The sequence below is a fragment of the Humulus lupulus genome, chromosome 8, assembly GCF_963169125.1.
Source record: "Humulus lupulus chromosome 8, drHumLupu1.1, whole genome shotgun sequence".
Lineage (NCBI taxonomy): Eukaryota > Viridiplantae > Streptophyta > Magnoliopsida > Rosales > Cannabaceae > Humulus > Humulus lupulus.
This window is the reverse complement of record NC_084800.1, coordinates 168,581,868-168,653,956: the sequence shown is the minus strand read 5'-3', so window position 1 is coordinate 168,653,956 and position 72,089 is coordinate 168,581,868. Positions and strand designations below refer to the sequence as shown.

The window sequence follows — 72,089 nt, the reverse complement described above, 5'->3', positions numbered from 1 at the left end:
CTAAATTTCTCATAAAATAATACTCTCATTATTATTTTAAAATTACTTAGAAAAATAACAAAACTTGTAGTCATTTAGAAACACTTATAAAATTTCATATTTCTTTTAGAAAATAACATTTTCCAAATTAATAAATATTACAAGATTAAGTGAGAATTTATAATTTAAAGTGTGGGAAAAATTAATAATATTTATTAATTTATAAGTGTGAAACCCATTACTTGTAGTGTCTAGTAGTAGCTTATAGTGTTTTAGTTTTTGTGGATATTGGTTCAAGCTGGAATTTAGTTGGAAACTCATAGAAACAGTTATAGAGTTTATAAGTTTAACCTATACTTTAGAAATATTAATTATAACATAAGGTTTGATTAATATAACTGGTCCTAGTAATAATATTTATTATAACCTAAGGTTTATATAGAATTATTAAGAGTGTGACACTTGTCACATGCTTATTTATTTAAGGATTTTAGATGAATAAATTAATAATGGATGAATCTAGAAGCTCTAGAACGTTCCAGCAGTTGTTAGGATCACATTTTACTCAGTCAAAGTTGTTTAAACAAATTCAAATTCAAAATGCATCTATAGGGGCCGATATGTCGCCTACGGGAGATACGGAAAACACGTCGACTTTGCACGAACGAAACCACGAAGGCTCGGGGCATAGGCTTAGGCGATATATCGCCTAGGGTAGGGCGATATATCGGTCCTTGGGTCAGTTTTTACAACTTTGTGGAATTCAAGCTAGAAACAGCCCTCAACCACTTGGACTTGCTCTTGAACGTTTTTGACCGAGTTCTGGGCATCTGTTGAAATGAAAATTCAAATCTTTTCAATGTATATTCATTTATTTATTCATTTCAAAAGGGGTTAGTTTATGTAATGCCCCAAAATTCCTAATAAGGTTTAATGGTTAGATTAGAAGGCCTGGAGGGTCATAATTGATTTATTATGCCATTAAATGATTATATGCATGATTATTTGAGTTATATTATTATATGATGATAAATGCACGCATGTGAGTCCACTTTTCATTATAAGGGCATTTTGGTAATTTGGCCCGTTTAGGACATATTTGTATATTTTCATGCATGTTGGTGAATTATGGATGAGGCCACATTATATTGTGGATTTGTTTGAGCTATTTGACAAGAGACGATCTTTGAATACAAGTTAGTGATTCGGTCATGACGGGGTTATTTTCTGGGCTCGGAGTGAGTCTCGGGGTAATTTGATGATTAGTACATTGCCGGGAATTATATGGTAATGGGATATGATTTATTACTATTTGAGAATATTGGCAATAACGGGAATTGGAGGACGTTAATTATAATTAACGAGATAGACTTGAAAGGACGATTTTTCCCTTACTAGCCTTGAAAGGAAATTATTTAACCTAGGGGCATTTTGGTCATTTGACCAAGGGATATATTTAACTAAGGAAGGCTGTAGAAAAATTAAGCAAAACAAAGCCTCTTCTCCTTCTTCCTCCCGATCATTTTTTCTTCTTCTTTTTCCTTTGAAATTTTGAAGCTCCAATTGAAGATTCAAACTAGGGAATCAAGGCATGAGGGTTTAGGATTATGTTCAGCCATTGAAGAGGGTTCCATCTTGAGTTTGAGATAAGATTTTAGCCATGAAATCTCTGGTTTATGCCCAGTTTTTCAATTAGTTTTCAGTTAAGATTTTGGATATTCTAGTTGGGAACTCAATGAAGTTTTTGGGAAAGTTTGATTGGGTTTTTATGCCTAAGACTTGTAGAATTGGTTTTTGGGTTCATTTGTGGTTTGGTTGAGGTTTGGAATCAGCTTTTTAGGTTTGGAATTTGGAGAACTCGAAGGAGGAAAAACCAGAGCTAGAACACCCTGGTTCTGGTGCTACAATGTTGGTCAGGGCTTGGTTGGTTGTCTGTAGCGCCATAGCGCCTGGGGGCAGCGCTATGCGCTACCCTATTTTCCCAGGGCTTTCTTTTGGGAGCTTTTTAGGGTTTTTGGCTCAGGGTTTCAATTCTTAAGGCACGGTATCGAAATTATTAACGGTGTTTGTAGGATTCGAGGTACCGGGAGCGAGGCTTAGATCATGAACCTTTTATTATTGATTTTATTGATGGAATTCCATATTTGGTTATGACTAGGTGACCGCTAAAGGATCAAAGGATTGATCATTCTCAAGGGTCATTTTTAACTTATTCTCGCCCGAACTAGAGGTAAAAAAACTACACCCAGTATGTGACATGCATGGTTATTGATGAGGCATATTGAGTGCTCTATATGTGGACATTGATTGCATTGTAAATGCTTATCAATCTTGCTTATATGTGAATGGTACTGACTTATTAGTTAGAAACAACAATGGTGTCAATATTGATCGTGAAGCTATGACTGATTAGTCAAGTTCGGCAGTAGTACTGAGCATTGGTCGTATGGTATTGGCTTATGAGTCAAGAACGGTACTAGCGTGTTTAACGCAAGCCAAAAATATTAGATCTAATCGACATAAGCATTATCATCATAAGCATGAAATGCTTGACCGGCCTTAAGTTCGATGAAAACAAAAGCACTTGTCTAGTCTAAAGGCTAGTTACTTAGAGTCAGGGCCAAAAGGCTCAGGTGACTGCATCGTCACATGGCTAAGGGTGCGGAGCCCAAGTTCGTGACTTACTCATTAGTCACCTATACAGAGTGTGACTCATTAGTCACCTATACAGAGTGTGACTCATTACTCACCTATACAGAGTGTGACTCATTACTTACCTATCCAGAGAATGACTCATTAGTCACCTACCCAGGGAGTGACTCATTAGTATATTATCTTATTAGGGCTACAAGCCCAAATATGATTATCGTAATCATCAATTGATATTGTGTACATGCAGTAATAAGTTTTCTTGCTTAGCCTTGGCTCATAGGTGCTATGTGGTGTTGGTAAAGGGAAAGAAAAGCTCACCCAGCCTTGAGTGGAGAGCTTAGGTAGTGATGTGTACATATGCGGCCGCTTGACCGCACGACCAAGGTGTTTCTTAGAGGAACTAGGGGTTAACCCTATTTTTGCCGCTTAGGTCGGCGGGTTGTAACTTTTACACTATAATGATCATTTTGGATTGTAAATAACTTTTTAAATGCTTGTATGGGCCCATATACAGTTTTATGTTTTAAATATAATATATCCATTCCTTTTGATTGAGATTTTTCACCTTAGCCTATTAATGATACCTAGATGCACGTTTATAACCAAATGACTCGTTTAGTGAGTTAAGCACTAATTAAAGTCCACAGTAACGGTCTTGGAGTAACCAGGGCATTACAACTTGGTATGAGAGCGTACCAAGGTTTAGGGCTCCTATAGACTGGCTGGGCATGTACACTCACCACTGAAGACAAGCTCGACTGTAACACCCTAAACTCTAGGGACCGTTACAGTGTGCCTTATAAACAGTGCTAAATCCGCTAATCGAGTCATTTGGCCAAAATCGTGTTACTAAGTATGATTAGCGGTTTAGGGATTTAAAATTTCGGTTAAGATATAACGTTTCATTAGAACGTTTACTGTATACATTGGGATCCCAAAAATATAATCTAAAGACCTATTACAAGAAAATATTTACAACCAGCCAATCTAAGTGGCAAAACAGGGTTTAACCCTAGTTCCTCTTTCAACCCTCGGCCGTGGCGGTCGAGCAGCTGCATATGTACACATCGTCACCTAAGCTCTCCAACTCAAGGATGGTCTAGCTTTCTTTTGCCTTTACCTTCACCACATAGCACCTGTGAGCCGAAGCCCAGCAAGAAAACTCAATATGCTCATGAACAGTAATAACATGTCATTAAATCATAAGGTGCATGCCTAGCAAATATAGCTCTATTCAAGCTGGCAAATGAGTTCACGTAATGATGAATATACAACATCAACCGATGATCATAATAATCACCCAGGGCTTTAGCCCCAAATAGAAGAGTGACAGTTGTAATCGTCACTAAGGTGGGTTCCGTTCCCATTAACCATGTGACGATAGGGTCACCGGGGCTTTGTAGATAAGTGATCATTTCACTAGCTTAAACAAGGTAGGTGTTTGATGAACTAGTCACCAAGATAACCTACCGCATGACCATAGAGTCACAACCATGGGATTCCGCTCCCTAGCCATGTGACAAACAGTCACCTAGGCCTTTGGCCCTGGCTCTAAATAACTAGTCCTAGACTAGTCAAGCGCTTATAATTATCATCGACCTTCAAGTCGGTCCAGCATTAATGCTCCTAGAGTCAGTCAACGATGATATCGACTAGATCTAATCTTTTATTGGCCCTGCGTTCATGACGCTTATGCCATCTTTGGCTCTTAGGTCAGTGATACGTGACCAGTGCCAACCCTGACTAGTCAATGCCATACACAAGTAAGCAATGCTACCAAACATATATCATATGTCAAATATCCAAATATAAGGCATTCAGCATGCTTACTTAACAATTGCTAGCATAATTAGGATCATGCATAAACACAGAGACTCAAGCTCTGAACAATCTCATATTCAATATTCATGGCATGCCCTATTCACATGTTTCTCGTGCATCACATTTAAATAATCAACATGCATCAAGAATAACCATGCATGTCATATATACACAGGGTGCAGTTTTCTTACCTCAGGTTTGAGCAAGAAATAATAAAAGAACAACCCTTGAGAACGATCAACCTTTTAGTTCCTTAGTGGTCACCTAGTCATAACCAATTGGAATCCATTAATAAAGTAAATCAATAAGAGGTTCACAATCTAAAACCACGCTTTTGGGATCAATCTCGCACTCTCAGGAATCTCAATCTACCCAAACGGGGTAAAGGAACCCATCCCCGAGCCTTAAAAGTCATTCCGAGCCCTAAAATAGGCTTGCTGGAAAATGGACCAGCACTGCAGCCCTATTAAATGGCATTGAGGTGTTATTTCAAGTGAGAGAGGCCCAGCTCTCTGCCCTGCCTAGCGCTGCTGCACCAATCACAGACCAGAATCTTTCTGGTTTCCTTCCTTGCGACTTCTCTTAAAAAACAACCCTTCAAACCAGCCCCAAACATCACCCAAGCATGCCACTCAACCCCTAAACTTCATACATATCACAACATCATCAAAACCCAATCAATCTTACTCAAAAACTTTCATTAATTCTCACAACTTAACACCTCAAAATCCTCAACTGAAAAACCATAAGGAAAAATAGAGTATATCTTATATTCATGGATAAAATCTTACCTCAAGTGGGATTTAGATCCTCTTTAATGGCAGAATCAAAGTTCTAAGCCTTAAACCTTGATTTCCTAACTTGTTTATTCAAATTGGCTCTCAAAAATTGAAAGGAAGAAGAAGAGAAGTATAGGTACGGGAGAGAGAGATGAGGATGATGATGATGCTCTATTTTTACAATTCCACAGCCTTCTAGTGTGATATAATCCCTTGGTCAAATGACCATAATACCCCTAGGTCAATTAAATCCCTCTAAAGACTTCCGAGGGTAAGACCGTCATTTCCTGCCTATTTCGTTAATTATAATTAACAACCTCCAATTCCCGCTATTCTCAATACTCTCAAAAACCAATAATTCATATCTTGTTACCCTATAATTACCGGCAACATTCTAATCACCAAATTACCCCGAGACTCACCCCGAGCCCCGAAACTAGCCCCGTTATGACTAGACCAATATCTTGCATTCCATGATCGTCTCATGCCGAATGGCTCGAACCAATCCACATATAATTCACCCACATGCATGAAAATACACAATCACGCCCTCAACGGGCCAAATTACCAAAATGCCCTTATAATAAAATGTGAACCCATATGCATGCATTTATCATCATATAATAATATAATTCACATAAACATGCATATAATCATTTAATAACATAATAAATCAATTATGGCCCTCCCGACCTCCTAATCATGGTCCTAAACCTTAGTAGGAAATTTGAGGCATTACATTGACTCATGGTTTGGTAACTATTTATGTGGTTATGTGTTTAACTGCTTAAATAAAGTATAAATGCTTTACCTGTCTACACGAAATACATTAATAAGGTTGGGCCTTGACTACTGCATCATAAGCAAGAACGTGCTTATTAGCACTGATATTGCTAGATTGTGAATTATTAACTGATGCGTGTTAAATGCTAAATGATATGATCATGTATCCATTTGTATATCTATATAATATGGAATATGGGTGAATATTTGTTGATCTTGGATCGTGGGGCGGCAAGAGGTTTAGTTATCACTGCCTAACTAGCTTTATTGATTGTTTTAGCACAGTATAAGTTGATAGTATGATTCCAAGATAGACAGATTCACCAGCTGGCCAGGAAGATCAGGGCCAGAATGGTCAAGAGAATGACCAAAATCAGATTCCACAGTCAGAACCTGATAACTGGTAGTAGTTGTTTAATTACTTACAGACCAGAGTATTGAGGTAGGAAGAAGAAATTTGCCTCCTGATACAACAACAAGTTCCTGCCGGGAACATTTTACCAGAGGCACCACCAGTAGCGGTGCCAACAGTTGAGCGGCTGCCAGAGGTTGGAAGCAAATGGGAACCTCTTTATGAAAGGTTCAAGAAATAGCAACCTCCAGTTTTTGAAGGTAGTGCAGATCCAGCTAAGCCAGAGCAATGGATGAGTTTGATTACCACAATCCTTTCATGAGGGTGTCTGGTAATGAGAGGTTGGCCTATGCCACATATATGTTTTGGGAGGATGCTTGAATTTGGCGGGAAGTTATATCCTAGATCAGAAATGTCAATGCCCTAAGTTGGGAAGAGTTTCAAACTCTGTTCAATGAAAAGTATTACAATGATGCCATCAGAGCTGTTAAAGCTGAAGAGTTTATCAGATTGCTTCAGGGGAGTTTATCAGTGACTGAATATGCTATGAAGTTTGATAGATTGGCAAAGTTTGCCATGGAGCTGGTGCCCACTGATGGGACCAAAAAGGAGAGGTTTCTCCAGGGGCTACAGCCTGGATTAGCCCGAGATGTTCGTATCACCACTATGGCTGGAGTTACTACTTATGCACAGGTGGTGGAGAAGGCGCTCACAGTTGAGAGCGCAAAGAACAAGATCTGGCAGGAAAATGCAGCCAGAAGAGAGTTGCAGAGGACAGGTCCTCCATTTATGGGTTCAGGTAGGGGTGGAGGCCCCAGTGATCAGAAGAGGAAGGTTCCTGATACATTCACAGCTCTAGGTCCTGATAGGCGACCACGGGGTATTACAATGGGCTGTCAGGGTGGCAGTGAGGCCTGGAAGACTTATCTAGAATGCCCTACGTGCAAGAGGCGCCATTTGGGAGAGTGTAGGGCAAAGGATTGATTCTTATGTGGGGCAGTGGGACATTTCAAGAAAGATTGCCCTAAAGCAAGAAAGGAAGAACCCAGAAAGGCAGACAGCTTGGCCCTAGCTCGAGTGTTCGCATTGACTCAAGCAGAAGCTGAGGCTTCACCCTCAGTAGTTACAGGTCAACTTTTTAGTGCTGGAACCCTTTATATTGTTTTGATTGATTCTGGTGCTACACATTCTTTTGTTGCTAGTAGAATTATTTATAGACTGTGAGACCATGTGATTATTATGATGTGGGTTTCGGGACCATATTACCCACTGGGGAGTTAGTGGTATCCAGGAGATGGGTCAAATCTTTGCCAGTGACAGTAGAGGGCAGAGAATTGTCAGTGGATTTGATAGAGTTAGTTATGACTGACTTTGACATGATTCTGGGTATGGACTGGTTAGTGAAGTATAGGGCAACCATAGATTGTAGAAGGAAGATGGTCACCTTTGAGCCTGAAGGTGAGGATCCTTTTGTATTTGTTGGCACTGTGCATGGACCCCGTATAACTATGATATCTATTTTGAGGGCTAGAGATCTATTGCAAGGAGGTTGCATAGGATTCTTAGCCAGTGTGGTTGACACTACTCAGGCCATGCTAGTGAGACTAGAAGAGACCAGACTAGTCTGTGAGTTTCTGGATGTGTTTCCAGAAGATTTACCAGGGTTGCCACCACACAGAGAGATTGAGTTTGTGATAGAATTGGCACCAGGGATGAAGCTAGTGTCTAAAGCACCTTACAGAATGGCCCCAGCTGAGTTAAAAGAACTAAAAGTACAGCTACAAGAGCTGTTAGATTTGGGTTTTATCAGACCTAGTTTCTCACCATGGGGTGCACCAGTTCTGTTTGTGAAGAAGAAAGATGGTTCTCTGAGGATGTGTATTGATTACAGAGAACAGAATAAGTTAACAATCAAGAACAAGTATTCTCTGCCAAGGATAGATGATATGTTTGATCAGTTGCAAGGTAAAAGGGTATTCTCAAAGATAGACCTTCGATCTGGTTATAATCAGCAGAGGGTCAAGGAGGGAGATATACCAAAGACTGCTTTTTGCACTAGATATGGGCACTATGAGTTCTTAGTTATGTCTTTTGGATTGACTAATGCCCCAACTGTTTTTATGGATTTAATGAACAGAGTGTTCAAGGATTATTTGGACCAGTTTTTTATTGTCTTCATTGATGATATTCTGGTTTATTCTCAGTCAGAGCATGAACAACATCTGAGGTTGGTTCTATAGAGACTGAGGGAACACAAATTGTTTGCAAAATTTAAGAAATGTGAGTTCTGGTTATCTCAGGTAACTTCCCTGGGGCACATTGTCAGTAAGAAGGGGATTAAGGTGGATCCAGCTAAGATGTAGGCGGTCAGAGATTGGCCAAGGCCAAAGATTGCTTCAGAAGTTAGAAGTTTCCTTAGATTGGCAGGTTATTACAGTCGTTTCGTGGAAGGGTTCTTAAAGATTGCTATTTCATTGACTGAGCTGACAAGCAAGAATCAGAATTTTGTGTGGTCAGACATGTGTGAGAACAGCTTCCAGGAACTGTAGCAGAGGTTGATTACAGCTCCTGTCCTGAGTCTTCCTACAAATCAGGAGAAGTTTATGATTTACTGTGATGCCTCACATCAGGGTTTGGATTGTGTTTTGATGCAGTCAGGGAAGGTGATTGCTTATGCCTCATGTCAGCTGAAAAAGTTGTTTGGAATTGTGCCCTGAAAGCATATGTAGTAGGCATTATTTTAAGAAATAAATAAATAAATTGAATTTGTTATGCATATATTTTATGGACTATATTATTCTATGATAATATTAAGTAAATGTCAGAAAAAATCCTAAGTTCATATATGTGATATCAACCATGTATTAGTACGGAAGGATAGTGTTTGAGATAAATGAACTTGAATAGTTCGCAGTAAAATAAAGTTATGGAATCTTTAGATTCATTACTGCAAGTACGGTCCACTAGTATTATGAATACATGTGATCTAGATCCGGATTACTTGTGTAGTAAGACACTTTAGTGGAAGTACTTTATATATTAGAGAATATATAGAACTGGACCAGATATGTTTATTAATACTTAGTTAAATATCGTTTCGAAGTATTAATTAAATATATCAACTAATGATCATATACAAATAGATTTTAATCCTGAAGTTCCTATGAACTCCTGTTTATATTATATGAGTTCTTTGATTCACTCGTTAGGGTCTGTCATAATGATCATGCTAGAAACTTTTGTTTTGGGAACTCATTAATGTAAATGGCTGAGAACATAGTATACAGATATGAAATCTATACCTTCTCATAAGAGATTGAATAGTGGTTCTCTTAAGGGTTGACTTTTGGGACTGAAAAGGTTATTGAGCTCAAATTCATAATTTAGTTATGAATTAACCTTCACTAGTAAAGTTAATGGTACTTAAGGAACAACATATAATTAAAAGGGTAAAACGATAATTTTATTCCCGGTTAATTATGACCCATTATTAGAGGGTTAACTTGTATGTAATGATTATATCAATGGACGCTTTATTATTATAAAGTACTCACTAAATGAAACGTCTATAATTAAAAGAGTGCATTATCATATTTATAGTGGAGTAATCATGAGATTAATAAATTAAGATTATTTAATTAAAGAGTTTAATTAATAATCTCAAATTTATTGGAGCTTGGAATTATAGGTCCATAGGTCCCCACAGCAGCTCTATCAACACTATTCAAGGCAAGAGTTGATATAAAGAGTAAAATGGTGAAAAGACATATTTAAGAAGAAAATTGTTCTTCCGGCCAAATATGCAATTATGTAATAATAGTGATTAATTAATTAATTACAAATTAGTTGTAATTAATAATTTTCGAAATTATATTAAATAATTAATTAATTATAATTTTCGAAATTATAATAAAATTAATATTTAATTTTCGAAATTAGTTTTAATTAATTAGTAGAATTAATTAAATATCTTTATTTGAATGGAAGATAATAATTTGATAAGTTCAAATTAGATTTGAATTTAAAAGATTGATATTTATTCAAATAATTAATTATATTTGATAATTAGTTAAAAAGATAATAAATTCAAATTTGAATTAATTATCAAGTTGTTGGATTTTATCTGATAAGGTAGTTTGAATAAATAACTAAATAATTGTGGAAAAATCAAATATCCTTAATTTATAGGGTGCTACCCTGGACTGTGTGTGGCATGAGCAGTGTAAAAAATCAAATATTGATTTTTCACTTTTATTTAATTAATTAATGGAAAATTCAAAAGTTAATTTTTGATATTTTCATTAATTAGATAATTAATTAATTAAAAGATAAATTATAAATTGGTTACATATTTATTTTTTAAATTTGAATATTTCTATTTAAGTTGGACTTATCAGAAAATAAAAATATATTGAAGAAGACAGAATTTATTCGCTCTAAGAAAAGAACGATACTTTTCTATCTCTCCGTGAAAAAGATACATAACCAATCTCAATCCTATTCTCTTGATCTCATGTGTTGAGTACATCAAGTTGAATAAGAAATATACCATCCTTTATTTTCTAAGTGACCACACACTTCTTGAGGTGTAGAGAACGTTGTGGAAGATCTTGGTGTGAGTACGTGGGAGCAGCGTGGATAGGAAGATCGTTTATTTTACGAAAAGATAGCAAGGACACTTGATAGGCATCAAGAGGTATGTTATTTATTCTTGCTTGTATATTAATGGATCTGCATATTTAAAAGTAGTTTAAATATGGTACAAAATTTTTGTTGTACACTGGGTCAACCCACCACCATTATGCTGCGTATTAGGAAACTTGTTCCTAATAGGAGTATGAACAGAGATATCTCACTCATCACTTAGGGTTGGAAGCAGTGGTCATTGCATTAAAAGTATGGAGACATTACCTTTATGGGGAGAAGTGTGAGATTTATACTGACCACAAGAGCCTAAAGTACTTATGCATACAAAAAGATCTAAATATGAGATAAAGGCGTTGACTAGAGTTAGTAAAAGATTATGATTGTGAGATTCTGTATCATCCATGAAAGGCCAACATGGTAGAGGATATGACCAGAGAAATAGCAGAGGCTGATATCTAGAGAATTAGCAAAGGATATGACCAGAGCTGGCATAGAGTTATTGATGGGTCAGTTGGCCAATATTACGCTACAGTCTACGATGTTGGAGAGAATCAAGGAAGGTCAGTTGAGTGATCCACAGCTAACCAAGATCAGAGAGGATGTTTTGGCTAGAGTATACAGGGATTATTCAATGTCAGACATCAATTTTTTTAGATACAAAGGTCGGATATGCGTTCCGTTAGACACTGCTTTGAGGCGAGAGATTCTGGATGAATCTCATACTACTCCTTACTCTTTGCATCCAGGCACCACGAAGATGTATCAGGATGTGAGATCACTGTATTGGTGGCCTGAGATGAAGAGGAATGTAGTAGAGTATATGGCTAAGTGCTTGACATGTCAACAAATCAAGGATGTGCATTAGAGGCCAGCAGGGCTATTATAGCCTCTAGACATCCCAAAGTGGAAATGGGAGGACATCACAATGGATTTCATGGTGGGATTACCCAGAACTATTGGTCAACATGATTCAGTATGGGTTATTGTGGATCAATATACCAAATCAGCTCACTTTCTACCAGTGATGACTACTTTTACAGTTGACCAGTATGTAGATCTTTATGTGAGAGAGATCGTGTGCCTCCATGGAGCACCGAGGTCGATCGTGTCAGATAGGGACCCCACATTCACCTCCAAGTTCTAGGGAAGTTTATAGAAGGCCATGGGAACACAGTTGAAGTTTAGTACTGCTTATCATCCTCAGACAGATGGACAATCTGAGAGGACGATTAAGATATTAGAAGACATGTTGCGAGCATGTGTACTAGACTTTGGTGGATCCTGGAGTAAGTATCTACCTTTGATAGAGTTTTCCTACAACAATGGCTATCAGTCGACCATTCGGGTGACACCTTATGAGATGTTGTATGGTAGGAAATGCAGATCTCCCATTCATTGGGATGAGACAAGAGAAAGGAGATACTTGGGTCTTGAGGCAGTTAAGAGGACCAGTGAGGCTATTGAGAAGATTAGAGCTCGGATGCTTGCTTCTCAAAGTTGACAGAAAAGTTATGCAGATCCCAAATGCAGGAACGTGGAATTCCAGGTGGGAGACTATGTTTTCCTTAGAATCTCGCTATGGAAATGGGTGAGAAGATTTGGGAAGAAGGGCAAGTTGAGCCCTAGATTTGTATGTCCATTTGAGATCCTGGGGAGGATTGGTCAGGTGGCCTACAGGTTGGCCTTACCACTGGCATTATCAGTCGTGCATAACGCATTTCATGTTTCAGCTCTTCGGAGGTATGTATCAGATGTGACTCATGTTTTGAGTTACGAAGATCTGGAGCTTGAGGCAGATCTCTCCTACGAGGAACAGCCAGTCTAGATACTAGACAGAAAGGACAAGGTCCTGAAGAATAAAACTATACAATTGGTTAAAGTATTATGGAGGAACATCAAGGTCGAGGAAGCAACCTGGGAGCTAGAGTCAAATATGCAGAGTCAGTGTCCCGAGCTGTTCAGGTAAATTTCGAGGATGAAATTTCTGTAAGGAGGGGATAGTTGTAATGTCCCAAATTCCCTAATGTGGTTTAATGCCTGGATTAGGGGGTCATGAGAGCCATAATTGATTTATTATGCAACTATGTGATTAAATGCAGGATTATGGGAATTATATGATGATATGATGATGATTACATACATGCAGTAATAAGTTTTCTTGCTGAGCCTTGGCTCACAGGTGCTATGTAGTGCAGGTAAAGGGAAAGAAAAGCTCACCCAGCCTTGAGTGGAGAGCATAGGTGGCGATGTGTACATATGCAGCCGCTTGACCACCACAGCCAATGTGTTTCTTAGAGGAACTAGGGGTTAACCCTATTTTTGCCGCTTAGGTCGGCGGGTTGTAATTTTTACACTGTAGTGACCATTTTGGATTGTAATTAACTTTGTAAACACTTTTATGGGCCCATGTACAGTTTTATGTTTTAAATAAAATATATCCATTTCTTTTGATCAAGATTTTTTTCACCTTAGCCTATTAATAACACCTAGATGCACGTTTATAACCTAATGACTCATTTAGCAAGTTAAGCACTATTTAAAGTCCAAAGTAACGGTCTTGGAGTAACCAGGGCATTACAATTACCTTATATTACCATCTTTTCACGAGATCTCTATGATTTCTCCTTCCATTGAAACAAATAAGGGTTTTAAGCTTTTGATTGTTAGAGATATTTGTATTGTCTCAATGGAAAATAAGAAATACTATTACAACTCTATGCAAAATAATACAAAGACACAATGATTGATTAAATAAGATTACAACTCAATACTCAAAATACAAATAGATATAGAAAATAAATAGATGAAGAGAATGATAAGGACTACAACTCTAAAACAAAAGATACAAATAAATATGTAAAGATAAAATAGAAGAATAGAAGATAAAAGCAATCGTAGAAGAAATAACAAGAACAAAAAAGTAAGACACTTCACTCACACAATCAAAGTGAAGAGCATTGTGGATCACCAACTTGAACAAGGTTTACAACCTTTGCCCAAAAGCTTATTTCCCCCTATCTCAAGCACTAAGGGATTCTCTCAATGTTGGAAATAGCTCTCTGGAATAATCAAGCATTTTGGTGTTTTTCTAGCCAAGTGCTCTAGTGGATAGAAATAGAGTTGTCTTATAAGAGAGCATTAGGCTTCTATTTATAGAGATTTGAGACACCCTTTGAATTTCAAATTCCACCAACCTCCATGGCTGTAACCAATGATTAATTGGATGTTTACGGAATTAAAAAGGAGTTTGGGGAGTTACTTGGGGTGTTAGAACCGTTTAAAGTGGAAAAAATGGTGGAAAACTGGCTGAACAAATCTCTGGTCGCGGCCACTAGCATGCTTGATCAAACTAGTGGTAGTTCATAAGTCAAAAGAGAAAAAGGCGTTTTTATGGTTTCACTTATGAAATTGAGATTTGCCTCAAAATTAATTTAGAATTAGTCTGACCTACCCCAAGGCTGGTCCATTAATTTTTCAAGTTAATTTATCATGGATTAGTATATAATTTTTATGTGTTTTTATAGGTTGCATTCATGTATCATGTTTACTTTTCCAAATAATATCAAGTATTTATTATATGTTTTAATACATTATGTTTTATTTATTTATTTCTAGCAACAATGGTTAATTCTCTTAATCCTGATCAAGTACTTGAAAACTTGGGAATTAACACACACCTCATTGATAGAATCTTGGAAATGATTCCATTTAGTCTTAACCGCATAAGAAGATGGTATGAAGGAATTCAAATTGTCCTTGGAACACAGAACTTGTATGGAGCGATCTATGATCCACCTCCAAAGGTTCCAAGCTTTTCATCCAACTTTGATGAACATGAAAAATATGGTGAATGGATGAGATTGAATCACCTAGCATGTCAATGCATGTTATCGTCCATGCATGGCGACATTCAAGAAAGATATATGGTTATTGAAATTGCATACGAGATGTGGGCCTTAATAGAGAGCGATGCTCTGGCATATGCTCAATTTTTAAAATACGGGATAAATATGATTTACTTAAAAAATCTTCTTTAATATTTTGAATGGTTGATTCAAAGTTATGCCACTAATATTATTTTTCATTTGTTCTTGTCTTCAGGGATGCAGAAATCTTTTGAGAAAAAGAGTAATTGCATTGAAACCAAAGCGAATAAGAAATGATGAAGATGGTTGAATAAAGAAAAGATTAGTTTAGAAATTTACTTGTTTATTTTAAAACAATTTAAATTTATTAGTCATTTTGAAATAGTTGATTTTCATTATTAAAGAAACTAATAAGTTCTTTCTTTAAATTAGTTCTAGAATTCTTTCTAGAAACTATATTTTAGATTCCTTTATTTGATGAGTGAAGTCCTAGCGAAGCCAATATATGGTGAAGTACTATTCATCTATTTGGCAATCACTAAGCATGCAATCAACACTGCTTTGGTAAAAGAAGAGAACAAGGTTCAACACCCTACATACTATATCAGTAAAAGGCTAATAGGGGCGGAGTTGAGGTATCCCCCTCTTGAAAAGCTAGCCTACTTTTTAGTAATCACCTCTCGAAAGCTGTGTCCATATCTCCAAGCTCACTCGATCCAAGTCCTGACTGATCAACCGCTGAGACAAGTTCTTCAGAAACCAGAGGCCTCAGGATGATTACTCAAATGGGCAATGGAACTAGGACAGTTTGATATCACTTATCATTCGAGGATGGCGATAAAAGGACAAGCATTGACAGACTTCATAGTTGAAGGCACCAACCTTGAAGACCCTTCCTACCAATCGGAGAATGAAGATATCGAGATGGAAGGAGATATTCCTGTATGGAAGCTATATGCTGATGGAGCATCCAATGAACACAACTCAGGTGCAGGAATCATACTGATCACTCTGGAGAATCATTGAATTCATTGTGCTCTCAGATTTGGATTCAACACTTCAAAAAACGAGGCTAAGTACAAGGCATTATTAGCAGGATTACGCTTGTCTCAGGATGTGCATGCACAATCTCTGGAGATATTCAGCGATTCCCAACTAGTAGTGTACCAAGTACTGAGGGAGTATCAAGTTAAGGAACTTAGGATGGTGAAGGACTTGTTGGCGCAGTTCAAGAAATACTAAATTAGACAAGTCCCGAGGGAGAAAAATGTCAATGCTGATGCCTTAGCCAAGCTTGCTAGTGCCAAAGATGCGGACACCCTGAATGTTGTTCCTGTCACATACTTGGCAGAAAGAAGCATAACCGAGCAGGAGGCACTACCTGTTGAGATTGGAGATACATGGATGACCCCTATTATTAACTATCTCAACCAAGGAGTAGTACCCAGTGATCGAAATAAAGCAAGGAAGTTGGTGAGACAAGCTGCATGATATATGATAGTCAAAGGGGTCCTGTACCGACGAGGAAATTCCCTACCACTGCTAAGGTATGTTACACCCGACCAGTCAAAGTTGTTAATGATCGAGGTACATGAATGGTTTTATGGAGATCACGCTGGGGGGTAGAGCCTATCAAAGAAAATCCTAAGACAAGGATACTTTTGGCCGACGATGAATGAAGACTCGATGGAGTATGTCAGAAGATGCCACAAGTGTCAGATGTCTCCAAGATACCCCGAGCAGCACCTAACGAATTAACACAAATGCAAAGCCCTTGGCCCTTCGCTGTATGGGGGATCGACCTGATTGGAAAGCTACCTATGGGAAGGGGAGGATTCCAATTTGTTGTTGTAGCCGTGGACTACTTCATCAAATGGACTGCAGAACCGCTCGCCACCATAACCTCAAAGAAAGTCTTAGAATTTGTGGTGAAGAATGTCATATGTCGATTTGGTCTACCAAAGAAGACAGTCTCGGACAATGGGACTCAATTCGACAGTGATATGTTCACCAACTTTTGTACGAGGCATGGAATCACAAAGAGCTTTTCCTCGGTAGCACACCCCAAGTTAATGGTCAAGTCGAAGCAGTGAACAAGACTATCGAAGACACTCTGAATAAACGCCTTGAACAAGCCAGAGGAGCCTGCCCAGAATTACTTCCGAAGGTCCTGTGGTCACATTGAACGACGATAGGCCATACCCCGTTCTCTTTGGCGTTTGGTCATTAAGCCATGTTGACAGTTGAACTCACTCCCCCATCACATAGACAAGAGACATACAATAAAGGGAGGAACCATCAACTAATAGAATAGTCGCTCAATTTAATCGAAGAAAAATAAGAAAAGGAAAGTCTCAGAGTAGCAGCACATCGACAAAAAGTGGCCAGATACTTCAACTCCAGAGTGAAAGATCAAAAATTCCAAGTTGGAGACTTAGTACTCAGGAGGGTGTTCCTAAACACTAAGGACACTGTAGCAGGGGTAGTAGGACCTAATTGGGAAGGGCCATACCTTGTGGAGGAGGTGATCCCACCAGGGACATACAAGATAGATTGACTGAATGGAGCTAATAAAAAACTACTGGAATGGCAAACACCTCTGCTGATACTATCAATGAAGTTGTTAAGCAGCAACACAAATTTTAATTTGCAAATGTATTATTTTCGAATTATCTATGTAACAGCCATTGTGCTTCAATGAATGAATGAATTTAATTTCTTAAGTTTCACTTAATTCTTTAAATTTATTTCAACGAGGGACTAGTCACTTTAGACCTGTCAACCCCATTGGATCATGTTCAATTCTGGTCCTTGAGGGACCTATCGACCTATACGATCCAAAAGAGAGACAGTTCCTAGGACCTTGTCGTCAAATTATTGGATCATATTCGATCTTGGTTCTTGAGGAGCCTATCGACCCATACGATCCAAAAGAAAGACAGGTCCTAGGACATTGTCGCCAAAATTATGGATCATGTTCAATTATGGTCCTTGAGGGACCTATCGACCCATACAATCTAAAAAAGAGACTAGTCCTAGGATTTTGTTGCCAAATTATTTGATCATGTTTGATCTTGGTTCTTGAGGAACCTATCGACCCCCACGATCAATAAGAGAGATAGGTCCTAGGACCTTGTCATCAATTATGGATCATGTTTGATCTTGGTTCTTGAGGAGCCTATCGGCCCACACGATCCAAACAAGAGACTGGTCCGAGGACCTTGTCACCAATTTATTTGATTATGTTCGATCTTGGTGCTTGAGGAACCTATCGACCTATATAATCAACAAAAGAGACTGGTCTGAGGACCAGTCGCCATTATTTGATCACGTTCGATCCTGGTTCTTGAGGAACCTATCCACCCACACGATAAAAAAAGAGAATGGTCCAAAGACCAGTCACCATCATCGGATCATAATCGAATCTGGTCCTTGAGGGACCGATCGATAATATGATCTAAGACTCGTTACAGGCTCGATTAGCCCATCTAAACTCGGTTGGTCCAACTTAGACACTTCTGTCTACAATCATTATAACGAGTACATGAGAGATTACGTAGATCGTGATAGACACTTGCTACACAATCCGCATCTGTGTATATGTATCATTACTACTGAGTATGAAACTATCACCCGACTACCAATGAGGGACAAGCATTTGCTGCATGCATCATTGGGTGAAAAGGATAATACTATGTGTCTAAACGCTCGAAGCAAGGCATGGTCAAGTAGCAAGTGACCAAGGCTTTTAAACCTATGATCACTTGGGGGGCATATAGTAAATACCAATCGGGGTATACACAAGCAATGAGGACATGACCTTAAGTACTAAGCAAGCTCAAGTTTTTCTAGGACATTTGTTCAACATATGTTCCGAAAATGCAAAAAACAAAAAAGGCATTGGTGAGGAGACTCCTAGCCATGTCCCTTATAGGGTGGTCGGCCAATCCATTAACCTATAGGGTGATCGGCCTGTCACCCATGGGGTGGTCGACCTGACCTATTTTGTTCATGGTACTTGGTGAAGTATCATACTACTCACATTACTATGATTGTTAGCATGAAAAACATAAAAGAGTAAAGTTAGTATGGCATGTGAAATACATGTGTTCAGAGTATACTGATACTTGAACCAATGAGGGTTGTGAGTTGATATACTTAGTAAGCGTTGGAAATAAAAATTTTCAATCAATACACTGAGTACTCATAACCAAAAATCATAAAGGCATAAAATGTCACATGTAAAAACTGTTAAGTACAAGGTGCCCCACCAATGGCATGAAAGGAAAGACAGAATAAAAGACCAAGAGAAGACTAACTAGGGTGAGGACACCCTAAGCCTCGGCAGCCTCACGAGCCAGACACTTCCTAAGCTCCTTCGCTCACGTCTTCTCGGGAAGGAAATCCAAGTTCAGATCTTTGTTGGACTTCCATATCAAGTAGAAGCAAGAGAAAGCTATCTATGAATACTCATCTCGAGCCTTGTCCTAGGCAGCCTTGATCTCTTGCTCCTTGACAAGAGCATCCTTCCGCAATTGGTCCATGTCAACAATTAGCTTCTCTTTCTCAACTTCAGACTGTTGGAGCTGATCGACAAGTTTCCCCTCCATCTAGGTTATCCTGAGAGTCAACTCGGTCACTTCCTGTTGTTTAAGCTCCACAGAACTGCAGAGGGTTTTGAGCTCTCCATCCTTCGAAGCAATGTCTGCATCCCTAAAGCCAAGAACACACCGAAGGTCCAGCACTTCCTGACGGACAACTTCAAGCTTAGAACGAAGGTTGGAGAGTGTATAGGTATACTCTACAAACCTATCACGGACATGAGAAACCAACATCAGTGCCTGCAAAAAACATACAAGTGTTAGATTTATGTTAGCACACAAGCTAACGAGACAAGAGGAGAACTGTAAAGAACTCACACTCTGAATGTCAAGGTGTGACTTCGTTAGGATGGTGCTCAATTCCTCATTCTTAATCCCATTAAAAGTCGTTGTCGTCTGCTCCAGATGAGACACTCGGTCCATGATGGCACCTAGGTTCCATATAGTAGACTGGTGTGGCTCAGATAAGGGAGCGGGTGTAGAACAGGAGGCACCCGCATCAGTGAAGATGGGAGGAACCGGTGTAGACAAATATGGCTCTACCTCTGTGACAGGACTAGACGCCAAAGGAGTCGGAGGAGGCACCTCGGGAGGAACCTCCATTATCGACTCAGCCTCAACCCTGGCTCTTTTAGCCACTTGGATAGTAGGATTGGCCTTGGTGGGAGTCGACCTCTGCTGGGTATGAACAAAACTGAACATGTCTGAACCTGCAAAAGAAGATTAAATGTTAGAAGGATATTAAGCACAGATGAATCATAAAATAAAGGTGATAAAGTGTCGAACCTTCTGAATGAGATTCAGGCTTGAACGTAGTTTCATCAAAGTCATCTGAAGCAAGCGATGAGTACGCGACAAATGCACCCACCTCATCATCCTCCTGTCCAGCTAGCACATGCAAAGAGGGTACCTACTCGACATGAATAGGTCCCGGGGAGTCTATGGTGTTCACGGGCTTCGGACTATCGTCATCCAGAACATCGGCTATAGTAGGAGGAAACAACCCGACCTTCCTAAGGTTCTTTGAAGTAACGAGGGTCTTGACATTCTTCACCTCAAGGGTCATGGTAATCAATGCCTTGACCCTAACTGTCATAGCTTGGGTCGGGAGCGGTCTATAAAAAGGCCCAACATGCTTAAACTTGGAGTAGTTGGCCTCTGCGTCCTTAGTGAATAAATAGTTGTCGGCATATCTAAACGCCTTGTTATTTCCAAATATCTCTTCCAAGAAGGTGTTGGTACCCTTGCTCATATAATGGTGGAAATGGAAATACCCTGAGTTGCGCTGAGAAGGGTTCATCTTCAGGTCAAATTAGGGGTGAACATTTGACCCGAAAAACCTGCAAACCCACCCGACCTACAACCCGAAAACCCGTTTTTTGGGAAAACCCGTCGGATTCGGGTTAAATCCGACCCGAACCCGAAAAAATTTGAGTCGGGTTCAGGTTTGAAGTTTGTTAAAACTCGGGTTCGGGTTCAAACCCGAAATCCAAAAAAATGGTATTTTTGAAAAAAAGTGTAAAAAATGGTATTTTTGCAAAATTCGGCTTTTTGGCCCAAAACCCAATTGGCCCAGTCCAACCCAAAATCCAAAAAAAAATGGTATTCTTGAAGAAAAAAATGGTATTCTTGAAAAAAAAAGTGTAAAAAATGGTATTTTTGCAAAATTTGGCTTTTCAGCCCAAAACACAAATGGCCCAGCCCAATCCGATTCAAACCCAAACCCGAATAAAACCCGAAACCCGAAAAAACCCGAAAATTTCGGATCGGTTTCGGCACCATTTTTCTCAACCCGAAAACCCGACCCGTGTGCACCCCTAGGTCAAATAAGTAGGGGATCTCGTGAGGCACTGAAGCAGCCCATTTTTTGCGGTGATAGATAATGTACAAGGAAGATAACACCAAGATCGCATTGGGAGCTAGTTGAGAAGGACTAATACCAAAATAATTTGCAACGTTGCGATAGTACGAATGAAGAGGAAGTAAGGTGCCAAACTTGATGGCAGAACGTGTCCAAGCGCACATACCCAAAGGGGGGTCCTCAGCTTTGTCATTTGGACTAGGGATAGTAATAGACACGCCAGAGAGGTCAAAGGTCTTCCTTAAGTTCTTTACCTTATCTTCAACCATGTCAGAGGCCGCCCCCTTGAACCACACAACCTCGTAATCAGCAGGGCGAGGCTTCTCAACCGGTTTCCACATGATCTCACTGCCAAGGTGGCCCTAGAATCTAATACATGGAATTCTTTTTGTTGTCTCTTCTTTTGCTGCGCAGCTGGCGAGACTGTCTTGCTCTTAGAAAGAGGGTGAACCACCTTAGGTCGAAATCTGTGAATAAAATGCTCCTGAGGATGATTAGCATGACGATGAGAGCCCTCAGTATGTTCTTGCTGAGAAGAAGAGTGATGGGGAACCCAACTGGTATCCCGGTGCAAAGGGCGTTGCAGTGAGTCTCAATGACCTGACATATCTCGCTGAGAAGAATGACTTCGCTGAGATGTGCCTTGAGAGCTGCGGGGCGTACTGTGCTAAGAAGAGATCTGAGAAGAGCCAGGCGAAGAACCTTGAGTGATGTGCTTGGCAATATGAGGATCATCTTTGGAAGGTTGCCGAGTTGTCTGTTTTACTATCACCATTGGTATACCTTTTTAAGAAGTCTTCCTCACTGAACAAATATAAAGTGGAGCGAGGGAAAATCCTTTTCACCCTTTCCAAGAACTCTTGGGGAGTATGCTCGCTTACTAACTTGTCTGACGAAGAGGAGTTGGACATCTACAACAAAGGAAAAATAACGAGGAAAGTTAGTAAGTGAACATAATAAAGCCAATAGCTGGGGGCATATCCATGAACGAAGGAGCAAAAATGAAGAAATCATGGGAAAAAACCTATTTAGGGGGTTGGCCCAGTGAGACTAATCTCAGACTAACCACCATAGGACTCCCCTAGATTTGGAAAAATTGATCAAAGTCTTAAAGGGGGGGGGGGGGGTCAACCTAGTGGAACTAAGCCTGGGCTGACCACCCTGAGTCCCTAATATTACAAAACATGAAAGTAGGGGCATAGGTGGTCGCCCTACCACCTTAGGCCGACCACCCGAGGGATGCAAACCTCAAAAAAATGCCAGATGACTAAAGTTCAAGTCTCCAATAAATTGTACAGTACAGGGAAGACCCCAAAGAGATCAGTAAAGGAAGATAATTTTTTTTAGGGTCCCAGGTGGTCGGATTATGCTTGGGCCAACCACCTTGGATCCCTGGAAGTCGCCCGAGGGTGTGGTGGTCGGCCCATGAGGTAAAGACTAGGGCGGCCTATGATGGGTATGTAAACCTGAAAATTGCCAAGAGCATAAGGAAACCTTAGGGGTAGTCGGCCTAAACCCTAATCCCTAGGCCTGGAAATTGCATAAGGCAAGGGAAATGCAAAGGAAGCCCTAGAGGTGCTCGGCCATTGATGGAAACCCTAGGGGTGGTCGGTCCATGAGGGAATGAACATCCTTGGAAATCGCATAAGGCAAGGGAAATGCAAGGGAAGCCCTAGAGGTGCTCGGCCCATGATGGAAACCCTAGGGGTGGTCGACCCATGAGGGAATTTACATCCCTGGAAATCGCCTTTGCTAGGGTTTGGAACCCTAGAAATAGCCAAGCTAATGAATCTCAAAGAGGTGGTCGGCCTAGGGTTTCACAAACCTAAAATCACCTATGCTAGGGTTTAGAACCCTGGAAATCGTCCAGGCTAAGGAAATTATAGAGAAATCGTAGACTTGATTCAAACAAGTCAATTATTTTGGATCAACATAAAACAAAACAAGGAGATTCAGATAGATTCCTCAAAGATTCAAAGTATTTCTTCTAAATCTAAGCACAGTTAAATTAAATGATGTAAGGATTAGGAGAAAATACTTACCCAAATAAAGATATGAGTTTGATGAAGAATTTGAGAAATCACACTTGGAGAATCCTATAGTTGAGGCACACAAAGCAAGGAAGTGAGAAGTGAGGCCCTACTTATAGCCTCTCAGGCTAACCATATATTTTTAGGAATTCAAATTTCCTTGAAAAATGTAACGCCCTGGTTACCCCAGAACAGTTATGGTGAACCGGAAATTTGACCCGCTACCCGAGTCCTTTGGTAAAAAACGTGCTCTAAGTGTAATTAACAGGTTAAGGTAGAAAAACTAATAAAAAGGAAATGGATATTTTCATTACAAACTGCTCTGCAGAGCTAATCAAAACATTTACAAGTTGTTCTCAGTACAAAATGGTCGTTACTGTTTCAAATTTACAATCCCGCCGACCTAAGCGGCAAAATAGGGTGAACCTCCTAGTTCCTCTGAGAACGCCTTGGCCGTGGTGGTCAAGCGGCCGCATATGTACATATCACCACCTAAGCTCTCCACTCAAGGTTGGGTGAGCTTTTCTTTCCCTTTACCTGCACCACATAGCACCCATGAGCCAAGGCCCAGCAAGAAAAGCATAATAAAACATGATATAATATCAATAATGATCGTAATAATCATTCAGGACCAACAATCTAAATAAATAGGTGACAGTCGCAAAAGTCACTAATAAGGGGACAACACCCTTTAGCCATGTGACGATAGGATCACCAGGCTTAACTGATAAGGGAACCTTTCATAAGTTTGAATATGATAGGTGTATGGTGAATAGTCACCAACATAACCTTCCTCATGATCATAGAGTCATAACCTTGGAACAACGTTCCCTAGCCATGTGACAAACAGTCACCGGGGCCCTATGCCCTGACTTTGAATAAATGGTCTTAGACCAGACAAGCGCTTATAAGTTCATCGACCTTAGAGTCGGACCAGCATTAATACCCCATATGAGTCATTCAATGCTGATATCAATTAGATCTAATCTTCATTTGGCTCGACGTTCATGACGCTATGCCATTTCTGACCCTTAGGTCAGCGTCCCTGACTAATCAGTACATATACAAATATTCAACATTCGCTAGCATTTAATATGCAATCCATGTCCATATTTACCAATCAACATGCCTCAATAATAGTCACGCATGTCCTATATACACAAGGTGCAGTTTTCTTACCTCCTGCTCGAGCGAGAATTAATAATAAGAACGACCCTTGAGAACGATCAACCTTTTGGTCCTTTAGCGATTACCTGGTCATAACCAATTACGGGATTCCATCAATTAAATGAATAATGAAAGGTTCCCAAACCAAAACCTAGCCTCCGAGACATCAAACACTACTAAACCGGGTAGTAGGATCGACCTCGAGGCCTAGGGCTAGCATCCCCGAGCCAAGAAGCCATTTCTGGCCAAAAAGCCACTAAGGGCCACGACCTTCCTTAGCCATGCCGCGACCCACCCCTCAAACAAAGGTGCCTAATTTCAGCATCCCTCAAGGGCCGCGTCCCTCCCTGGCCATGCCGCGGCCCAACCTCCAGTTCAGCCATAACCCCTGTTTTTCTTCCCTTGCGATTTCTCTTGGAACCAACCTTTCAAACCCAGCTTAAACACCACTCAAACCTCCAATACAACCCCTAAACTTGTCCTATATCACTCCCTCATCAAAACCCAAGTGAAACCCCAACCAAAACTTCCATCAATTCCAACAATCCACCACAAAAACACAAGCTAAAAACTAACACCAAAACAGAGTATACCAGTAAACTAATGGCTGGAAACTTACCTCAAACTCAGGTTGTGATGCTCTTCAATGGTGGAACACTCTCCCAAACTCCCAAGGTCTACTTCCCAAGCTTGAATCCTCAACAAGGTCACCAAAAATCACAAAGAAAATGGAAGAAGGAGAAGGTACGGGAAGCTTAAGAACTTGCTCTGTTTTTCTCATCAACTTACTGCTCAACTCAGTTTATATCTATCCTAGGGGTAAAAAGACCATTATACCCCTAGGTCATTTAAGGGTTTCTAAAGGCTCCCAAGGGCATATTTGTCCTTTCCAACCTATCTCATTAATCATAATTAATGCTCTCCAATTCCCGCTATTCTCAATAACTCCAAACACCAATAATTCACATCCCGTTACCCTTTAATGCCCGGTAACTCTCTAATCATCAAAAACACCCCGAGACTCCTCCCGAGCCTCGAATTTAAACATGTTATGACCAGACCGCTAATTATCATACCATGGTCGTCTCATGCCGAATAGCTCGAACAAACCCACATTATAATGTGGTCTCAACATATATCACCGACATGCATACAAATATACAATTATACCCTCAACGGGCCAAATTACCATCACACCCCTATAATTAAAATGTGGACCCACATGCATGCATTTAACATCACACTATAATATAATTCACATATACATGCATAATATCAATTAATGGCTTAATTAAACAAGTATGGCCCTCCCGGCCTACTAATCCCGCCATTAAACCACATCGGAGAATTCGGGGCATTACAAAAAATATCTCGTATGGTTAAAATTTCAATTTCCTTGAAAAATATCTGGCATTTTTAGGAATTCAAATTCCTTTAAAAATATCTTATATTTTTAGGAATTAAAATTCCTTGAGAAATATTTTGTATTTTTAGGACTTCAAACTCCTTGAAAAATATATTATATTTTTAGGACTTCAAATTTCCTTGAAAAATATACTGGATTTTTAGAAAAATTAATTTTCCTTTAAAAATCTAGTTATTTTTAGGTATTACAAATTATCCTTGAAAAATTAGTGCTGAGCAAATTATCGATAGTTGATAAAAGTGCTATGCAATGTCTTGAGGGACTTTGCTGTTAAAGTACTGCTACGATATGTTTTTTGGGCCAGATCAAGTTTACTGTAATGTTGAACACATTACAATAAACTTGGGAGGCAAATGTTATCCCTAAAAAAATATAGGGATGATGTGGCAAATGAGAAAGAGGCACGTGGCATCACAAATTAGGGAAAAACGACGATGTATTGAAAAAAAGACCGATGAGCAAAAAAGATACGTCCAGGACCTATAGAGAAGTCGACCAGGCCAAAACCCCCTAGGGGTGGTTGGGCTGGCCTTAACCCCTAGGGGTGGTCGGTTTGACCCCAACCCTTAGAGGTGGTCGACCCACCCTATCCTCCATAGGGTGGTCGGCCTACACTCCTGAAAACGGATAAAACTCACACTCGTTCAAAGCATAGCACCCAGAAGATCAACATGCCTACCACCCATAAAATCAACAGGCCTAGCACCCAGAAGATCACAGGCCTAGCACCCAGAGGACCAACGGGCCTAACACCCAAGCTCTAAAGGGTCATCGAGCCTAGCACCTAAGTCTCATAGACCAATCTAGACTTAGCATTTTCCCAGAGATTTAAATTGTACATTGTCTACCACGATCCAGAGAAATAACGAGAAGACCTATGATCTCATAATCATGGGGAGGTGGACACGTATCTCCACTATCTAATAATCGTGTACCAAACCACGATCCCAATATTAATGATCATGTAACAGCCCCTGAGTACTATAAATAAAGGACCCAAGGCTTCATTGAGGGGATCTAACGAATATTTTGAGGGGATACTCTGGGCAAATTAGCAACAAGTGAATACTTCTGTTCATCAGTGTAATTGTCTATCGAGTAATTCAATACTAAAAACTAAGTAGAATAGGTTATTACTGTTCATCGGAACAAGACTGAACCACTATAAATTCTTGTGTGTTTGTTTAAGATATTTGTACTCTGTCGTATTTAATATTCATTCCATTCAAAATGTGTCGTATACTGTACATACGATCGTTGGTCAATTTCACAGGTCAACATACTTGAATGTAATGTAAAAATATCTTAAATAATAAGACATGTAAATTACACAAGTGACTAAATTTTTTTATTAAAAGTTACCGTGTAGTATACTAAATTACTTTTTATTAATAAATTATATGGTAATTTATTATACTATATGACAATTCATTAATTTCTCAAATAAGCTTTAAAATGACCAAAATATATCTTAAATAATAAGATACCATAATAAAACCTAAAAATAATTAATTGATATATTAAGATGTCTACAAATAAATTATAGATGTGACCAAAATATACTCAAATAATATAATCTAAAAATAAAACTTTTAATAAAAAAATTAACTAATTGGTATCTTATCAGTATCTTAAATAACCAAAAAGTAATTTTTACAACTCAGAAAAAAAATTTCGAGAAGCAGGATTTTTTAATTTTTTTCAAAATTTGGTATACTATGCTGACGTGAAACAATTATTTGTGAAAATAATTTATTTGAATGTATTTTTGTAAATATTTTACATTCTTGATATATAAATGTAAAATTCCTATATTATTAACCTAAAATATAATAAATTAATATAGTAATAAAAAATCCTAAAAGTAATTAAAAAAATTAATACTAAATTTTTTTTACTAAGTATATTGGCATATACTAATAAAATTACAAAAATATGAAAAAAAAACATATAAATGTAAACAAATAAAATATGCCAGACAAAAACTTATCAAAAAAGCCATATTTATGAAACTTTTAAAAAAAATTTATAAATTGCAGACCGACTCAGTCTGATTGTTTGATTTTCTTCAATAACATAGCTGAGACTTAAATTCCCGTACCCGGCCCTCTCCTATTCCTCCATTTATCTCTCTCACTCCACTCTCGCATCGTCACCCCCAAAACGATGCCGCTTTTCGTCTCCGACGAGGAGTTCTCTCGTCTACGCCACGACGTCGTTTCGGTGGCGGACAAGGCCGACTCCTTCATCAGAGACCTACGGAAAGAGCTCGACACCCTCAGAGCTCAGGCTGATGCGTCCTCCATTACTGCCGAGCAGACCTGCTCTCTCCTCGAGCAGAAATACCTCTCCCTCTCCTCCGACTTGTCTCAGCTTCAGTCCCACAATAACCAGCTCCAGTCCTCTCTCGACCAGCGCCTCTCTGAACTCGCCCAAGTCCAGGCCCAAAAGCACCAGCTCCATTTGCAAGCTGTAAGTAGATTAGGGTTTTAATTTATTCTTTCCTTATGATATGCATGTTTACTGGACGTAATTTGGTTGGTTTTGGGATGTAGATTGAAAAAGATGGGGAGATTGAGAGGCTAAAGACGGATGTTTCGGAGCTGCATAAGTCGAAGAGGCAGTTACTTGGGTTGGTGGAGCAGAAGGATTTAGAGATTAGTGAGAAGAACGCCAACATCAAGAGCTATCTTGATAAGATTGTAAGTATTTTTGGGTTAGCTTGGAAGTTATTAACATGTTTGGCATTGATTGAATGACGGTTTCTTGTCTTGTTTGATGATCTTGAAGGTTAATTTGACTGACATTGCCTCGGAAAAGGAGGCTCGAGTGAGCGAAAGCGAAGCTGAATTAGCACGATCCCAGGCGGCGTGTACTCGTTTCTCCCAGGTTAAACATTTATAATTTCTGGTTACAAAAGCTCAAATGACTCCGGTGATGTGAACTGCCGCAATGCTCATTTGGTTTTAGCTGTTTTTCATGCATATTTTGAACCATACGAGCCTCATTTAGGTCTTCATTGTAGCTTCCTATGAAGAAATTTTAACTGGTCTACAGTTGGTTTAGTTGTGAATATCTTTAGAGCTAGCCTGAACCCTTCTCAAACTTAAGTAGTAATTGATTTAGCAGTTAATGAGTTTAATTGTTTTTTTAAATTGATTATAATTGGCAATAGACAAGACTATTTGATCATTTTTCGTTGCATTAGTTCTCTATGGGTGTTTAAGATGACACAGTTATCTTCTAACTTTCTGTCTTTGGGTTTATTAAATTTGCACTGGCTAGTGTTACTTCAAATTTAGGTGACACTCTTACATGTTTAACTTGATTTTGGAGTTATATTTAAAACCCTTATAAATTTGGATGTGAGCAGGAGAAAGAGCTTCTTGAAAGGCATAATGCATGGCTTAATGATGAGTTGACATCCAAAGTAGACAATCTTATTGAGTTGCGGAGAAAGCATGCTGATCTTGAGGCAGATCTATCCTCAAAGCTTGCAGATGTAAGTTTTTCTTTTAGATTCTTTTCTAATATTTTGCTTAGTTGGTTAAATATTTGTATATCTGTGCGTGATGGGTAGTGTGTGGGTCCTTACTACCTTTATTCCTTAGAATCCTAACTTCCTTATATTTTCAGGCCGAGAGACAACTTGAAGAATGTTCCACCTCTCTAAACTGGAACAAGGAAAGAGCAAGAGAGCTTGAAACAAAGCTAACATCATTGCAGGAGGTAAAATATTGAGAAACGAAATTCTGCTGCATGTCATTCCTAATTAGCTGGGTAGTTTATATTTTAAAATTCTAATTACGTGTAGGAATTATGCTCAACTAAAGATGCTGCTTCAGCAAATGAGGAGCAACTGTCTGCTGAACTCTCAACAGTGAGTGCTGTTAGAAGTCTTTGTATTGAGATGTCATATAACAACAGCTTTCGTGCTAACAATGCATATATTAGTTTATACATGAGTTGGTATCAACATAAGTTTTTTCTTATTCTTCATCTTTTTCTAATCTATTTTACTACTTTTATGCATTAATTTGGTAAAGAAAAATTAGAGTAAATAACGGCTAAAATACCCAATGTTTTCGCACTTTTATATCCAATCTTTTTTTGGTGGTAAATATACAATATCTTAAAAATGTTTCACTTTTGTACCTAATTTTTTTTTTGGTGGTAAATATAGCTAATGTTTTTAAAATGTTGCACTTTTATATCTATTTTTAAAAATTATTTTGAGAAATAATAAGAAAATTATTTTGAGAAATAATAAGAAAGTGAAGGAAACATATAAAAATTTGAGTTATTTTTAAAATTTTAAATTATTTTCACATTCAAAATAATAAAAAAAAATTAAGATTAGTAAAATTGATCAAAATAATTAAACTTATATTTGAAATTGATGAAATATATGTTTTTAATTATTTTAAATCATTTTTATTAATTTTAATAAAATATTTATTAATATTTAATTTAAAATAGTTATATTGAGAAAGAATAAGAAAGAGAAAATAATTTAAAATTTAAAAAATAATTAAAATTTTAAATTTTTTATCAAAATAATAAAAAATAAGTATAAAAGTGCAATATTTTAAAAACATTGAGAATATTTCCCGCAAAAAAAAAAAGATTGGGTATAGAAGTGTAACATTTTGAAAGTATTAGGTATTTTAACCGCCACTTACTCGAAAAATTATAATATATTTACGTGTGTGTTTGTGTATTTTGACGTTTATTATGTTCTGTGTGAATCATTTACCTTCACGAACTTTTTAGGTGAATAAGCTTGTAGAGCTGTATAAAGAAAGTTCTGAGGAATGGTCTAAAAAGGCTGGAGATCTTGAAGGCGTTATAAAAGCTTTAGAGGTGATTGTTTTATTCACTTGAATATTCATTTTGAGTTTTTTTTTTTCATTCATTCATTATGATATGATCCTTTATTTTGAGCAGACACATCTTGATCAAGTTCAAAATGATTACAAAGAAAGACTAGAAAATGAAGTATCTGCAAGACAACAATTTGAAAAGGTAGCTACACTTGTCCTATTACCCCAAGATCTACTTTCCCAGTTGAGTATCTCCCTGTGAAAGATTTTAGTTGAGATCTTTTGAAGAAAATTCAGTGTAGATGCAAAATTAATTATCCCAGGCTTACGTATTGTGTGTGGCATTATATGTGTACAGGAAGTTACAGATCTGAAATTGAAACTTGAAAAGTGTGAAGCTGAAATTGAAAGAAGTAGGAAAGAAAATGAGCTGAAGCTTCTTCCTCTCAGTAATTTTACTACTGAAGCGTATGTTCAACTTAACTATTTAAGAGCATTTTCTAATTTTGTGTTATTCACTTGTGTGCTGATTTCTGTGATTTTTTTTTGAATGAGTTTTGATGTTATTCAGTGTTTATTTTGATCTTCTGTCAGTGCTTTTTTTTTCTTTCTATAATAGATTCTAGACTATTGTTCATCAATAAAGAAGTATAAAAAAAGTATAAGTATTTTTCTCTAAGAAAAGGATATCATTACAGTTCTATCATTTTAAAAATTGAAGAAAAGGAAAGTTTGAAAATGTGGCCAATGAAGGTGTCAACAATTTCAAAGAATTGCGAGTTTATGACCAGTGCTTTACATAATAACTAAAAGTAGCTACATTTTCTTACTTTCACATAATGTCGACCCTCTTAATTATATCATTTGTAGATTTTTTTGGTCTCTTATTTTTGAAAAAAACACAGCTTCTATCAATGAGAGAATAATACAGGAATAGTGTGAAAAAATACACTAAACAGGGATAGGAAATATTAAAAAAATGCTTTGAATAATTAAACCTCTCACCAGATAACCAAATGGTGGTCAAGTATTCAATTTGTAGATTTCTTATACGAGTTAATTGATTTTCCAGAGCCATTTTTTTTTAAGTTCAATATAAATAATTTAGGTTGCGACTTGCAACTTTGAGAAAGGAGAATGGGAGAGGAAAGACTGAAGTAGAGCTGCGTTGAGTGTTATTGTACTTGAGTAGAAGTACATTGTTTTGAGAATGGGGTTATAATAATTTCAAGTAACTAAATGTTATGTAGAGTAGTAATATGTAAGATCAACAATGATGGAAGTTGAGTGTCTGATCATTGTAACAGAGATAGTACTTTTTGCTTGTATGAAAATTTGTAAGGATCTGTTAGTGGTGTATAATTGAGCTTGTGGAGGTATAGCAAACATAATCTTCTTTTCTTTACTTGTGGGGTTCTGGGGTTTGGTATACTGTATATACTTTGTCAAATAAATCTGAAGTATGGAGGTCAAACAAACAAAACCATTACAGTTAAAATAGTGTCAGCAGAGCATAATTTTTTTTGGGACAGGCTATTAAGATTATATATGGAGTTCAAGATCTTGATTGGGTTTCAAGAGGATTGTTTGGAAATTCTTGAATATTTATTTTTTACTAACTTTTTGAATATTTTTGGACTGGCGGTTTCTTTTGGGAGGATGTGTGGAAGGTGGCTTTTTCTTTTGAATTATCTTTACCTGCATTATTCCATCTTTCTATTGATCATGACCTGCCTAGAATTTTCTCTAGTAGATTCTTCATTTCTACTACAGATGTAGCATGTATATGGTGTAACATGAGCTGATTTAATCTGGCAGATGGATTAATTCGGCTGTAACGAATGACACGGTTGAGAATGACCGTATGCTTGTTCCTAGGATCCCAGCAGGTGTTTCAGGAACTGCATTAGCTGCTTCACTTCTGCGTGATGGTTGGAGTGTAAGCTACTAACGCAGTTATATTGTTCGTTTCATTGGTTTGATCTTGTGATTTACCACTTATTTATTATTGCTATTTCCTTATTTTCTATTTTGGGTACACTAAATAGCTGGCAAAAATGTATTCAAAGTACCAGGAAGCTGTTGATGCTCTTCGACATGAGCAGTTGGGAAGAAAGGAATCTGAGGCAGTACTGCAACGGGTATGGTGCATACTGCTTCTTTGAACAAAGAGGATATTGTTTATTTGTTTCTGTTTCAGTTTATTTTAGTCTTGTGCTATTATATGTATGTAATATTGTACAGATAAGGTAAATTGCACTTTCACCTCTTGAACTATGATACCTTAAATGTGTTACTCCCAATAATTTTTTTTCTTTGGCTTACTGTGCCTTTTGCAATTATTTGCAACGTCCCCTAATCTGTAAGTGTCAACTTCCAGATGAATTTGACAATTTTTATATATTTTTTTGGTATGAAATTCTTTTGTCTTTTCTTATTGACAGAATCAAAGTGGTTTTCACTTGTCAAATTCTGTCTTAAAAGTAAAGAAATATTAAGGTAGTGTTTGGTTGATAGGAATCCATTGGAATGGAATGAAAAGGGAAAGCTTTCCTATGTTTGGTTCACTTTTTCACAATGGAATCACTTTTCCATTGCAATTGCTTTTCACCCATCCATAAGAATTGAGATTCCATTAAAAAATGGATGGAATTGTCATTCAAATGTAAAATGTGTTTTGTCTTTTTTGGTGCATCAATTTTTTTTTTAAATTTTCAATGCATCATGTTTTGTTGTTACTTTGTTTAAAAAAATATTGTTGTTACTTTTTTTTTTGTTTCTTTTTTTTTTAAATGTGCAGTACAAATGATATTTTATTGTACTTTTATTCAAAAAAATATATATCTTAATAAGATTTAAAATAAAATTAGATTTTACAAATTTTTTTAATAAAATAAAAAATTTGATTAAGTACTAATGATATTTTATTGTACTTCGTTTTACAAAATATTTATATTTATGTATAATATATGTTATTTATTTGTTTAATTTATATATAAAAGTAAAAGAAACATTTAAAATGATGATAATTTGATTACAAAAATTATATATAAGAATAGAGTAAAAATATTTTGGTCAAAATAATAAAAATTTCATCTCATTCCATTTCATACTATTTCAAATATAATAATTCTTATTCAGTTACTGATTCAAAAATCTCTACCAAACAAAAGAATTATAATTTCATTCCTATTACCATTCCATAGAACTGGCTGGTCTTGAAATTCTTTTCAAGGCAATATGCCTATAAACAATTGTATGCTTTTAAAGGGGACATGTGAAAAGCACCATATTCAGGTGGGTAAATGAATTTACCTCAAGAATTATTTGTTTTCTGCAATATCATCTGAATTTTAGTTTCATCTCTATTGGTCTCAACTCTCTATGTACCTCTTATTTTTTTGCCTCTGACTACTGGTGGAAGCTATGGAGAACTGTTGTCCTTGATAATTATTTGGTTTGGTGTACTTCTTTCTTGTCTTTTAAAGTTTGTGAAATTTACTTCTTCCTTTTTTTTTTCAGATCCTATATGAACTTGAGGAGAAAGCTGAGCTAATTTTGGATGAAAGGGGTACAAGTTCTTACCTTTTTTTTTTACCCCATGAGAAACGGGATTTCTGTTAGAAACTCAGAAGGATTACAAAAAGATGATGAGGTATCATCAACTACAGAATAGAAGGCGATGAGGGACCATCTTAAATTACTACCAAAGGCTCCAATCTTTAATTAAATTGGAGAAAGAAAACCATTAAAATCTTTATTCTTAAATATCCAAACGGCTACCCAAAATTGAATTTCTCTTTTCAGTAATGATACTGTCTTTTGCTAGTGAACTTTCAAGTGTCAGATAATAGGTCAGGTCACATGCATATACAGTACATTTGTAAAGAATCTAAAGATAAAAGACATAGAAGGCACATTATATATTTGATAAACATAAATAAGAACTAAGATGTTGTGATTGTTCAAATAAGAAAGAAGCAGGAAGGGTCTAAAATATGAAAGTTAACCGGTTACTATTTACTTACTAAAGTGAGTGCATAATTATGCATGTGTTGCATGGATTATTCATACTGTAGTGCTGTTACATAATTTTTCATCTTTGTTTTTCACAATATTAATATTATGCATGTGGCACATATTCATGGAAATGAATTTCCTTGAAATTTAAGCCATTTTAGAATAAGTTACTACTGGAAAAGAAAAATAAAATATGCTAATTGTAGTAGCTCAGATAGTTGGGTCTGGTTAGTATCTAATTGTGTATAAATTTTTCAAAAATTGAAACTTAGTCTGAACAGTTAACTGTAAAATATGATTATAAAATACAAGAAATCATGATAGTCAGTTTTTTACTGATGGCTGGTGAGGATATACGATGGCAATACTGGCCGCAAGAAAAGGCTAAATGATTACGGTCATAACATAAGGAGCAATTAGGACAAGAATAAAAAAAATGGAAAAAGGAGAAATCCTGCAAGTAAAATTCAGGAGATAATGGAAAAGGAAACAAAGGGGATACTTTATCCCCACCGCTCTGTGATTACTGGGATTTAGCACTTGTATCCACTTTAATTTTGAATATAGGCAACATTTGTTTCAATAATTTTATAAGCATCTTTTACATTTATGCAGCTGAACATGAGAGAATGGCTGAGGCATACTCTATGATCAATCATAAACTGCAAATCTCAACTTCTGAACAGGCAAACTTGGAGAAATCGCTCCAGGAGTTAAAGGTTCTAGTCATGTTTATCTATACACAGTTTTATTACTATGTTTGTCATGTCTGATCTCTTACCTTATGCACTTGGTTTTAGGCTGATTTAAGGAGGCATGAACGTGACTATAATCTTGCTCAAAAGGAGATTATTGACCTTCAAAAACAGGTAAAAGAGGAGATATCATGGGTGGTTATTTACATAATGAGTTTAATTTGTTCGTATATAAAAAAAAAGTTTGATTTGTCTTTTATCTTTTTTGTCTGTTGCCACGGTATTCCTCCGCCTTAATCAATTATTTGAGTAGAGGTCAGCCTTTTGACCTTTGTCTCTTTTTCAAAAAATCTTTTTTGTCTGTTTTGTGTAGGGATTGGTAGATGTTTGGTTGGTGGGTAGGGTTTTTGTTTGTTGTGTTTGTTTGTATTCTACAGTTTTCCTCCGCCATAAGTGAGGGCTCTCAATCTATTTGAGAGGAGATCAAAGAACTCATTCTCTTTTTTTTTTTAAAAAAAAAACTAATTTGGGTCACTTTTCTTAGTTCTGCTGGAGAGCGGTTTTTGATTGTTGTTTTAATTAAAAAAATTGTTGTTTTTTATCTATATTCTATGTAATCTCATTATTTTTGAAAAAACATTTGTGTTCATTGATAGTATAATGATGGGGTGTTCATTGTGTTATGCTATATTCCTTCTATATCCAACTATACTCCACTACCAAAGCATGAGAGCATTGTGGAGCCATGCCTGATAATTAACTAATATTTTAAAGTTAAATATTATATTGGGTTTTCTTATTGCCAATGCCATATTTTAGAAGAATTTGAACATCAAACTGATTATAGACATGAAAAATAAGTGTAAGAAGGGAAGAGATGTGTCAAAGAATGGAAAAGAAAAAAAAAGGTGTAGGTAGAAAATGTTGAAATAATAATTTTCTTATAATAAATGATTTAAACTGCACTTGTTATTTTTTGTGGCAAAATTTGTAAATTTTGAACATGCTAAAATTTAGAATTTGATGTCATTGATACCAAATTTGGCACCCAAGATTAGTACGTGCATACAAGAAAAATGATCCATTTTTTTCCCATGCAATATAAGAGTTTACATTAGGTTGTTCTAGATGGACGATTGAGATTGGATTTATGTGTCTTTAGGTGGGATACCAGCATTTTGATAGTTGCTTATTTTTCTGGGTGCGAATGTTATAGGTGACAGTTCTTCTGAAGGAATGTCAGGATATACAGATTCGTTGTGGATCTTCTGGTCAAGATAATGACACTTCTATTGTTCCGTTTGGGATGATTATAGATTCAGATGCTGAAAAAGTCATCTCTGAACGTCTTGTAAGCTTGGTTATCTGATTTTTTTGCATGATGATATGATAGTTAGAGTATTTGTATTCTTTCTATAGCATGGTTCTTTGGAATTCATATTTGTTTTTTTTTTCTTTATATAAATAAGTGATATTAATTAGGATTCACTTTGGATGTTACAATATCAGCTTACCTTCAAGGACATAAATGGACTGGTTGAGCAAAATGTTCAGCTCAGGAGTGTTGTACGCAGTCTTTCTGAACAAATTGAAAATAAGGAGATGGAGTTCAAGGTTGGCCATAACAACTTTACGTTGTTCACAAACAGTTTGTTTGTCTTACGCTTGGATATGCAAACTTCTTCTTAACTTCATACTTTGGAATTTAGGAAAAACTTGAAATGGAACTCAAGAAACATACTGACGAAGCTTCAGCTAGAGTTGTGGCAGTACTACAGAGAGCTGAAGAACAAGGACAGATGATTGAATCACTTCACACATCCGTGAGAATTGTTTTTGACAGATGCTAGCATGTGTTTTTACTTGTTGCTATGACTAGCAACTTTCTTGTCAAGCTGTTATTAAATTTTTTGCTTCCTTAACACAGGTTTCAATGTACAAAAGGTTATATGAAGAGGAACACAAACTCCACTCGGTTCTTCCTCTTCCTGTAGAGGCTGCTCCAGGTCTCTATCCATCTTCTGATCTTACGCACATTGAGATTTCTATTAAGAATTGCTTTATAGAATATAGATGTAACTTAATTTGGAAAAGATTGTTTTCTTCTTTATGGTATTATCTCTTGGTTAGCATTATTATTAGGGAGTTTTTCTGTTTATTTTTTCTGAGATCTGAAGTTTTCTTTGACCACTCCTGAACTATCTTTTTAATTAACCTTTTGCAAAATTGTACTAGTTTTTTTTAATATATAAATATGTGCTATAAAATTTCAAAACACAGGAAGTAAAGAGTCATGTTCTTATTTTTCTTCATAAGATACACTGATTGTTATAAACAAACGATGATTTGTTATCTTCCAAATTACAATCTTGTAAGCTATTCATGATTTTATATAGAAAAGAAAAGCTTAGTATCGAATTACACCCAAGATTACCAATCATTTAGTAGCATAGAAAAAGGAAAAACTTTAAAATTCTTAGTATTGGAAATCCAGTCATCGAATGCTTATTTTCTCCCGAATAGCACCTACATTCTTCTCCATATCTTTGAATATTCTACTATTTCTAGCAAAGTATAGTTTGTAGAACTGTCTTTGTCAACTATATTGTATTTCTTTTCATTTGTGTTGTTGTAAAGCTGTCACCCTGATCATCTTGTGGTTATTGGGGCATATTTCTCTAAATTTGTGAATTGTCATGCTTAATTGACTTTCATTCAAACCACGGTGGTCTCGAATTGCTGCCTTGGATTGGACCAATCCTGTTTATTCATTAATATTTATTTATTTTCTATTTTTTCTATATATATATTTTGCAGAAGACAGAAGAACCAACTTCAAGTTGCTTCTTGAAGGTTCTCAGGTATGAAGGGAATTTCTGCAAGTGCTTGGTGTCTTTAGTCTTTCCTGCTTTGCACTAATAACTTCTCCTGCAAACTATACAATAATATAGGAAACAACAAGAAAGGCCCAAGAACAGGCTGCAGAACGAGGGAAACGTCTTGAAGAGGAGCTGGAAAAATCTAGGTAAGTTTTAATATTAGAATCTAGGTGTTATTATATTGTGTGATTTGCCTTTTCCATTTCTTGATAGTTGTTAAAGAAGTTTTGTTCCCCCTTATATAGTTATCTTTGCCATGTAAGATAAGAAGATGTTAAGGAGAAGGGAGTTAGTCTTGATGAGATTACAGACAAGATTTGTGTGTGATAGTCTGACCCAAATTAGTCGTATAGTTTTCTTCCTGTTCTTTGTTAAGGTTCCAAACGTGCCGTCTAGGTTCTTTAAATTTTTATTTATTTATTTAATTAATAGAACATTGACTTGGATTGAGATTAATTGCTTTATTTATTTTATTTTATATCTTTCGAAGCTTGACCTTAGATGTGCTTGTGTCTGCTGTATGTTTATTCCTTCATTCTCTTATTTGTTTATAAACCTTTTTTTTTTGACTTGAAAGAGGATGATTCCAAGCATGCTTATTCAATTTTTTTTTAACCAAATTCAACTATTTTATATAATCCAGATCCAGTTATTTAGTGTTTTTCACTCATGTTTTAGGCGTGACCGTGAGAAGTTATTCAATATGTGTGTGCCTGTTAGTCCTTAATTTGTTTTGTTTTATCTCTTTATATTTTTTTGGGAACATTGTATGGTACCTGACTTGTACGATTGTAATGCTTTGTTTTTGTTATTGTATAAAGCTCGTGATATTGCTGTTGTTTCTGAGTCATGCGCTCTATTTTGTATGACCAATCACTTACCTCATACCTGTTGGGTAATTTCTGAGATTGATGAAAACTTCATTTGTTTTCATTATTTATGTATACTTGCCTTGATTATTGCATGTTTGCTCTATTCATTCTATTTACTTTTGTATTTTTATATTCTATTAATTCATGATCAAACACCTCTTCTCAATTGTTTATGATTCTGTATTTTTATAATTAATGATTAGGGTTGAGATCACTTCCATACGTTCAGAGCGTGACAAGTTTGCTTTGGAAGCGAATTTTTCTAGAGAGAGACTAGACAGATTCATGAAAGAATTTGAGCATCAGGTGGCTATATAAATAACAATCTCTCTCTCTCTCTCTATATATATATATTTAAACAGCTTTATTTCTCTATCTTGCTGTCACCTGTCTTCATTGTTCAAGGTTTTCTTTATACAGTTTATAGACAGAACATGGCACTTGGCCCTGATATTTGTCTAAACTGATTTTTGTTTTGCAACTTATTGTGTCAGAGAACTGAAAGTAATGGTATTCTAGCAAGGAACGTGGAGTTTTCACAGTTGATAATTGACTATCAACGAAAGTTGCGTGAAAATTCTGAATCTGTGAATGCTGCAGAGGAGCTTTCTAGGAAGTTGAACATGGAGGTAATTGGTTTTCGACTAATGTTTGCAGATTGAGGTCATTTGGTACTCACTTTATATTGTCTTACCAACAGGTGTCTGTTCTAAAGCATGAAAAGGAAATGTTAGTTAATGCAGAGAAGAGGGCTTTAGATGAAGTTCGCAGTTTGTCAGAGAGGGTTCATCGCCTGCAGGTGGTATTTTCCACAAATACTATGTTCGTTTTTTAAATGATGCGTTTGTTCTCAAAATTATTTTTTGCAGACTAGTTTGGATACTATTCAGTGTGCAGAGCAAGTTCGAGAGGTAGTTTACTTAAGTGAAGAATTAATTATTTATTTTTTAAGTGTAGCAGCTAAATTGTTTTTTTTACTATGTGACTTTGCTTTGCTTCTAACTACAGGAGGCAAGAGCTGCAGAGAGGAAAAGACAAGAAGAGTATACCAAACAAATTCAGGTTTATTACTTTTCTTCCGTGATATTTTCTGTTTAATTATTCGTTTAGATGGGTCAAGCTTTTGCGATTTTGTAATATTTTTTAATGTTGTTTCCTTATTGGAATTTGGATAATATAATTAGCTTATTCAATCCATAAAGTATTTATGATGACTATGAGTGTATCTTTACAGAGAGAATGGGCTGAGGCAAGGAAAGAGCTGCAAGAAGAACGGGATAATGTTCGAGCTTTAACACAAGAACGTGAACAGACCATAAAAAGTGCCATGAGACAAGTTGAGGAAATGGGAAAGGACTTGAGTAATGCCTTGCATGCTGTTGCAGCTGCAGAGACTAGAGCGACTTTAGCAGAGGTCTTTTATCAATTTGTCCTCATATTTATGTGGAAAAGACATAGCTAATATGCATGTAGGATTGTAAATGGGCCAGGTTTTACCCACCCCTGTAACTTTGGAGCCATGGCAGGGCTGACCTGCCCCTTGGCTTTATGGGTCAGGTTGACCAAATGCATTTTTTATTTGAGAAATGCTAAATACACTCTATATTACATTCTCTTTTGTACTCTCTTAAATCAGTGAATGTGGATTCCACTAATGATTTAAAAAAATATTAAAATATAAAAAGTTGAATAATATACACATGTTCATGCATGAAGGAGGAGAGTATAAAAAAGAGTGCAATAGAGAGTTTTCTTAGCACTCCTTTTATTTTCCTGTACTTTTTTAATAAAAATTTTCTAGTCATGTGTTGTTTTGAAACTAAAACTCTCTAATTTAATACAATTAATTCTAAGACTTTCATAAGCTAAAAGTAAATTTTCTAGTCACATTTTCTGTGGGACGATGCCCCTCGCATTTTTCACCAAATAATTTGGGTGCAAACTTGGTGCAAGCTTGATCCATCGGAGTGGTTGCCAGTGGATCTCTGCATGTTCATATATTTGTGTATATAGGATATGCATTCATATGCTGACTCGTATTTGAAAGAATTTACTCTTATTTAAAACTCCTGATTTGTTCATTCAGGTCAAACTGTCTGATCTGGAGAAAAAAATTAAGTCTTCAGATGTTAAGGTATTTTTCTTATGAAATTATTATCCTCTGGTGTTGGGAACTCTTGCTTGGGATTAGGGAATGAGAATAGGTGTATTTATTATCCTTGTTTACTTACCTTAACACAAAACATTCCTATCACATGCAAGTAAACGTACCATTAGTTCTTGTAATTGCTGTATAATAAGTTGTGGTTCTAATTATTATAACTCTCATCCTCTACTGCTCTGTTAATATAGGATCTTGATATTGATGGTGCAAGTGGATCTTCCTCCATTTTTGGCAGTGAGGTATGTGTTTGGTTATGTTTATTCTTTCTTTGATTGATTCTTAGTCCAGTGAGTATACTATTATCATCTGCTGCCATTATATTTTTTAAAGAGATAGGTATAACTATTTACTAAGAAAACTTGTGTGAGATCATAAATATTTAGGCAACTGGTCTTTTATTTTGTTCTCTTCAAGCATAAATTTAGGTTTGTTAGTTTCTTATATACATCTATCTCTGGTTCTCTGCTGAACAAGTGTATCTTGTCTATGGAAATATGAGAACATAACTCCGCACCTTTTCTCAGTAAAATTTGAAAAACAAATGGAAATTCCAAGTTAATAAATGTGCTTTTGCTATGTTGAACTAATATGGACTGCCATTTGTTTGGTTCAATAAACTATGTCTTTGCTGTGTTAAAATTAAAAGGTCTGTTATTCATTTGGTTAAACTTGCTCTAGGTCGTCTTGGATTTGCGGGCAGCAAAGGAGGAGATCGAAAAATTGAAAGAGGAAGCACATGCTACCAAGGATCATATGCTGCAGGTTCTTATTCTGTACTCTTTGAAATGCTCATATTCACTAAAGCCAACCTAACCAATATATTATTTCATTTTGATTGGCAGTATAAGAGTATAGCTCAAGTGAATGAAGATGCACTAAAACAAATGGAATGTGCCCATGAAAATTTTAAAGTTGAGGTACCTATGTGGTTGCTTGCCTTTTTTTTTTTAAAAAGTTTTTTGTGGGATGATTATGAAATTTACCATAATTAATTTGTCCTTGGAAATATTTTGACAGGCTGAAAAGCTAAAGAGATCATTGGAAGCTGAACTTCTTTCTCTTAGAGAGAAGGTTTCTGAACTTGAAAATGAATGTAGCCTGAAGTCTGAAGAAGTGGCTTCTGCAGCTGCAGGGAAGGAGGAAGATCTTTCTTCTGCTTTAGCAGAAATCAGAAGTCTAAAAGATGAAAATTCAGCTAAAGCGTAAGTTTTTTCATGATGCATATGTTGTTCTAAAATTGATAATCTTATTCGGTGTGTCATATATTGTCTTCTTTTCCAGGTCACAAATTATGACAATGGAGATCCAAGTTTCTGCTTTGAAAGAAGATTTGGATAAAGAACACCAGCGATGGCGTGCATCTCAGGCTAATTATGAAAGACAGGTTAGCTTTATCCTAGTCCATCTTCTTGGTCGATTGATGTGTTGAGAGAAACCATGTTTGTGTACTTGCTCCCCAACCTTAAATAGTAACGTTTTTTATGTCAAATATTTTCAGGTTATCCTCCAGTCAGAAACAATACAAGAATTGAATAAAACTTCAAAGGCTTTGGGTTTGCTTCAAGAGGAAGCATCTGAGCTGCGTAAATTGGTTGATGCACAGAAATGTGAAAATGTAATTTGTGCTCACATGAAAGCTTTCCCTTCCAATTTTATTTATTCATAAATTGAACAATGGGGATTAGAACACCCCCTTCCCTGTCCCACACACACTCACACATCCACCCACTTGAGCTAGCATATTTTATTTAAAATTTTGCCTTGAGAATTATTCATTTTTCAATTATTTTAGATAGTGGGTGATTGCTGAATTCAAATTCTTGATTCATGTGAGCTCAGCATAAGAGGGAGTTAGGGACCTTTATATTGTTACCAAGCTTCTTTTTGTTAGCCCATGTCAAAGTTATTTTAGGTGTGGAGTTTATAGCAGACAAAAGCTTGATGTGTGATTTGGCTTAGAATTAAAATTGATATATCACATTGATAGTTTCCTATTTTGTTTAAACTTCCAGAGATCTTGTTTCCTATTTCTATTAAACTCTTAAGTTTCTTAGTTTTGTTCAGTTATTTTTGACTTTCCTATATCAGATGGTTCTTCTGTTGATATGAGGTTCTTCTGTAGTTGTATATTAGGTCTTCTTAGTGGCCTTACAATATAGGATACTGTGGAGCCACCAAAGGTGGATTAAGGAGATGCCAAAGGGGTGTGAATACCTTAGATAAAACCACGGGGAAACACTGTAAGAGGAGTGGGAAGACTGTCCAGAACGTGAACACTAAGAGAGTGAGTATTGGGTGTACTTGGGACAGGAGATGTCAGGGAGACTATGGAATTAGTGCTTCTAACATTCTTCTTGATGTGATGAATTTATTTCTTACTACTATGTAGTATGTGCATTGTGGATTAGTTGCATGGAGTGACATTATTTTGACGAAATGAGTGCAAAAGTTATAATGTCACTTTATCATCTGAGAATTAAACCAAATACCCCAACTCCTAAGTTAGATCATAAAAGGATAAATCTTTCAAATCTTTAGTATCAAACACCTATATAGCCACACAGCACATGCTATCCGATAAAGATTCTAAACTCTCTTCCCAATCTTCAAAACCTCTGTTATTTTATTCCAGCCACAAAAACTACCATAATGTCTATATTTTACACCTTCTACCTTGAATCTTCTGTTTATTTTACAATTTATTGGATCTTCTATGTGTTTTGTTTCTGCTTCAACAGACTGAAAGAACACCATTCACGGCTAAGAAATTATGGTTTGAATATTGTGTGTTTTGTTGTTAATTTTCCATCTGTTTTTTTTTCTTCTCAGAATGAGCTAAAGTCAAAGTGGGGAGCTGAGAAGGCAGCAGCTCTGGAATTGAAGAATGATGCTGAAAAGAAGTACAATGAACTCAACGAACAGGTATTTTTTATATGCTTTAGCATGCGGTGGTATATTAGATTGGTGTTTATTATTAGTTTGTGATATGCCTTTAGAAATTAATGTCATTATAACCAGTAGTCAGTAATAGAAATACATATCACAAGAACTAACAGGTTTGTCTCGGTCAGCTGACAACCATTTGGTTTATAAAAAACCTTTTTTTTTTTTTATGTTTTTTCTATTTTTTAGGACGAGGGGGATAAATATTTAAAGTTGTTCTGAATGGTTTATGAAATTACTTGCATTTTGTCACTCTATGGTAGTCCAAGTTTGATTTGATTTGGTAAATCTTGCCTGAATGTTCTGTCCATATTATAATAGATTTATAACATTTCTTTTCTCTTCATTTTATATCTTATCATAATGTGTTTTCCTACAATGTTCTTCACATAGTTTCTTATGTTGTCTAAAAATACTAAAAAAAATACTTACCAAGAGATGTGTGGTTGGTTAGCTTGCTTTCACTTCAGAACTTTTATGAATTCACTCCTTGTCTGTGGTGTATTGGAGTATATGTTTTTTATTTTATGAACTTCATCTTTTTTATTAGCCAATTTTTAAGTTTTCTTCCAACATTTTTCAGAACAAAATACTGCATAGTAGACTTGAGGCTTTACACATTCAATTGGCCGAGAAAGATCGTTCTTCTTCTGGATTGTCTAGTGGAACTGCTGGTCCAGATGCTCTCAGTGATGCTGATTTACAAAAAGTGATACAATATCTGCGAAGAACGAAAGAAATTGTAAGTTCCATATCTAAACTCTACAGAATTTAGATGCAGATGTATATTTTAAATCATACCTAATTTCCTTTTTGCTGTCAACAGGCGGAGACAGAGATTTCTTTGTTAAAGCAAGAAAAATTACGACTTCAATCACAAGTGCGTTTGAAAGTTTACATCTTTGTTTATCATTATTCTTCTCTTTTTTTTTTTTTTTTAAATATTAGAAAATTTTAGTTTATAATGCGATTTCTGCAAATCTTTCACAGTAATTTTACCTAAATCAACTTTCTTTTAATCTGTCCGTCAAAGATATAAATATATATATATATACTATATTTTAATATATCTGATATTTTCTTTATCTTCAGTGTTAGGTGGACAATTCTTATTTTTTTCCTTTAATGGGAAAGAAAAAGTGGCAAACTTTCTTTATAATTTGTGCCAAAAAGACTTGCACCATTAATGATAGTAGAAGATTACTAGTTTTTGGTGTATATATGGGTTAAGATTTGCTGCTGAAAGTTATTAATTTATTTCTGCAAGTATTTTGGATTTGGAGTCAAATTACCAATCTAAGGGAAAGTGCATAAGCTTTAATGCAGGGGAATAGTATGGTGAAGTTTTCTGGGATAGAGTAAACTGGATCTTTAATGATTGTTTTTTTCTCTTTTTTCTATTGATTGTTTAGTATATATTTCTCTACAGCTAATAAATTAGGTTTTCAAGCTTCATCATTGCTCAAACTTCACAAAATTTACTTCTTCTGATTTATATTCTCTTGGTTTATTCTTTATTTTGAAAATAAATGGCACTGGTGTATTATAATGATTCGGAAATAAGATTACACCCAAAGAAGTTCTGCTACCTTAGTTGCATTGGCCAATTTATTCTCTTTTTAATCTTATTCTGCAATGCCTCTATCTTCTCGAATGTCAAGCATTATATGATAGTCAATTTTTTCGTGTGTGACATTGGATCACTTAATGATTATTTATCAATTGTTTTCCAGCTTGAGAGTGCGTTGGCGGCCGCAGAAACTGCCCAATCATCACTTCATTCTGAACGTTCAAGTTCAAGAACATTGTTATTTTCAGAGGAGGAAATTAAGTCATTACAACTACAGGTTATTCTTTTTTTAATTTTTAAATCTTATGTTTGTAAGATTTTTACTTTTTTTCATCAGCTTTCAAGAGCTTACGCTACTCTATTGTTATTATAAAATTATAATTTATACTTTTTACTTATTTGACACTGTTGTGTGCAACCTGCTGGTTCTACTTTGTCCTATATATAGGTATATATATATTTGTTTTTGCACTATTCAAAGTAGTATTGACTTGTTGCCTAATAGAGGTAGTATTCCCTTTTGATAATAATAGATAAAATTTATTTACAGGTTAGAGAAATGAACTTGCTTCGTGAAAGCAATGTGCAACTCAGAGAAGAAAACAAGCATAATTTTGAGGAGTGCCAGGTAGAACTCTTCACCCCCGCCTTCCATTTCTAATCTGGAAGCTTACATCAATAAATGGCTATTATTTATTTATTTTTTCAAAAATTATTGTCCCTTTCTATAGAAATTGCGTGAAGTGGCTCAAAAAGCTAATGTTGAGTTTGAGAACTTAGAAAAACTCTTGAAGGAGAGTCAGATTCAGGTGGAAGCCTGTAATAAAGAAATACACATCCAGAGGTTAGAAAAGGAACAGCTGGAAAAGAGGGTCTCTGAGGTATGGGGCTTTATCTCTGTTTCTCACTTGAGTGGTCACATATTAGTGCACTTACAAGTCTTTTCCTGAAAAATATGTATGAACTTTCTCGATAAAATTTATTCCGTGGAGTTGTGTATGGAATTATCTGTCAATCAGCTCATATCTACCTATAAAACCATAAATTATATTGATTACAAAGTGAAATGTGTGAGCTGTAGTAAATTAAAAAAAGAATATTATTTTTTCTTTCTTTAACTAGGGATATTCTATTTACAAGAGCAATCTAGATGGTAAACTAATGATATGGTAATTGGTAGCTAAGTCCTATCAGAGTGTGTGCTGCCCTGCCTCGTCATGTATTCCCATGCAAGCACATTAGATATACAGTGCTGTTAAATATTCTAATGTTGTTCTTTTTTGAAGTTACTTGAAAAGTGTAAAAGCATTGACGTGGACGAGTATTATCGCTTGAAAGATGACGTTCAGCAGATGCAGGTGGGTATATAGAGAATGATATAAGCTAATCCTATAGTAAACTCTAATAAGTTCAAAATTTTATCTGTTCAATCATATAAAAAAATTTGAAAGAATACAATGGACATCACCTTATGTTAATTCTTAACTCCTAATATGATAGTTACATGTGAATGTTGATGTTGGAGGAAAGGATATAACCCATTTCTATTTTGTGTTCTTTGACAGACTTGAGGTTCCATTATGATATTAATTGTGAATATTATATTATGGATACCTCTTATTTATTTGTATTTTTTTGAAGTTTTTTATTACTGCTCTTGTTCTTGTATTAATTTATGGATGCGCTCATGTCTTATTGAGTTGTATCATGTAACTGGTAACTGAAATTTTTCTTTCCTTTTGTTATTTTGTATCAGGAAAAATTGAAAGAGAAGGATTCTCAGTTAGAGGAAAACAAAAGGCTTCTTTCTGAAAAGCAGGGAACTGTGTCTCTGTTGGAACAAGACCTTTCTAATTGCAGATTAGAACTATCTGAGAGGGAGAAAAGGATAAATGATAGTTTGCAAGCTGAGGTATTCTAGAACGGTTATGATTTTTTCCTACTGAAATGTTTTGGCCTTTTGATTTATTGCATCCTTCAATTGTTTCTCATTTTATGATTCACATGCACAGGCAAGTCTGAAATCGGAAGTGGAAAAACAGAGGAAGATGATTTCTCAGCTAAAGGTTGTTCAAAATTTCATAATGCCAAAATCTTCATTCTTCACCTGATATTTAATAATTGCTTTCATATATCCAATGAAATTTATTTGTCAGTTTTGGAACCAGACATTTTGTCACCTCCCTTTTTTATCCTGTTAGCTTGATTTGGTAACTTTTTTTTCTCTCTCTACAGAGGAGGCTTGAGATTCTGTCAAAGGAGAAGGAGGAATTGTCCAAAGATAATCAAGCTATTACTAGGCAGTTGGAGGAGCTTAAACAAGGTATCGAAATTCAGAACTGTCTACTATCTTAGATGATACAGAATAATCCGGATTTCCCCTCGTTCTTACTTTTTAATATAAATATGGATTACAGTAAAAAAATCTGGAGGGGATGCATCTGGTGATCAGGCCATGAAGGAGGAAAAAGACACTAGAATTCAGGTTCATCCAACTATCTTTCGTGTTACTATTTTTTCCCTTTCATTTTAAATGTGTCTTTCTTACATTTCTGTTGCTTATGATGTTTGCCTAGATTCTGGAAAAGCACCTAGAGAGGCAGAGAGAGGAGTTGAAAGCAGAAAAAGCAAGGCGACTAAAAAATGAGAAGGCAGTGATGGATTCTTATAAAAACATTGAGCAGGTTTACTGCAGTCTCTCTTTGCAATTATTTGAATGTTAATTTCAGATAAGATGGGTTTAGTTTAGTCCGTAATGTTGTAATGTCTAATCCTCGTTAATATTGTTGCGTTGATAACGTATTAGTTTTTTTTTTTTTTTAATTTTGACAGTAAGATTATCATTTGATGTATGGCTTATTAATTTTGTGATTGGTTTCTGATTTGTGGAGCATCTAAAAGGTGTTTTATCATAGGATAGTATCCATACTGAGATTGGGTTCACGTACATTTTTTATTTTAATAACTAGTTTATGGACTATCAAAAATAATCATTTAGGTAAGGTATCATAAGATAGTATGCAACTACGTGCAACTATGCATACTGGCCAATAAAAAAGAAAAGAAAAGAAAAAGTATCCATACTGGGATTGGGTTCTCACTTATATTTTTTTTTTATTATATCGTAAAAGCTAGTTTTTAGTCTATCAAATAATCATTTAGGTCTTCTTACGTACTTCAAGGCTTACAAAATCTGAGTAATTTTCATTCAAATTTTCAGAAAGTTAGATAATTATTTTTATTGTTCACTGCTTAATTTCTTTTTATGATGAAAATATAGTGCTCTCATAATTAGTCTCATTCTACGTGGGTGTTTCTTTTCCTGGCGTATTTATTCTACTGACACGTTTCTCTGGACACCTGCTGATGACACCTTTTGTTCTCACATCAGGAGAAAACAAAGTTTCTTGATGAACTTGAGAAGCACAAGCAGTCCTCGAAGCGGCTCTCAGATGAACTTGAAAAGCTCAAGCATGGAAAAGAAAGTTTTCCAGAGGTAGTAACAACATATTCCATTTGATTTGCAGCCTCTTTCATTTATTAGTTCTGTTTTGTTGGGAGTTGGTTTTGGCCTCAAATTTTGTTTCTTAAAAATATGAGTTTGGGATTAGTTTTTGTATGACTGACTAGATCTTATGTATTTTGGAACCGTGAATAAGACTTGGGGACATACTTTCTGCACACTGAATAGAAGAGTAATGTGTGCTAAAATTAAATGTTGCCAAGTCCTATTTCCTTTTTAATTTCTTGTTTAAAGCATCTAACATAACTATCTTGATATTTACTGGGTTTCTTTCCTTATTTCTTACTGTAGCTCATATTTCTTAAACTCAGGGCACATCACTGACTCAGCAACTTCCTGGATCTAATTTGGAAGAGCTTAGTAGTGCCTATGTATCGGCTGTTGAAAATTACGAAAAAGCATCACGCTCAGTTTCCAGTGAGCGTGGAGCTCATGCCGTCCCTGCAGAAACTGCTGTTGCTGATTCTACAGCAGTGGCTGCAACTGGTCCTTCTCTTCACTGATCATTTCCAATGATTCTGTTTTCATTAAAAATAATAATTTTTAAACGTTGTTATATATCTTCATTTTCTTTTCAGTCATAAGTTATATAAAACCTTTTCAAGGGTCATGTACCACAACCTCATATCTCTAGTGTTGCATCTTCTGCAGCTCTGGCAACGAGTTTACCAGCCAAATCAACTGAAGAAAGTGAAAGAAGATCTACTTCACTTAAATCGAACATTGAATCCCGTAAAATAGGCCGGAGATTGGTTAGGCCACGCCTTCTTAAACCAGAAGAACCCCAAGGTGATACTGAGATGTCCGAGACAGAGGGAGCTAATAATAATAGCAGCAAGCCCGCAACATCCACAGATGCAGAACCTCAAGGCAATATTTCTTCTTTATCTGCGACACAAAACGTCCTTCGAAAACGTCAATCTTCATCTTCTGATTTTGGTTTTCGTGAAGAATCAATCACTCAAGGGGAAGGTGGCTCAGATGTGGTGGTACCTTTACTCAAGAAGTCAAAAGGTTCAGAATCTCTACAAGAGAGAGTTGAAGAGCAGGCTTCTGCTGTTTTGGAAACTCTTGAATCTCTTCCAGCCATTGATGAGGCTTCTGATGTTGGGGATTTGCCTCAAGCTTCAAATGAGGAAGCCATTATTGATGGTGATAAAGAAGAGGTTGAAATCGCAGGGGAGAAGGCTGATGAGCCAAAAGAACCACAATTAGCAGAGGCAAACCAAGTTGATTCTCAAAATGACAACAATATCATGGAAGAGAATTTGGATAGGGCAGCTGGGAAAGAGATGGTGTCTGATGACGGAGCAAATGATCATACTGATCTTGAGAACCAATCATCTATGATGGACACTGGAGGTGAGAGAGAAGAGGGAGAACTGTTGCCTGATGCTGCAGAGCTCGAGGGTTCTGGTGATGCAGTGGGGAGTGCTGAATTAGGGGACGCCCAGGCTCAACCTGAGCCTGCTGCAGCACCAGTCGCTTCACCTGCTGTGGTTGATGATGAGGCTCAAGATGTTGGTGAGCTTACTTCTCCAGACATTCCAAGTGATGAGAAGAATGAGGAAGTTGATGTACCTGAAGAAGCTGCTGAGGTTTCTGATAAGTCAAATGATGGTATCGACCAAACACCAGTGGAGAATGATCAGGTTGTTGCAGAAGCTGCTTCAGTTGTCTCTGAGAGTACTTCAGCTATACCTACTTCAGAAGCTTCTGTTTCAAAACAGGGTAGTCCCAGTGTGGTCACAGAATCAGAAGAGGTAAAACAGGTTTCTCCTTTGAGTGGTGGATCCACTACCATAAATTTGTCAGAACGAGCCAGGCAGAGAGCTATGCTAAGACAAGCTGGAGTTGGAGTAGTTTCTCCTTCACCTGGTAGAGGCCGTGGTAGAGGTGTACCACGAGGTCGTGGTGTACGTGGTAGACGAGGAGGACGTGGTGGGCCCACGCCTAGTGAACAACCTTGAGATTTAAAGATTATGGTCTGCTGCACTAACACTTTTGTTTCTTCATAGTTCCATATCAGTGTATGGAACAGTTGCATCATATTAATTTTATAAGCAATTTTGGAGAAGAATTATTCAACCATTTAAGTTTGGCACCGATGAGGAATTGGTATGGGTGGTAGATGCATGGCGAACTTTTGATTGGTTGGTCTGTCGTGTAAATCTATATAGAAACGGATTACTCTAAAGAAAGATGACTGGTACAAATTACTATTATTTTTTTTTACTTGGCTGTGGGATAATTTACTTTAAAAAGAGAAATGATCATTTAGAAATAGACACTGCCAGTTTTCATGATACTTTCAGTAGTAGGTTGGATCGATGAGACCAGAGTCATTTGCTGAGATTCTCGAGGGGGTTTCTGAAGAAAGCTTTGTGCCATTTCCTTTATTTATATCAATCGTCTTTTTAAGCTTTGGGTTTCTGAAGAAGAAAAGAAGGCTTGGTTTTGTTTATAGAACCCTTTTATGACTAATGTGCACAAACATAAGCAACTATCATTATGACTCTTTATACTCGTATTGTTAGGCTAGGGTGAAGCTATAAATGACATTTTGGCTCAAATCACCCTAAACAAATTAATGTTTCTAGGGCCAACCAAAAAAAAAAAAAAAAGAAAAAGAAAAGAAAACTCGACTCTTAAAAAATAACTTACAAATATTGATCACTTTTGCCATAATTTTCTTCTTTTTCATTCCAATTGTTATTATTATTTTTTATCTTTTAAAACAACAAGAAACATTTACAATGAGACACATTTACCTCATCCCTTGCATAATGCTTATTGGTGAAAGTGGAAAAGTACGGAAGGTAATTTTTGGCTAATATGTGGTTGACAATAGTGATGCACGCGGGGCGAGGAATTGGTGGGGTCCTTGCGTCCCCGTCCCCATTTATATTTCTAATCCCCGCCCCATTCCCGCTTATTCCCCGTCGGGGACGGATGGGGAACCTACTATTGGGGCGGGGAATTCCCATGGGGAACTCTTTTATTTAAAAAATAAATTTTAAATTAAAAAATAAAAATCGTAAATTATATGTAAATTAAAATATTGCACAATATTTATTATTTAAAATATTAAACACTATCCTAAATAAAATTTAAAATATTAAAAAAGTTACTACTATACTACAAAATCACATAAAGAAATATATAAAATACATATAAAATATTATAAAAATATATAAAAATTTAAACGAGGACTCATCGGGGCGGGGAGTGCTATCCCTGTCCCCGCCCCATTTAACATTCAGGGATTGAAAGTTATCCCCGTTCCCCATTTAGACGGGGATTCCCCGCCCCATTAGGAGCGGGTCCCCACAGGGCCCTGTCCCCATGGGGAAAATGTGCATCCCTAGTTGACAACAAAAATGATGATTTAGGTAATATGTGATGCACGGTCTTGAGAATGGGTTTCTTGCAAAAAGATTGACAAAATCAAACAAGAAAAACAAGAAAATTAAGAAAATGCCATCAGTCGTTCTCACAAATGAAGCCAATTGTTTGCCCATTTGGGAAAGTCTCATTTAATGCTTTTGCGGGTTGAATTGGATATATCAAACTGTATATTCAATTGTTTTAACCAACATTGTGAATGTGTTCTTGGACTTTATTCACCATGGAGAGGGCCTAAAAGGGTATTTGCAAAAAGACATTTTGATGCTTGAGTCAGACTAGACCATCCCTGAGTTTCTACAGCGTAATAGTATAGTCTAAACAATCCGAAGTCCCCACAATGGGTTCTTCAACTACTATTTATAGAAAAAGTTTAAAGAGAAAGATTAGAAACACTTATCGCAATTGACCCACGTGGAGATACCTTAAAGATTCTCTCCCGTGCTCTCTCTTCTATCGACTTGCTCGTCTGAGCAGAGGTGAATTTGATACTTCTCTGCCTCTGCTATTTTCTCTGATTTCTACTCGCTCTAATCTTTACTTGACATTATTGTTTCCTTCCTACTCAAAATGGTGTTTTTAACTCATTAAAGCTAAACATTGCGTTCAACCAATTATTTGCAAAATAGGAAAGCACAATAAATGTGAAAAATTATCCCCTACAATTGCCCCTCGTCCTCTGATATTACACACTGAGGTGTCTCTTTGGACAATTAAGAATCATCATTCATTTCGCCCTTGAGTATTTTTTCTCGAAAATTGTTCCAACAACTACTTCAATTATTTAATGACTAGAATTCTCTTTTTAGTCAAATCACTTGGGAAGTGACTTCTTGTTTCCGATTTCTTCTCCATTAGGTTTCCAATATAAATTGAACTTAATGTTTTAGAAAATCACTTTCCTGAATTTGAATTTCTCATTCATTCTATTGTTTCAAACTTCTTCGAATTTTCTTCGAAAATCTGCTAACCCTAGAAATTCTTACTTCGATCATTTGCCAATTCCACCATCTCTCCCAAGGGTTCTTCGAAATTATCCAAATATGCTTCTCTTGAAAGTTGGAAGACTAGGTGTTGGGCTCAAAATGTTCGGCCCGAAAACACTTGCCTCATTTATCAAATACTCAAAACGGAGCGTTTAGACAGAGGAAGGTTCCGAAGGCAGAAGCTGTAGGTCAGAGGCAATCCGCGCCTCTGACCCCTGAGCGAGACATTTTAAAAGTCGGTATTTTTGGAGAGAAATTTAGTTATTCTCCTTCCTCCTTTTCAGGGTTCACTTGAACCAACTAACTGTTTTTGTATATTTCATCCTATAAATATGAGATTTTGAGGAGGGAAACGGATCGAATTTTGGAACTGACTTAAGCATCGGAGTGTCTTTCTTGCAGGTAATCCTGACGAGTCAAAGGTAGATTTCATCACCGGAATAGGAGCAAGTCGTCGTTCATCGTTGGGTCTTTACTTCCAGATATAGAAAGACAAATTGTTGCCCCAACAATTGGCGCCATCTGTGGGAAGCGATAAGCATATCGGCCTTAGCCACGTCGTCGAACCAAGAATTCAAGATCCACTACAAACCCGGAAGTCATGCCACCAAAAGGCAACGGAGTTTCGGGCCCAGTTGCACAAAGCGTCCTCCGAAGGACATGAGCGACCAGATCGAAAGAATGTGTCGTCTATTGGAGGCAAGCCAGCAGCGGTCCGACGAGGCAATCAAAACATTAACCGAAGCCCAAGCTAGGCTCGAAGATGAGATTGCTGAGCTGCGCAGGTCCGCTGACACGACTCGCAACACCTAAGCCCACGAGAATCTTGATTCTAACAGATCTGACGTTCTAGTCGACCGTGTTAGTTCCCCACATCACAACATGAACCCAGGTAACGGGCAATCCCAAGCCATCCCGCCATCCTCCGGGGCCGATGAGCGACAAGCCCCGACTTCTGACACGCATGGGCGGGCAGAAGCAGAACCCATTGGACCCGCTCAGCCAGCAGCCGAAGTTCGGCCTCAACGCACCACACCTCAAGTCGCACACGACTCTCCCTCTGAAGGTCGCGTTCCCTCGATCCGTTTCTTGGATAGCTGGAAAGAAGACATGATGAGGGAAATGATGCAGAAGTTCTCAGATGGACGATCCGCCTACGCCACCGAAAATTTGGATCTTGTATCAAGAACCACTGAAAAATCGCCTTTCTCGGAGTGGATTCTGAATGAGCCAAAGTCTCGGGACTTTGTCATCCCTTCCCTGCCTGCGTTCAATGGAAAGGGAGACCCACTAAACCACCTATTTCAATTTTTACAAAAGATGGCGTTAGAAGCTAATAACGAAGCCATACAATGCAAAGTCTTTTCCACGACTTTCTCCGAGCCGGCTCTGTTATGGTTCCGACAATTAAAGCCCGGGTCACTCAACAGTTTTAGTGATCTCCGACGGTCCTTCTTACAGCAGTACAGCGCGAACCGAGAGGCGCCCAGAACGATGGCCGATCTCTATCGAATTGAACAGGGGGAGAATGAACATCCAAAAGCATACGTTTCATTGACCTCGTACATCAAACCACGACGTCGACCCACTCACCGCAGCAAATCTTTTCGTCAAAAGCTTGCAGGTAGGGTCACTCTTGCATGAGAATCTCACTATGACACCACCATACGACATGGCAGACGTGCAGACCCGAGCCGAGGGCGTCTTCAGGGTATTAGAATTTCGAGAGCGCGCACAGAAGAAGACTGCACTCATCTCTGCTCCCCCAAAAAATAATCCTCCACCACCTGCCAGGAATGACAAGAGGAAGCGGAACCAAACAGATCATACAAAGGAAGGAAAAAGGCCAAGACAGGATCAACAGCCACCGCGATACCCATCCTTCGAATACACCGTCCCGCAATGTAACATCCTACTTCCTTAGAGCCATTACCAAGTGAGTTTTAAAAGAAAACTTTGTGCAATTAACTCGCTAACCGAGGATTTGAAACGAAAGTGTGACTAATTAAAAGTTAAGGCTGTAATCTTTAAAAATGCGTTGTTTCAATAAAACTTCAAGTAATAAACATTTGGGATCCCAAAATAAAGTTTGAAAGCTATTTACATCTTGAAATAAGTTTACAGTTGATCAGTTCTAAAATCATAGATTATTACAGCCATTTTCGAATAAACCCCCAACCAAAGCAGTCGGGCAGGCCAAACATGTACACGTCGCTTCACGCTCTCCGTACTCATGGTTGGTTGACTCAGTCATTGCCCTTACCTGCAACACAGAGCACCCGTGAGCCGAAGCCCAGCAAGAAAACTCATGCAGAACATAACATATGCAATGTATACAGTTTATCATAACAGATAATCCACAAATAAACAAGTCAATCATTAGACTAAGCAAACACGGCCATGCCGCCCCAGAAACCTTACCAAAGCCCTGGGGTATCGGTTCTCACCGCGAGGATAACTCATGTATCCCTTGGGTCCCACCCTGACTATAGCATCCCATGTGCTAGGTGTTACTTCCGGCCCCGCTGCCGTACCCGGCCTACGCCGTTCTCGGCCCTTGCCGTTCAATTTACTATAATCACACATATAGCATAACAAAACAACATTCCAATAAATATTAATTCATTAAGTCTACACCCTAACATGTAATGCAATATAGGGCCATGCCCGTCAATCATCTCATCATGCAATATAGGGCCGTGCCCCGCAATCACACTATGGGCCCACGTCCCATCCTACGGGTGATATAGTTTTCTTACCTGCTTCCCGAGCTTTCCGATGCACCAAGGCTGTAACGCCCTACTTCCTTAGAGCCGTTACTTAGTGAGTTTTAAGACAAAACAGTGTGCAAAGATCTCGCTAACCGAGGTTTTGAAACGAAAGTGTGACTAATTAAAATTTAAGGCTGTAATCTTAGAAAAAAATGCGTTGTTTCAATAAAACTCCTAATATTAAACATTGGGATCTCAAAATAAGGTTTGAAAACTATTTACATCTTAAAAATGAGTTCACAGTTGATAAATCATAAAAATCATAGATTATTATAGCCATTTTCAAATAAACCCCCAACCAAAGCAGTCGGGCAGGCCAAACATGTACGTGTCGCTTCACGCTCTCCGTAGTCATGGTTGGTTGACTCAGTCATTGCCTTTACCTGCAACACAGAGCACCCGTGAGCCGAAGCCCAGCAAGAAAACTCATGCAGAACATAACATATGCAATGTATACAGTTTATCATAACAGATAATCCACAAATAAACAAGTCAACCATTAGACTAAGCAAACACGGCCATGCCGCCCCAGAGACCTTACCAAAGCCCTGGGGTATCGGTTCTCACCGCGAGGATAACTCATGTATCCCTTGGGTCCCACCCTGAATATAGCATAACACATGTATCCACCGGGCCCCGCCCTGACTATAGCATCCCATGTGCTAGGTGTTACTTCCGACCCACGGCCGCCCCGGCCTACGCCGTACTCGGCCCTTGCCGTTCATTTCATCATAATCACACATAGCATAAATCAAGCAACATTCAACAAATGCTAATTCAATTAAATCTGCACCTTAACATGTAATGCAGTATAGGGCCACACCCGGCAATCATCTCATCATGCAACATGCAATATAGGGCCGCGCCCCGCAATCATACTATGGGCCCAAGCCCTATCCTACGGGTGTTATAGTTTTCTTACCTGCATTCTTAGCCTCCTGATGCACTAAAGCCGCGAGCACGGTACTCTAGCACGAGTCTCACCAACAACCTAGTCACAACACACAAGAAACATCCCTCAATACTAATCAACCCAAAACCACTTCCCGGGACCAATCCCGCACTCTCGGGACCTCTAAAACCTTAAAACAACACCCCGGAGACATCCCCCGAACCCCCGGAGCAAAGGCCTAAAATTGCCTAAAAATGATGCCCTGAATTTAGCCTTGTGCCGCGGCACCACATCCTTGTGCCGCGGCACCTATCAGTCAGAGGCTCCCTCGCCGCGGCACGAAAAACCTGTGTCGCGGCACGCCTTCGGAGACCCAGAATTCTGGGTTTTCTCCTGCGTTTTCTCCGAGCTAAAACCTTCCCAATTCATACCAAACCAATACCCAAACCCCAAAATCAAATCCAAACTTCATATGACCCATCTAGCAACCCATAAACATCATCAAAGCAATCAAACACACAATCAAATCCCCAAAATCCACATCCTTGATTTCAATTTCAGAAAATTAAAAACTCAAAGTTCAAACTTAAACCATGCTCAAATCTCTTAACCCATAACATAATCAAGCCTTAAATGTGTATAAATTCCTTACCTCAAGTAGAGAATCCCATCCCAAGCTCCCTTGATTCATCTCCTAAGTCTCCAAATTTCAGCTCCTTCACTTCTCTTCTTCTTCTTCTTCTCATTGCCCTAACTTTCCTTCTCTTTGGTTTTTCTTCTCTTTAGTTTTTATCAAAACCAATCAATGCCAAGCCCCAAACCGTGTACCCCCTATAACCCAGCTGCCATAAATCAATTTCCCAGCCAAATGACCATTTTACCCCTCCTTGCCTATCCTTTCCCAACTAAACCTCAAGGGCACTTAAGTCCTTTTACTTCTATTTCATTTCTACCATTTTCTACCTAGAACTTGTTACTCTCAGCAGTAACTAATGGTTACCCAGGTTACTAAATCTCCAATAACCATTACCCGCTAAATCTCAACTTAACCATAAAATTCCCGAGGTACCCCTAGGCTCCTCTCGAGCCGGGTATAGAAATCCCGTTGTGACTCTTAAGTTAAATTGCTCTCTAGGACCGTCTCGGCACGTGCATCACAAAAATAACACCACACTCACGTGGTACAAATCACGGAATACAATTATCACAAATATGCCCTCGGCGGGCTAAAATTACAATTATGCCCTTCAAACACAATCAGGGCCTACATGCATACTAATACACATATACATGCGTCTCAGATAAATAAATAGTCAAATAACATGCTTTAAATCATAACCATGCATTTAACTCATAAAATCACACATAATTCCCATCGTGCCCTCCTGGCACGCTAATCAAGGCCCTTAAGCCTTATTAGCGAATTTGGGTCGTTACAAAGGCCACAAGCACGGTCCTCTAGCACGAGCCTCCTCGAAATCCTAGTCACAACACACATACAACACTTTTAATACTAACCAACCCAAAACCACTTCCCGGGACCAATCCCGCACTCTCGGGACCTCTAATTCCCTAAAACAATACACCGGAACCATCCCCCGAGTCCCCGGGCAAAAGCCCTAAAAAACCAGAATTTTGCCTGCCAAAATGGCCTAGGGCCGCGGCACTCCCCTCAAGGGCCGCGGCGCCCAGCGACCTACCCCTCTCCTGATGCAACCTCGCGCTGCGGCGCCCAAGAACAGGGCCGCGGCGCTCATACGCGAACCCAGATTTCTGGGTTTTCCCATGCGTTTTTCCCGAGCCTCAACCTCTCCAAATCACCCCAAACAAATACCTCAACCCCAAAATCAAATCAAAACCTCATATAAACCATCTAACAACCCATAAACACTAGATTCAAGCTCAAAACACAAACATACCCAACAATCCACCCTTAGATTGCAAAAATCAGCAACTTCAAACTAAAACTTTAAAAACTTAACTCAAGCTTCAAATTTCTCAAATCAAAACATAAATCAAACTTAAATATGCATAAGTTCCTTACCTTAAGTAGAGAATTCACCCAAAAGCCTCCTTGATCTCCTCCTAAACTCCCACTTCAGCCCATTTTTCTCTTCTTCTTCTTCTTCTCATTGCCCTAACTTTCTTTCTCTTTATTTTTAACAAAACCATCAAATAAATCAAATGCCCAAACCGTGTACCCTATAATCCCAGCTGAAACTTGTCTAAACCCCTTGACAAATGACCATGCTACCCCTCCAAATGATCCTTTCCCAACTAAGCCCTCAAGGGTACTCTAGTCCTTTCACTAATATTTCATTTCTGCCATTTTCTATCTAGAACTTGTTACTCTCAGCAGTAACTAATGGTTACCCAGGTTACTAAATCTCCAATAACCATTACCCGCTAAATCTCAACTTAACCATAAAATTCCCAAGGTACCCCTAGGCTCCTCCCGAGCCGGGTATAGAAATCCCGTTGTGACTCTTAAGTTAACTAGCTCTCTAGGACCGTCTCGACACGTGCATCACAATAATAACACCACACTCACGTGGTACAATTCACAGAATACAATTATCACATATATGCCCTCAGCGGGCTAAAATTACAATTATGCCCTTCTAACACGATCTGGGCCTACATGCATACTATTATACATAGTCATGCATCTCAGATAAACAAATGGTCAAATAATCATGCTTTAAATCATAATCATGCATTTAACTCATCAAATCACACATAAATCCTATCATGCCCTCCTGGCACGCTAATCAAGGCCCTTAAGCCTTATTAGCGATTTTGGGTCGTTACACGCAAGAAGTCATTTATGAAGAAAATAAAGACAGGCCTATCTGGCGAGAGCCCTACAAAATTACCACTCCATCTGACAGAAGGGATAAAAGCAGATACTGTCTCTTCCACAAAGATCACGGTCATACGATCGCTGAATGCCACAATTTGAACAATCAGATCCAAGCCCTCATGAGGAGTGGGCGGCTTACCCAATAAATCAAGGAGACAGGCAGACCAGGCGCCTCGCGACAAAACACAGCTTCTGCCCCCGCTCCGCAGGCGTCAGACCCCGTACACACAGCTCTGACAGCACCCTGGAGCCTCTTAAACAAGTCCCTATGATCCACGGGATCGTAGAACCCACCGATAATCAAGAGCACGCGACTAAAATCCCTAAAAGGATGGAAATACGAGTGAAGCGATACAAATCATTAGGCCACGTGGTCAATCTCGTCACTTCAGAAGAAAGAAGCTACCCAGCCTCTGCTATCACCTTCACTGACGAAGACCTGAAGGGCGTCCACCTGCCTCATGATGATCCACTCGTCATTTCCTTACAAGTTGACCACTGCCAGCTGGGCAGAGTTCTGATCGATGGGGGCAGTGGGGTCGACATCCTCTTCTGGGAAGCCTTCCAGAAGATGGGACTGGAAGAGAATCAGATCCGACCCTCCACCATGCCCATTTTGGGATTCAATAGCCAGAGAGTCTATCCAAAGGGCGTCATTCGGTTAACTGTGGTAGCTGTAGAACGCGCCCTGCCAGTAGACTTCCTCATTATAGACTCCACCACAAGCTACAACGCCATCATGGGGAGAAGTTGGATCCACCGGATGCAGGGGGTAGTCTCAACTCTACATCAGGTGATGCGGTGTCAATCACTCAACGGGCGATACACCGTCGACATCAAAGGCTGCCAGAAGCAGGCCAAAAAGTGCTTCCTTACCTTAAAAGAAATAAATAGCTCTGCCTTTGCCTCCCATCACAACTCTCCTGACAAATAACAATTACAGCAGGACCTACCAGTGCCCCTAAAAGGAATCAATCTAGAAGAAGACCAAGAAAAACCCCAAGTTACACTAGATACCTTAGAACAGGTGGGTTTAGACGACGCTGACCCTTCTAAAACGGTCCTGGTAAGTACCAAGCTCTCTGAAGACGAGAGGCAGACCCTCGTACGATTTCTCCAAACCAGAATGAGAACTTTTGCCTGGACTCCACACGACATGCCCGGAATAGACCCTTCTGTCATGAGCCACAACTTGAATATCTCCAACAACTTCCCACCCGTCAAACAGAAGCAGAGGAGATTCGATCCAGAGGTGAATCAAGTCATACAAGAAGAGGTCCAACGGCTCCTGAGCACAGAGGCAATCGGAGAATGTTTATACCCCAGCTGGATTGCCAACCCCATCGTGGTTCCAAAGAAGAATGGGAAAAAGAGAGTATGCGTAGACTACACAAATCTAAACAAAGCGTGTCCCAAAGATAGCTACCCTCTACCAAAGATCGATCAGATGATAGACACCACGGCAGGATATGAAAGGATGAGCTTCCTTGACGCCTACTCTGGATACAATCAGATCCCCATGAAATCAGAGGATCGGATTCATACGGCTTTCATAACAGAAGGTGGTTTATATTGCTACAAAGTCATGCCCTTCGGTCTAAAGAATGCTGGCGCGACATACCAGAGGCTGATGCACAAGCTGTTTTCCTCATTACTTGGGAGAAATATGGAGGTTTATATTGACGATATGGTCATCAAGTCCAAACAAAGCTCTTCACATATAGACGACTTGACTGAATGTTTCGACATCCTTGATGCTTATAAAATGAAATTAAACCCCTCAAAATGTGTCTTTGGGGTGTCCTCTGGACAGTTCTTGGGATACGTCGTCAGTCAGAGGGGCATCGAGGCGAATCCAACACAGATTGCGTCCCTCTCAGAAATTAAGGAGCCCCGAACCATCCGTGACATACAGGCTCTGACCGGCAAAATAGTAGCATTAAGTCGATTCATATCACGAATTTCAGACCGCTGCCATCCATTCTTACAGTGCATAAAGAAATCTACCAACACCACCTGGGGACCAGAATAGCAAAAAGCATTGGAAGAGCTAAAGACCTATTTGAGCTCACCTCCTATATTGAGCTCTCCCATTGCTAATGAAGATTTATTCTTATATTTGTCTGTCTCACAATTCGCTGTAAGTTCTGTTCTTTTTCGAGAAGAAGCCAATCGTCAGAGGCCAGTGTTCTATTGCAGCAAGATGCTGTTAGACGCTGAAACCCGATACAGCATGATGGAAAAATTGGCACTCGCACTCCTCACGGCCAAAAAGAAGTTACGACAATACTTCGAAAGCCACACGATCATCGTATATACGGACTATCCATTAAAGCAGGTATTGAGTAAGCCCGACCTTTCTGGAAGATTATCTAAATGGGCCATTGAGCTTGGGACATACGATATTCAGTTTTCGCCACGAAAAGCTAAAAAGGGGCAGGTACTCGCTGACTTCCTGGTTGAAATTCAGTCATTCACTCCTGACGCCCTGCCAGAATTATTAGAATCAGAAGATCAATGGCTGTGGACAATGTACACTGACGGAGCATCCAATTCCCAAGGGGCTGGTATTGGCGTCGTATTAGAAGCTCCCTCAGGACTCAAAATCGAAGAAGCCATCTGTTTAGAGAAATCCGCAACGAATAATGAAGCAGAATATGAGGCACTAATCTATGGTTTGGAACTCGCACGAGAAATGGGAATCCAACGTCTGAACGTCAGAGGTGATTCGCAGCTTATGATAGAGCAAGTGGCTAGAAATTTCGATACCAAAGCACCCCATCTGGCTAGCCTTCTACAGAAGGTAACTGACTTACGATCGCATTTTCGCCAGTTTGAACTCATACTATTACCCAGGGAGCAAAATCAGAAGGCCGACGCCCTTGCCAAATTAGCTTCTGCGGGAGGATGCACACGCCAGTCCTCCATATCCATAAGCCGATCAAGCAAAGATATGGAAGTCTATTCCACCTCATCAGAACCTGAATGCTGGATAGATCCGATCATAAAGTACTTGACCACCTCCGAGCTCCCACCTAATCCGAAAGATGCAAAGCTTCTGCGCCTTCGGGCACAATGCTATTCCATGATCCATGGGACGTTGTACCGAAAATCCTTCAACGGCCCATACCTACGGTGTTTGCGCCCATCAGAAGCTAAAAAATTGTTAGAGGAAATACATGAGGGGACATGTGGAAATCACACAGGGGGACGGAGCTTGGCACACAAGGCACTTACAGCAGGGTATTACTGGCCATACATGATGACAGAAGCGCGGGATTATGCCAAAAAATGCGACAAGTGCCAACGATTTGCACCCACCATCCATCAACCTGCTCAAACCCTACACTCCATCGTTGCACCTTGGCCTTTTGCAAAATGGGGTATGGATGTAGTAGGTGAACTACCTAAGGCTGCTGGAGGAAGACGGTATGCTCTTGTAGCCACTGACTACTTCACAAAATGGGTTGTGGCAGAGGCGTACGTCACGGTCAGCAAAACAGACACTATGTCCTTCATCTGGAAGCACATTATATGTCAATTTGGAATACCCTGGGAGATAGTCGTCGACAACGGCACTCCGTTCCAAAATGCGAAGGTACAAGAGCTATGCGACACGTACAAGATCAAGCTAAGCTTCGCCTCTGTCACTTACCCACAGGGAAATGGTCAAGCAGAGGCTTCCAACAAAGTCATCTTTGCCAACATTAAGAAGAATTTGGAAGACAAAAAAGGAGCATGGGTAGAAGAATTACCGAAAGTGTTATGGGCTTATAGGACAACAAAAAGATCCTCCACGGGGGGGAATCTCCCTACGCCATGGTTTATGGAACAGAAGCTATCATCCCAACAGAAGTCGGTCTGCCTACACTTCGGACAGAGATCGCATCTGACCCAACAACGAACACCATTCAATTATTGCACAACCTGGACCTACTAGAAGAAACACGTACAATGGCACAATTGCGATTGGAAAATTATCAGAAGGTAGCAGAACGCTACTACAACAAAAGGGTCCACTTACGCACATTTCGAGAAGGAGATTGGGTTCTGCGTAAGGTCACAGGCAATAAAAAGAAGCTAGAGCCTAACTGGGAAGGGCCTTTCCAAATCATTAAAGTATTAGACAGAGGGTTTTACACTCTAAAGAATGTACGTAGTGGGAAAATTGTACCCCGTACTTGGAATTCAATGTCTTTAAAGCAATATTATTGCTAATAGCTGTACTGTGCAATTCAAAAGTAATACAACAACTTTCCATTTTTTCACATTCTTTTAAATTTCTCTTCTGTATTCAATTCCTTGGCATTATTATCAACCATATTTCACCAAGTCAGACACGTGACAATTAACTTTTTATTCGAAAGGGTTCCTCAATAATATCCTCACCTAACTTTGTAGCATTGTTCACGTGTACTCAAACACCACCTACCACAATGGCTATAAATAAACAATCATCTAATGTTTGAAGTTGCCAACACTCCCTGGCAATACACCGTATGTCTTTGATCTCAAAACATACACCTACAATTCAATAAAAAAAGAGCAATGATAAAGTATAGCGAGGATCACGCCCCACACGTTGGAACCAGGCTGAATCTCAACAGTTTGTGGCAACAAGGCCACTACACACAGTCTGCGTGCAAGATCCTATCGCTTCTGCATGCACGTTCCATTGGATTTTATACCGCATTCTAATCTGACTTGACTAAGCTCACAGGAAACTACGGCCAGCCATTTTGCAGTCTAATCTGCCCTGACTACACTGATCTGGCCGTCCAACGGATGTGCACTGCAAACCCTACCCTCTTACCCGCATAAGAGGACCACCTCCTGCTGTCTAATCTCCCCTGACTATCACAGCAGAACCATCTGCTGTCATGCTTCGGATTCCTCACCGATGTACACCAACTGGTTTGGCAATCCAAGGCTGGGAGGAACCTTTCCCGCAGTCGCACCCATATCCTGCACAATGGGTGCCTCTGACAAGATGCGTGGCAACCCAAACGACCCCCACCACACTACACGGTATGGATGCATTGGAAAGATACTTGCCTCACAACCCTCACCTCTTTGCATCTGCTTCGATGCCCTGTTCTACGCTTTGTCCTTCGCGTTCGGTCTGGATCACATCAACCCCTCTACCCTAATGGGAAAGTTTCCATCCCCGGGGGTCGGACCAGTCTCGAACAAGACCACTACAACAACTCCACATGCGTAAGAAGGTCCGCCACCCAGCAATAATGGCAACATCGCAGGAGTAAGACACACCTATCACAGCAACTTAAAGTGGCGGATGCTAAGTACGGGCACACATATTTACTAAATTCCTCTCTCAATATTTGTACAGTAACTTAAATTGACAGATGCTAAGCATGGACTCAAAAGGAAATATATACTCAAAAATAGCAATAAATCAGAAGTTGTTATTTATAAGTTATATTACATTGACTGATATTCACTCCCGATTTTATAATTGATCTATTTTCTTGCCCATAATTAATCCCACTCAATACGACGCATGTACTCTGCCATTGCACTCTCTAGCTTCGGATAGCCTAACCCATAGCGTTCACACGATATATAGTACGGGATGCCACTTCTGATAAGCTCTTCCATAGCCCACGTTGAGTAAAGCCACTGTGGGTTGTCAAAGATTCTCCTCAAAAAGGGAACCTTCGTCCACTCACGGTGCTCACCTGCAACGACAATGTTGTCAGCTCCAACCCATCACCAAAACACAAAGATGGATCAATCATGCAACACTTAACTGGGCATCCTCTCCCACCATCTGTATAATCTTTCGCTATATTTCGCACGCAAAGGCCTAAAGGGTCTATGAAGCTTCTGATCCAAGTACATCATACGACATACACCTGTCATGACGCCTTCAATTAAGCCCTAAACAACAACAAACCCATACAGTACACACACCAAGACAACCAACAGGAAACAAAGTTCTACTTGTATTAATAATGTGCTCTATTACAATCAACTACAAACTGACGGCCTGAAGAGCCCAAAGAATGTATATACAGAAGTTAATGACAAAAGTTAACAAAACAAAAGTGATTCATTCATTCTACGACACCTTTTTCACCCTCTGACTTGCCCTCTGCTATAGAGGCGGAACCTGATGCCTTTTGATCAGAAGCCACGTTGGCAACAGTATCTTCAACGGCTTTCCCGTTGGCATTATACATCGATCCCAGCGTATCGCCCCTCAACTTCAACTTCTCCAGATGACACGGCGGATAAGAAATCTGCAAATCCCCAAGCTCATTCAAATACTTGTCGACGTCATACTCTCCTATCTTTACATCAACGTTCTTACAATACATCTCCAGTTTTGCCCATTTCTCCTCTGGGGTCTGCTTCTTATTACGTAATGCCAAATCCAGATATTTGGCAGTATCTACCTCAGCCACTCTTACAAGCTTGCGTTCGGTGATCTCACGATCTCGAATACGCTGCCTAGTGGCTTCAACAGCTGCCTCTGCTGCCCTCTGCAAAAACAAAAAATATCACGGAATCAACACACGTGTTTTATGGGCCCATTAATTTTCTAATTCATCAGTAACAAAAGAAGAGTCACATACCTCTTCTGCTTCTTTCAGCTTTTTCCCTAAAAGGAGTTCAGCCTCCAACTTCTGTTTCTTGGCCTCCGCTGCGCTGGCCTCAAGACTGTTCGCCCTTTGCTCCAGCTCTTTTTTCTCTTTCTCTAAGGTCTCCTTATCAGTCTGCAACGACACAATATCTTCTTCAAGGTCGCTCATCATACTGCTAAGCTTCTCCATGCGGGCTTCATGCTGAACGCAGAATTGGCTTTTCTCCATCCACTTATTGGTCATATCCACCAAGTCAGCTTTCAGTTTGTCTCGCTCTACTTCAAGCCCGACAATGCTTACCAGCTTCTCCTCCGTGGCAGCCACCCTCTTTTTCGCCTCTGCCAACTCTGTTTCTAACCTCTTGATGGCCTCCACCAGCACATCCTGATTCGCCTCAGCCATCTTTCTCCCTGACTGCTCCTCTTCTAATTTCGCCATCTGCTCCGCCAGTTTGGCTCCATTCTGCATAGCCGCCGCATATTCTCGCCTTGCAGCCGAAGCGCATACATAGCTCTGTGATAAATCAATTATGCCCATTACAAATAACATTACACACATATCACGAAATGCAAAAAGAGCCTAATTTTTTAATCAACTTACCATCCAGATATGGTCTGATACTTGCTGCAACAAATCACCTTGACCACTTAAAGATCCAATTGCTTCCGTAGGTAGATGGGGTCTGCTTATGCGTAGCATTTCCTCCATAACTTCGTTAGACGCAGAGGGGCCATATTCCGACATTACTCCTGTTCTGTCACTTGCTTCTCCCCCTGCAGATGCAGCCACAGAAGCAACGGGGACAACTGGCTTCTCACCTTCTGCTAACGTCGATACCATAATGCTATCAGACGCCAACGCAACTGTCCCCGTGCCAGAAGAATATGTCTTCAAAGGGAGTACAAACAAGCTATCATCCTCACCCAAATCACTGGGGAGGTACACTGGCGTCTGCACGGTAGAAGACATGAGCTGCTCCAAGAAAGCGCTAGGAGATTCAAAAGTGTTAGTACCCTTCGGGGACACAGCAGTGACTTCTCCTGGATGAAACTCAGAAGCGGTAGGCGGTAATGAAGAAACGTCAACACCAAGATTGTCAACACCTGCTACTTTAACAGCCCCTGATTCCTGGCCCCCAGGGATAGTTTCGGGCTCAACGTCCTTACTTGCCTCAACTAGCAGAGGAATGGTATCCGCAGATTCAAAACCCTCTCCGACGGCATCCTCTAGAAGCTTGTTTTTACGAGAGGCAGAGGAAGGGCGTCTCCCCTCTGAGCCACGTTTATGGCCAACAGCAGACCCTTCAGCTAAATCAGAAGCAGAGGTCAATGCCTCTGACAGCTTCGCGCAGACAGTAGGCGACTTCACCTCCAACGGTAAGCCATCCTGCACTCCATCTCCAGTCGCCTCTCCTGGTAATTTGGAAGGAGAAGAGGAAGCGCCCTCTACATGAGCCACCCCTTCTGAGCCCGCTGCCAAGAAAGACCCAATTGCAGGAGTAACAGAAGATGCCCCAGGTAAATGCCCATCAGGGGCAAATCCCCGTGGCTTCTTACACAACGAGAGGGCCTGACCTATTGGTAATTTACTTGGGGAAAGTTTGGGGATTGCTAAAGCAGATCCTTGAGTAGTGGGGCAGAACCTTTCGGGATCCGTAGCTTCAACGAAATGCACTTCCCGTCGTCCGAATCTTCGGAAGAGGACTCCTCACACTCCTTTCTTTTTCCCAAGGCGTCTGTAGGCAAAGGCACTTGCTGAAGAGGCTTAATTTGCAGAGTGTCAGAAGGCGTGGACGACCGCCCTTGGATGCGAGAAGACCTGCGCGATAAGCCAGACTTGTCAATGGAAGACTCTGCAGCCAGGCCAGAACCCTCCTTCTTTTTACCCTCTGGGACCCCTTGACGCTTGGCACACGCAGCGAAGGTTTCAGAACACGCTCTTTCGAACTCGGCCTTCGTCAGTGACAGAGTTGAAGGAGTAGGAGGAGATTTCTTCAGGAAAGCTCCCAGCTGCTTTGCGCATGCTGCGGTAATCTTGCCTAGGGTCATGTCACCCTTCTGCGATCTAACTCGCACAACTCCAGGGTCGACTCGATCCACGAAGCAAAGCCGAGTCATAATCTGCATACAGTAGGAGTTCAGTACACCCCTGATGCTAATGGCATTGTCCTTGGATTCGTGAAGGAGCCCCTTCTCTGTCAGCTTGCTCTGTTGCTCAGAACTCATGCTGACCTGAGGCCAAGAAAAATCTGGTACGAAAAACCGAAGCAGCAGTACAGAAAGTTAAACTACTTGGCAATCATCCAGATATGATTAATTCACATTAAAATGAATGAAAAACATGACTCACCTTTTATAAACACCCTGGCCAGAGGAAAAATTTCCTGAGGCACGAACTCAGGGTACTATGCTCCTCCAACAGCGAAGAAATATTTATCCCAATTTCGATGGGAGCTATCGAAGTCGGTGAAGATTGTCCGATCCTTTTTGGGAGAGAGGTAGAAAGTTTTCCAAGGCTTTCCCTCTATCACCTTGTTCGTAGACTTGGTGAAGCATGCATAAATGCCGTCCGATTGAATATTGACATTCCTAAGGCTCCCTATCATCTGAGCCCCGACTATAGACTGAATGGCATTTGGGAGAAATTGCGAAATGTGAGCCCCGGAGTTTGAAATTATCTGAACAAGCAGAGCCGGGAGAGGGAAGCGGAGCCATTCGATGTGTCTCAAGCTCATGACTATCTCAGTAGGCTTCACCACGTCCTTAAATCGCCATTCTCGAAGCTCGGCCTCCGAGAGCATCCTCACCGTGACATTATCTGGAATGTCGAACGATTTACGCATGCGTTCGAACGCATTTTTGTATCCATCACGATCCATAGGGTCGGGAGATGAACGAGAAGACATTATCACACCGAATGATATGATTGTTGAAGGTTTGAGCTGAAGAAAAACTCTAGGGTTTTCTTCGAAGCTTCTCTCTGGAAGATGGAACAAAGTTTGGGAATCTGAATGAGAATTATTTTGAAACAGAAACTACTTAAATGAGAGGTGAAATTTTGAGCCAAACGTTTTACTCGATAATTGTGTACGCATTAAGTATAACTTGTCAGGTAATCAAATAATCATGTACCTACGGATTGCCTCGGTTTACAGAGAATGACGGCTTTAGGCGAACCTTTTGGTGTTGAAGAGTCGGCCCAAGATTCTATCAGATTAACACGCCACACCTGTCCGAAGCTTGGGCCAGGGGGCATCTGTTGGGCCCAAATTGTTCGGCCCGAAAACACTTGCCTCATTTATCAAATACTCAAAACGGAGCGTTTAGACAGAGGAAGGTTCCGAAGGCAGAAGCTGTAGGTCAGAGGCAATCCGCGCCTCTGACCCCTGAGCGAGACATTTTAAAAGTCGGTATTTTTGGAGGGAAATTTAGTTATTCTCCTTCCTCCTTTTCAGGGTTCACTTGAACCAACTAACTGTTTTTGTATATTTCATCCTATAAATATGAGATTTTGAGGAGGGAAACGGATCGAATTTTGGAACTGACTTAAGCATCAGAGTGTCTTTCTTGCAGGTAATCCCGACGAGTCAAAGGTAGATTTCATCACCGGAATAGGAGCAAGTTGTCATTCATCGTTGGGTCTTTACTTCCAGATATAGAAAGACAAATTGTTGCCCCAACACTAGGTATGAGAACAGTTTCAAGCTAGTTTACAGCAAGTGTAAAATTCTGCTTGATGTAACGATCAGAACACTCAGCCCCAACAAACTCAAAAGATGGAGGAAAGAGGACATGTTCACACTTGATGAGATAGTGATTGGTGCCAAACACTTTAGAGTAATTATGTTTTCCTCTCCCTCCTCTCTTAATCCATATCTTAGTCATTTCCAATCTTCATGTCACGCATTTAGTTTCGAATGCCACTCAATCGATAGTAAGTGCAGCTATATTTTCCTACTGAAAGAACACCATTTTCTACATTCAATTTTTCTCCAAATAAAATTCAAATTCATGTTTAAGGATCAAGATACTACAAATAGGAAATTTGTCAAATTTCCTTTTGTGATTGGTGTGAATTGGTACCCTCTGTATGTCCCAGCCGGTGTCTTTACTCTGCCTTGAATCTTTGCCAAGGTACCTTCCGTATATATATTGCTACTATTGTTGTTTCTTAATTAACTTCTTTGCTTTTGGCTATCAATTCGCCTTTGCTCTGATGTCCCTATATTTTCTTTGACCTTAGTTTTTTAATCTTCGCTTTTGTTCTGCAGAAATGTCTTGGCCTACTGATTGTGATTGGTCTACTGCTTATGAAGCAAACTGGAGGAATCGTAGAAGTCTTCATTTGACCAAAGATGAAGCTACTAGTGTGAAGGCTCTTTTTGACCTTCAAGTCATAGACTATATGACTTGCCTTTGTTTTCCTCATAACATAGACAGATCTGTCACTTGCTTTGCGGCTGAGTTTGACCAAGATAAACAACAATCCTATCTGGATAGGTATAAAGAATGTATCGAAGATTAAAAATGAGGGCATAATCCAGTGCAAGAAACTTATTTAACCATTGGATAAGTCAGTCTATTGGTTGGACGGATTGAAGGTGTCCATAATATCTGCCTTTTGGTTTCATGGGTATTTTGGTAATTTAGTTTGTGAGGGAAATTTGATAATTTAATACTCTTGAGGAGTATTTTTATAATTTAGTGAAATTTATGTTATGTGAAGAAAATGAATATGTTTATGTGATATTAATATCTAAGTAAGATATTTTATGATGGAAAATACCGAGGATGCTCGGGTTATGTACAAAAGTGATGAATCACGGTTTCCTTCAAGTATTAGGGGCTTTATTGTCAAGAATTGTTAAAATAAGGGTCATACTATAATAAAAAGAACTTATGAGGGATAAGTTAATTTTGGATTATGGAAACTATTAGTTTTATGGTGAATTACTATTAAGAAGTTGATGATAGGTTTGCTTCAGTTAAAGATAAGGGTAACTTGGTAATTAGACACTTAGGGTTTTACTATATATATATATTAAAAGATGAATAAAGGGTTAAGTTTACATTCATAATTTGAATTTGGTGGCTGCTCTACACATGAAACAA

The 72,089-nt window shown here is 38.5% G+C and overlaps 1 protein-coding gene across 1 annotated transcript; it reads left to right on the top strand.

Annotated features, from left to right (window-relative positions):
* Positions 1-28,020: 28,020 nt before the first annotated feature.
* LOC133798648 (nuclear-pore anchor) lies at positions 28,021-51,761 on the top strand. Its single transcript, XM_062237070.1, has 48 exons — positions 28,021-28,436; positions 28,520-28,666; positions 28,755-28,853; positions 29,338-29,466; positions 29,601-29,693; positions 29,779-29,844; positions 30,738-30,827; positions 30,912-30,989; positions 31,146-31,255; positions 32,606-32,726; positions 32,836-32,928; positions 34,310-34,358; positions 35,423-35,526; positions 35,608-35,676; positions 36,719-36,853; positions 37,012-37,116; positions 37,212-37,325; positions 37,430-37,508; positions 38,320-38,363; positions 38,454-38,527; positions 39,457-39,559; positions 39,748-39,882; positions 39,954-40,052; positions 40,123-40,164; positions 40,262-40,315; positions 40,488-40,667; positions 41,340-41,387; positions 41,606-41,656; positions 42,096-42,179; positions 42,260-42,334; positions 42,435-42,619; positions 42,699-42,801; positions 42,916-43,032; positions 44,247-44,339; positions 44,944-45,102; positions 45,187-45,240; positions 46,094-46,207; positions 46,481-46,558; positions 46,662-46,811; positions 47,217-47,288; positions 47,687-47,842; positions 47,943-47,996; positions 48,166-48,253; positions 48,348-48,415; positions 48,507-48,614; positions 49,322-49,426; positions 49,765-49,939; positions 50,105-51,761. The coding sequence occupies exons 1-48, from the start codon at positions 28,131-28,133 to the stop codon at positions 51,421-51,423; spliced, it is 6,174 nt and encodes a 2,057-aa protein (XP_062093054.1). The 5' UTR covers positions 28,021-28,130; the 3' UTR covers positions 51,424-51,761.
* Positions 51,762-72,089: the final 20,328 nt, after the last annotated feature.

Excerpts from the sequence above, each read along its gene's own strand:
- LOC133798648 (XM_062237070.1), top strand. The coding sequence starts at position 28,131 with ATGCCGCTTTTCGTCTCCGACGAGGAGTTCTCTCGTCTACGCCACGAC. Across the intron at positions 32,929-34,309 it reads CTGAGGCAGTACTGCAACGG|ATCCTATATGAACTTGAGGA; the intron begins GTATGGTGCATA and ends TTTTTTTTTCAG. Across the intron at positions 37,326-37,429 it reads TTGAATCACTTCACACATCC|GTTTCAATGTACAAAAGGTT; the intron begins GTGAGAATTGTT and ends TCCTTAACACAG.